At 46.1% G+C, this 59,484-nt stretch overlaps 4 protein-coding genes across 5 annotated transcripts; all 4 read left to right on the top strand.

Moving 5' to 3' along the window:
• Window positions 1-6,090: 6,090 nt before the first annotated feature.
• On the top strand, window positions 6,091-16,213 carry sepsecs (Sep (O-phosphoserine) tRNA:Sec (selenocysteine) tRNA synthase). The gene is made up of 12 exons (XM_018759528.2): window positions 6,091-6,170; window positions 6,453-6,584; window positions 7,744-7,898; window positions 8,130-8,248; window positions 8,570-8,728; window positions 8,862-9,015; window positions 9,281-9,383; window positions 9,607-9,736; window positions 10,504-10,595; window positions 12,526-12,619; window positions 13,786-13,876; window positions 15,194-16,213. The coding sequence occupies exons 2-12, from the start codon at window positions 6,471-6,473 to the stop codon at window positions 15,483-15,485; spliced, it is 1,503 nt and encodes a 500-aa protein (XP_018615044.1). The 5' UTR covers window positions 6,091-6,170; window positions 6,453-6,470; the 3' UTR covers window positions 15,486-16,213.
• A 2,410-nt stretch (window positions 16,214-18,623) lies between these two features.
• lgi2a (leucine-rich repeat LGI family, member 2a) lies at window positions 18,624-26,467 on the top strand. Its single transcript, XM_018759524.2, has 8 exons — window positions 18,624-18,864; window positions 19,292-19,363; window positions 20,645-20,716; window positions 21,288-21,359; window positions 21,465-21,536; window positions 22,140-22,309; window positions 23,033-23,197; window positions 23,903-26,467. Exons 1-8 carry the CDS (start codon window positions 18,671-18,673, stop codon window positions 24,718-24,720), a joined length of 1,635 nt encoding a protein of 544 aa, XP_018615040.1. The 5' UTR covers window positions 18,624-18,670; the 3' UTR covers window positions 24,721-26,467.
• A 1,451-nt stretch (window positions 26,468-27,918) lies between these two features.
• On the top strand, window positions 27,919-34,630 carry LOC108938732 (2-5A-dependent ribonuclease). Of its 2 annotated transcripts, XM_029252277.1 has the most exons (8): window positions 27,919-27,963; window positions 29,286-29,379; window positions 30,222-32,275; window positions 32,543-32,706; window positions 32,800-33,020; window positions 33,150-33,279; window positions 33,708-33,808; window positions 33,890-34,630. In XM_029252277.1, exons 3-8 carry the CDS (start codon window positions 30,241-30,243, stop codon window positions 34,014-34,016), a joined length of 2,778 nt encoding a protein of 925 aa, XP_029108110.1. In that variant the 5' UTR covers window positions 27,919-27,963; window positions 29,286-29,379; window positions 30,222-30,240; the 3' UTR covers window positions 34,017-34,630. The 2 variants fall into 2 exon arrangements, with proteins under 2 accessions (XP_029108110.1, XP_029108111.1); XM_029252278.1 differs by lacking the exons at window positions 27,919-27,963; window positions 29,286-29,379; window positions 30,222-32,275; window positions 32,543-32,706; window positions 32,800-33,020 and having other exon boundaries at window positions 33,054-33,279.
• A 2,191-nt stretch (window positions 34,631-36,821) lies between these two features.
• On the top strand, window positions 36,822-55,610 carry ccdc149a (coiled-coil domain containing 149a). The gene is made up of 11 exons (XM_029251702.1): window positions 36,822-37,022; window positions 39,403-39,564; window positions 39,803-39,841; window positions 40,178-40,285; window positions 40,419-40,535; window positions 41,768-41,940; window positions 42,149-42,221; window positions 46,881-46,965; window positions 47,443-47,587; window positions 47,809-47,885; window positions 53,121-55,610. The coding sequence occupies exons 1-11, from the start codon at window positions 36,969-36,971 to the stop codon at window positions 53,738-53,740; spliced, it is 1,653 nt and encodes a 550-aa protein (XP_029107535.1). The 5' UTR covers window positions 36,822-36,968; the 3' UTR covers window positions 53,741-55,610.
• The last annotated feature ends 3,874 nt before the right edge of the window (window positions 55,611-59,484 follow it).

Below are 59,484 nucleotides of genomic sequence, written 5' to 3'. Positions count from 1 at the left end.
AATCGTGCATCTGTGTAAATGGTTAAATCATTTGAAGCTTAGTACTACAAGTCTAAAAGTCAGATAAACTGAAAATTGTAATAAATACTACAAAATGAATCCAATAAAAATAGATGCAAATCTTTGTCATTAAAAAAGAGCAAGAAACCCAATCTAATTCTACTGATATGTTTCTTATAATATCATATCGTGTGCATACCTGTATATGTACGAAAAACACTGATTCAGTGGCTCTCTTCCTGCCTTCACTTCTGACCGTCGCCTGCATGATGAGCCTGTGGTTCTCCAAACTCGACGGATCTCCAAAGTTAAAAAAGCAAATCAACATTGCTGTGTGAAAGAGGTTTGGTGCTCCACTGCTCCAGCTGACAGTCCTTTCAACGTGACACAGCAGCCATGTGGACAGCCGACCGGGCAGCGTGTGAATGGGGTTCCTCTGGGGGTAGCACAGTGCCGAAAGGCGCATGTGTCAAATGCACAGTTCATCAGTTTCCTGGGTGAGAATATACCAGTTTTAGTGGTGTACAAACATTTTAAGGCTCAAATTGTTCAATAGCCGAAGATAACCATCGGAGACAAATAAGCAAACATATACGGTGAAGAGTTCTTTAAAGACCTGATTCTCTTCTGCAACTGCATGACAAATAGCGCTGTGAAGAAAACGTACATTCTCAACTGCGTTACGGCTTTTTTAATAGACTTAAATATGGGTTGGGAAGCTCAAAAGCCCCAATTACTAATTACACCCAGAATCAACATGAGCAGGATTTTGAACTACATTATATGAGATATTAAAATGGTTCACCTGCAATAACTCAAATGCAAGAAGGTCTCGGTAAGAAGGTCCTATCTTCACTAGAGGGCACACACTTGTTCTCAAGGGTCTCTCCAACTACAGCAGTAGCATCTCTCTTCAGCTGCCTGCTCAGCCTACAGATAAGGACAGAACTGTGTCCAGAGCAACAGATCCAGCTGACAACATTGTGCATCTCATCTCAATAGCCATCACTATTTCATTGCTCTTTAATTTCCTTGAAGAGAAAAGTCATTCCACCAGGATTCTGCGAAAGCGGTGAGCTTTGCCTATAAGTGGCCAGAGAGAGTCAGATAGAGGTGCCTGGTGTGTGACCTTTAACAGCATAACAGAAATCATAAGGGAAAACTTTTATGAGGCACAGCAACTGCTCATTGTTTCTGACAAATGACCTTAAAGCAACCTTTCGGGCCTTTAGGGGCTAAATTTAGAGTCCACATCCTGGTCGTACATGGGGTTCAAGTGAAACCATGCCTGGTCGTTGTGTGCTTCTTGTTGTGTAACAGCCTTTAGAGAAAAGTGTCTGCTAAATGAATAAATGTAAACGTAAAAGAGGGACTAAGAGAGTCTTGGATGTAACTGGTAAGATGTTCATGAAATGCATTATTTCAAATGCTTACAGATTTACATCTGAATGTCACTAAGCGAATTAGACATGATATTGTTCTTGTTGGTAACTTGAATTTCGTATAGATAAATATTATATTCGATGCTCAGCTTATGTGGTTAAAATAATAAAATAACAAACAGAGACTGATATGAATCAAAACACATTTTAGTCCTCATCGCTCTCACAAAAACAGCATATAGTCTTTCCTGTGGCTTATTAAAATTAAAACGGAGTCAAGCTCTACGGCAGCTAGGCTGAGAAATCGTGCCAAAGACGATTAAGACTAAGGTCTACGCTGATTGTCTTCTCGTTCCGTTAAAGGAATTTCCAGAAATGTTTGAGTTACATCACCGTTTTTAGAGATGGTTTAATTGTCCTGCTGCGCAGTGCTTAACTCACCTCTACAACAAATGTGTGTTCGTATCTAGGAGTGGGATCGGGGGCTGGCAGCCTTGCTGAAATAAACGCTGTTGAATTCAACGTGATCTCTTTTCTCCAAAGCAGCTCACGGTGTTAAGCAACGTGAAGTTCTTTACCCATTTTTACGGCTGGGTGATTTTACTGGCACAATTTAGGATCAGTACCTTGCTCGTAGCTACAGCAACAGTTGGTGAGATTTGAACCTCTGGATCCAAATGTTGTAGCTCTAAGCACTACGCTATCAGCTGCCCCTGGGGGGAGTGATTGTAGTGAACTCCTCTGAAATCACACAGTCAGCCAGTACCACCGAAACATTGCTAGCCGAGCAGGGTCCAGTTTCCGAAGGAACTAATATAGCATTTATTTTCACACTTTCAAGCAGTCTGAAAGTTACAGAATCTAAACCCCATGCCGCTTTTCTTCCCTTGAAATGCTCTTTAATTTCTTTGTGACCTATTACTTGATATTGCCCTAGTTGCTCAGCGCTTTCAGACGACAGTAGAGGACTTGCTCTGAGAATCTGGAGATACCGTGGTAACACCCGTCCCACAGACTGTGGAGATGGGAGACCGGTCTCTCTGGTTGGCCCGCTAAAGTGCCTCTTTCTGTCATAGGTGCTGCCTCACCTGTCTCACCTTGCTCTCACTTACATGGCATTTCACCTGTTCTCTATACAACAGAGCTGAAGCTCCTCCTTCTAGCCCCCTGAAGGTACAGGATAAATTTAGGCAACTATTTTGAAAATTTGGGACTGCCGGTGGGAGTCCGGAGAGATCGGTTACCTCGCGCGGCTACATTAATGCAGCAGGTGTTAAATCATGGCTGCCATTAATCAAAAGTGTGGTTGTCAATCCACAGAGGCCACGAGAGCATGTCTGGAATCACTGACACAGATTTACGTTCGACTTCCAGATTCGCATAAAACCATCAAAGGCCAACAGTTGTCAAAGAATTGAACTTGTTTCCCCTGGTTTTTGTTTTCTTTCCAGTAAAGTCATCGTGGATTCAAGCTCCGGCTCTCTGACGTCCAGCATAAGCTGTCACCTGCTCGGAAAGTAATGTCTTATTTAGCAGAGACGATTTTGATTAGTTGTCAGCATGCCATTCTGTGTGCTCACATTTACGACTGCATTAATAGGCCCTTCCTTAAACAGTCAACAAGCTGACATTCAAAGTCACTAAAAGCATACTGACAACATCTCACATCCCCCATGCGGAACAAAAATTCTAGGGAAGTAAACAAAAGCCATGCACACACACTCACAAACACACACAGCCACACATACACACACGCACACACGGAGACACACACTCGTTTGAAATTGTGTCCAACTGAGCAATTTTTAAAATTCTGCAGGATGTGGACAGTGCAATAGTCCAAAAGCCAATGAAGTGGACAGTGTTGCACTGGTGATATGTGGCCCCACACACCCACAAGGACCGGGGTCTGGCACACCAGAGCTCTGGGTGTTTGGGGGGTGTATGGGTTGCATTGCGGGTCGGATGCCCACACTGGCACCAGTGAGGCACCCACGGTGCGCCTGATTATCCAACCATCTGCTGCAGCCTGCTGACCAATGGCTCGGGGGCCTGGCCAGCCCCAGTAGATCCAAAAGGTCATTCCCACTCCTTGTTTTCTCTAGGATGCTTGCACGTCGGTCAGAGTAGCCTAGTTCGGGTTACACCAACGCTATCGAGGCATTAACAGATTATTTCACTGACAATGATCCACAGATCTAATATGTTTTACGCTTTGTTTACTAAGATTGCCAGATATTTTTACTCAAGGCATTTCAGGTTTAGTTCTGCACAACAGTATCTGTTCCCAAGGCCATCCTTAAAAACCTATTGGTTGCATGGAAAGTTTCCAGAACATTCCTATGAGAGCATCTCCTCCACGTTTTGAGAGACCTGTTATAAAAATTTTCGATTTTAAAAAACTTTCAGAGATAAAAAGTGACATGCATACTATGGCAGAGGTACAAGTTCAGAGGTGTTCTGTACTATGGTAGTAAAATTTTTGGAAAATTTGGCACAGCTGCCAACCTTGGTCTCATAACTGTTGCCCCAACAAACCGTAGCTACTGCACCATTGGCATTGTCATAAAACTGACCTTTGTTCAAAGAGTAAATGATTGTCTTGTGTCACTCACTAAATGAGGCAGCCGGCAGGTTTCCAGCAGAATGATGTATTGTCATTTCAGTGCTCAGCAAGGCAACTGCTATTTTTTAACCTCAAAATTATCAGCATCCGGTCACCCATGTAAATCTGTCAGCCCCCTATAAAATCATCCACTGGGGAAAGTAATGGTGAAAAACTCGCAAGCACATGCTGTAGTCATGTTTTAGCTCTAAAGTCTAAATATATCAAGCCCATTGAAAGATGTGGGATTTTGAGAGGACCCCTAGGTGTCTGGAAACCAAATGATGGGCTGTAAGTGAGGAGATGTCCTTCAGCTGCCAGGATTCCAGTGCTGTCTGGAGAACTATATTAGGGGCAGCGGTGAGGGAAAGCGGAGGTCCAAAGCAGAATTTGTTTTCGCAGAAACTCGATGCTGGATTCTCTGTTTTGAGGTAGCAGCTTTCTGCTGAATCGCCTGAGCCACAAAGGCAGTTCTTTGCATTCTGTGGCAGTTTATGGACTGTCTACAGTATGCCTACAGTAAGGCTCATGGGTGTGTACACAAGTGAAGTGAGAGAAAATATAAAAGGCATTGCATGACTGAGATTTTATTTTGCGGAGCTGTAGAGGGGGTGTGGTGGTGCAGTGGTGCAGTGGGTTGGACCAGGTCCTGCTCTCCATTGGGTCTGGGGTTCAAGTCCCGCTTGGGGTGCCTTGCGACGGACTGGCGTCCCGTCCTGGGTGTGTCCCCTCCCCCTCCGGCCTTACGCCCTGTGTTTCCCCGCAACCCCGTATAGGACAAGCGGTTCAGGAACGTGTGTGTGTTTTCCACCAAAGCAGATGGGTCTGCAGCGCTCACATTGGTGTTTCAACATTTATTACATCAAATATGATGAACAAACATCTTTAAGTAAATGAATTGCTTTATTTATTGGCTGGAGTTTTCTGGAATAATTAATAGCACAGTTATTGCAGTATGTTACAGTTCAATGGAACTTCTGCAAATCTCTGCTGAGAAGGGATCCAGCCAGCTACACAAGAGATCAATGAGTTTTTTAGAATTTAAATGAGAACAATGCATGAAACAATAGAAACAAGGGCACATACTGTATAGCATTTCCAAAAACATATCCAAAAAGCATCATCTGAGATACATACTACAACATAAATACACTATGAAAAAAGATTGAACAAATTAACCAAAGAAAAAGTATGCATCACTTTCATATTTAAACATTTCAAAATAGCTTCCAAATGGATCTTTAGATCTGTTTTACAGTTTTTAAATGTAGGACTTTTCCAAAACCATTCCCCTTTGTGTATCTAATAATGTAACAGTAACTAAGTCAGTTACAAAATATATTTTAAATTATTTTCAGTGAGATTTGTCAGGGGAACATTTTCTTTAAAATTAATATTAAACTTTGTCTCTTTTTAAATATAAGTTTGCAGTACTTATAATCCAAAAAAGGGACATAATAAAAAAAAAGGATTCAGGGCTACTTTCAAAATCGTAGTTATCTACATTGATCTTAAATCAGTGTACAATACAAGTGTCTTTAAAGGGTAGGTTCAGTGAAATGATTTATATGGAAATGCCATAATCTTATTTAGTTGTACAATATTTATTGAGTTTCATCCTACCCCCCCGTTGTACTATTTGCAAATGAGGAATTCCCATTTACTGTTACTGCATCAACTGCAAAAATCTTAAAAATTTATTCCTCTACATCCATGACTCAAAATATGTTTTCTTCATAGTTTGATACAAGCTATATATTCATCCAATGCAAAGTTATTATAATTCTTTAATCCTGAGATTTTTTAAATATTTTTTTCTTTTTTAACACCACACCAATTGAATTGTAGAAATGAGAACGAAAAAAAAGCCGTTGGAATACAAAAGTTACAATTTAGATGAAAATATGAAATGATTTATAGAGAGTTGCGTTTTAAATAGTTTTTTATTAGTGGGGTTTTGAACAGTATTAACGTATTGTTTGATTTCATTTTATTCTCAACAGGAAGATTACGGCGACGCTCTATGATGTCATATTGCGCGACCGTAAATACCGAATTGTCTTAGTCACGTTGTCGTGCTCTATGACGTCATTATCGTGCGCCTGCAAGTGTTGTGGTTCAATTGGTTCTGTCAGTGTATCACAGATTAGAAGTGAGCGTTGCCTGTAGCTTCGAAGCCAAAGGTAAGTACTTTCTTTCTGTAGTTGTCCCTGTTTTCACTTCGAACGGCACAGTTCCTTTTGCTTTTAACGTCACTTCACCGTACAGGTGGGTAACATCATGATTCAGGCTCTGTTAGTTACTAGAATGATTTAGTTTAGCGTACCGAACGGGCGAAGTTCAGTCAGACAGAGCCGCTTTTCCTTTCCCACAGCGAGAGTCGGCGGAAGGTGACGAGACGAGTGTGACGAGCACAAGTCCGACGGGCCAAACTGTGACTGACGGTCGTTTGTTTGCACACACAGCCAGCAGCAGGCGCTGAAATGAACAGTGAGAACTTGGGTCTGTGTGAGAAGCGCGTGTCGCCATCCTACGTGCGACAGGGAGCGCAGGCCCGCCGCGGGCACGAGCAGCTCGTCAGACACCTGCTGGAGCAGGTAAGTAAGGGGACACTGAGGGAGTGAGTGAGTGAGTGAGTGAGAGAGAGAGAGAGAGAGAGAGAGAGAGAGAACTCGAGCTGCTTTAGCAAGCCCTCCTTGGACAACTGGTAGCGTTAGGGTTGAAGCTGCTGCTGCTGTTGTCTTTGCTTTGGACCTAAAGGTTGCAGGTTCAGTTCCCACCTTCAGCCTGTAGTACCTTGAACAAGATACTTACCCTAGTAATTACTCCAGTAAAATTACCCAGCTGTACACATGGTAAATAATTACAAGTAGCTGACCATTCATTGTAAGTCTCTTTTGACAAATCATGTCTGTCTTTCACTGGGGTTTAAGATCTCTTTATTCCTCCTCTCACCCCTAATTGTTCTTTAAGGGCCTTTTTCAGCCTGCCCTTAATCTGTGTTTAAACATGTTGTATTCACTATGGCGGGGCGCGGTGAGGCGGCGGGTTTGGCTGGGTCCTTCTCTCTGGTGGGTCTGGGGTTCGAGTCCCGCTTGGGGTGCCTTGTGACGGACTGGCGTCCCGTCCGGGGTGTGTCCCCTCCCCCTCCGGCCTTACGCTCTCTGTTGCTGGGTTAGGCTCCGGTTCCCCACGACCCCGTAGGGGACAAGCGGTTCAGAAAATGTGTGTGTGTGTGTGTGTGTGTGTGTGTGTGTTTTCTAACAATGCCTCAGACATTTGACCAAATCTCGTTTTTACAGGGGGTGCGGTGGCACAGCAGGTTTGATCGAGTCCCGCTCTCTGGTGGGTCTGGGGTTCGAGTCCTGCTTGGGGTGCCTTGTGATGGACTGGTGTCCCGTCCTGGGTGTGTCCCCTCCACCCTTATGCCCTGTGTTGCCGGGTTAGGCTCCGGCTTGCTGCGACCCTGCTTTGGACAAGCAGTTTCAGGCTCTGTGTGCGTGTATATTCACTATGTACAAGGGTCACGCAGATCAGTGGACGTGACATTGGACTTGTCACTAATGGGCTGAAGGACGAAGGCAGTTTAAAAATTAAGCGACAGCAGATAAAGCTCTACAGTGCAGTACCATAATGCCTGTTCAGAAAGGGGGATTTTTCTTTAGTGGACAAATATTTTTCCAGGCTGTAACACTGAACATGTGGCCCTGACCAGGTTGTCTGCTGTCCTGTTAAATTTCCTGTCTCCCTTCGAAGGGGAAGTGTCCAGAGGAAGGCTGGAATGAGAGCACCATTGAGCTCTTCCTCAGTGAGCTTGCCATCATGGACAGCAACAACTTCCTGGGGAACTGCGGGGTGGGAGAGCGCGAGGGACGTGTGGCGTCCAGCCTGGTGGCCAGGAGGCATTACAGGTGAGCTTCAGGGGCAGGTAAGGGAGGACAGACCTGCTGTTAACATAAAACTACCTGCGTATGTTCTTTACAATATGAATATCACAGTATGATGTTGCTGACCTTCATTAAATGTTGTGCTCTTTATTCACTTTTAAGATGAGCTCTCATCCAGAGTGACGCACAAAACAGATCTGTGAATTGTGGAATTACAGTATTTGTGTGTGTCTTGTTGGGGTGTGTTATTCCCAGGCTGATCCATGGCATTGGCCGATCTGGGGACATCGCTGCCATTCAGCCCAAGGCTGCAGGTTCCAGCCTCCTCAATAAGCTCACCAACTCTGTGGTGCTGGACATGCTGAAAATGGCAGGTGTGTTAATTACACAAATCTCACTACCTATTATTGTTATCCAGGAAGAGGGTCAAAGTATTTTGCTCAGTGGGGTGGACGATGTACACTGATGTTAAGCGTAAAAGCAGTGAATTAGCAAGGAATAGTTTTATTTAAGAAATTTTTTGTTAAACTTTTGGAATTTTGAAGAAAAAGTCTTAGCCAAATGAACAAATAATGTTTTCTGGTTGGTTGGTTGGTTGGTTGGTTGGTATTTATTAAATATGTCTTCTGATAGAAGGTAAACATTTGCTCTTGTACCTGTTTCATAGGGACAACTATTTTTGTGTGACCCTACAGGTGTGCGGAGTTTGGCTGGCTGCTTTGTGGTTCCCATGGCAACAGGAATGAGTCTGACACTGTGCTTCCTGACCCTGAGGCACCGGAGGCCCAAGGCACGATACATTATTTGGCCGCGCATCGATCAGAAGTCCTGCTTCAAGTCTATGGTGACAGCAGGTGAGGGAGGAGCTCTGCTCTGATTCCCAAACATGTTACAGATGAGACTGCATGATGTGCCTGGAGCTCTGGGGTGTTCTGGGTTCCTCCTGACAGCAAGTCATCCCTGTGGCCATCCCTCCCTGCCCTGCAGGTTTCGATCCCGTGGTGGTGGAGAATGTGCTGGAGGGGGACGAGTTACGTACGGACCTGGAGGCGGTGGAGCGGAAGATCGAGGAACTGGGTGCCGAGAACGTGCTCTGCGTGCACTCAACTACATCCTGCTTTGCTCCCCGCGTGCCTGACAGGTCTCTGCGCTACCTGCGCAGGATGGACATTGCCATTGTGTATTTCACAAGCTTCATAAAGTGTGACATTGCATAAAACAATGTCCCACAAATATAAAAAGTAACATTACTGATCAATTGTGTCAACAAAGCTGCCACATCCATAAGAAAGTGGTTTCACTGTGCTGAAGTGAATAGTGTCCTGCCTTTTTTGAGTCTTGCAAGTCTTGTGAGTCAGATGTAAGGGGTGTTCACTGGAAATGTGCTGTGTTCTTTTCTGGTGCAGGGTGGAAGAGTTGGCTACAATATGTGCAAAACATGATATTCCCCACATAGTTAACAATGCATATGGTGTGCAGTCTTCCAAGTGCATGCACCTCATTCAGCAGGTATGCCCGTCTGCTTGCCTTCAAGACTGTTTTAGTCATTTGTGTAGAGTCCTCTTGTGTAATTCTAACTAAAGTTTTCTGGCTCTTGTGCATCTTGTAATACTACATTTCATCTTCGGTGCAGGTAGGGGGGGGGGGGAAGGGCGACGTGGCAGTACTGCTGTAGTGTAAACTGACGCTTTGCTTGTGGAAGTATTCACATGCTGGATTGTTTTTCACTCAGGGAGCTCGTGTTGGAAGGATAGATGCCTTTGTTCAAAGTCTGGACAAAAACTTTATGGTTCCAGTAGGTGGCGCAATCATAGCTGGGTTCAACGAGTCCTTCATTCAGGAAATCAGTCGCATGTATCCCGGTAAGAAGAGAGCTTGTTGTTACGTGTCCCTTCGAGCTGTGTTTATAGTAAGGCTGCGCTGGTTGTGTTGCATACCAGCAAACTACAAATACCCTCATCATTTTAACTCCAGTTGCTGCATCATGCTCATTGGTGTTACAGCAAAGTATTGACACTGATATGCAGTAATAGATTTATTGTCATAATTTACACTCATTTTATTTACATTTATGCTCATAAGCATATCAGGTGATTCTGTCCAGCATCTTTCAGTTACTGTTTTAATTACTTTGTACACCTTTGAGTGGTTTGAGTCATCCTATAATATAACATTGTCATTAGTAATATTCTGTTGCTACATTCTACACATTTCTTCTTATACATTTTCATTGTGTGGTTAATGGACAGTTACAGAATTGAGTTATTTTAGGAATCAGTGGTTTACGTTTCTTACAGTCTCCTATTGTACCTGTGCTCGGTTGAGCTCGGGGTGACTTCAGGGCATCTAAGGTGGCCTCAGATGCTCTGGGCCCTTGTGTTGTGACAGTAAACTCTGCCAGCTGTGTTCTCTCTGGCTGGTGCCATGTCTCTGAGATGGCCTTCTGACCTTGACTGATCATACTGCAACTGTTACAAGGGCTAGGTAGGTAAATGTATCCACAAACTCAACACGGTGTCAGCTTGGGGCAGGACAGGTGGCATAATGATCCCTTGCTGTGGAAACATGTCTTCTTGTGGCGGCTGGTACATCCAAGAGGGCAGGGACTGACCTCCTGCTCTTCCCCCAGGTCGAGCTTCGGCTTCTCCCTCGCTGGATGTACTCATCACTCTCCTGACACTAGGGGCCAGTGGCTACAGGAAGCTGCTGAAGGAGCGCAAGGTGAGTCCAGGAAACATGCGGAACTTGTTTTCTGTAGAATATGTCCACCCCTTCCCTTCCCCCCTTGGATGGAAGTAGACAGTCTGCATGAATGAATGTTGATAGAGGAAAACAGTAGGCATGACTGAGGACTGTAGAGGAGATTGATTTCTGAGCTTTCAGATCATTAATGTTTTATTGTCTAGCTCACATGTAATAGCAGCCGCAGTACTAATGTGCAGCTTTACATTTACATGTTCTGTTTTCAACAACTCGACATCTTTCAAGAACCATAAATGGACTTTCTTTGTAAGCCTGTATTTCTATGAGGGAATGTGTGGTGAGCCATGTATTACACATGTACACATGCAAATACACCATTACCTTGTCTTTCTTAACCACCCATCAGTCACTCAAACTATGAAGGAGCTGTGAAGTGAGCTTTGCAGTCTGTGTGAAGGCTGACAGGGAGGCTGTGGGGAGCCTCTGCTGGGCATAGACCCCCACCAGCAAGCCTGCTGTCGGGTTCCCGGTGCCCATGTGTGCAGAGGAGCTATTTCTGTACTTCGATCCCTGTGCTCGATGGTAAAAGCAAATAAAGCAGTGCTGGCACAGCAGTTCCTGTGGCCTTATCTCGCTCGCTCTCTTTCTGGCCGTCGGAGATCGACTGCTCGGCTGGAAGCCTCAGATGAAGCTCTAACATTAGCACCATCAAGGGACTTTGTTTCGTACTGTTGTGGTACTTTGGCTCTCTTTGATGAATCAAGCCAGTGGACGGGAATCGTTCCGTCACTGCCTTCGTTGTTAATGTTCCAGTGTGTGCTGGGGGGAAATGGATCTAACGGGGCTTTTTGTGTGCTCTGGCTGTGTGGCCCATACAATGTTCTACAGCTGCCCCCTCTGCTGCTGTGGCAAGTGGCTGAATCAGGACTTTTTGCCCTGCCTCTTTACTTGGTTCCTGTTTGTTGTCTAGGCAATAAGTGAGTTGTTGAGTGGCCCGTTTCAGCTGGGTCATTCCAGGTCTACACGCATCAGAGCTCTTTGTGCGCAATGCAGGACTGTGGTGAGACCTGCACTGCTGCATTTGTTAAGCTCTTTCTCCCTAAGTATACCATCCACTGAACAAAATCAAATTACTTTAGAGGTAAAACAGCGCTTATTAGCAATTACTTTACTTTTGTGCCATTCAGGTCCCCTGTACTGCAAAGCAGTTCTGTTCTGCACTCTGTGTGAAGTCTCAGTGCCAAACCAAAAGACCAAAGAGTGTTTTTGGTTTAATATCTTGCACAGTAGTTGACTTTTACCTATACACATTCTTCACATCCCGCAGCTCTCACACTGGTTCCTGCCCAGCAGCATCTCTGCTGAGTTGGTTGCTCTCTTTAAACACTGCCTGTGATATTTTTACATGGTTCTGTGCATCAGTGTAGGTTTCAGAACTGTCACTTTGAAACTGGAAGGTCCCTGGTTTGCATTCTTGCCCCTCCTGTAGTTCAGTTGATTAAGGTACTACTTGTCCTGGGTTGACACAGTAAAAATTACCCAGGTATATAAATGGGTAAATCGCTATCTTAGCGTACCAGCCTAACGCTGTAGATCGACTTGGAGAAAAGTATCATGTAAATTATAGTTAACAGTTGCAGCAGAGTTTACATCAGCCAAAGAACTTGATAGGTGGTTTTAATGCAGAGGTCAGTCAAGATGCCCTGGGTGACCTTGATTTCAGTCCCCCCCGAGCAGTGCCATTTTTAACAGGTTTTCACATCTGGATTGAAAAAAAATGACAATAGCTGTCATTTGTTGTGAAATGCTTTGTCAGTGAGATGTGTTCCGTCATGGGCCCATGTGTCATGGACCACCTGCAGCGTTGGAGTGGCTACATTAGCAGGGAATGGCAGTTGGGGATGGAGGTGAAGTAAACTTCATAAAACTTGGTTTGCTTTGCCTGAAGGAAATGTACACCTACCTGGCAGAGGAACTCAAGAAGCTGGCTGAAGCTCATGGCGAGAGGTTGCTACACACCCCACACAACCCCATCTCCCTAGGTATTCAATCCTTTACAGAGCCACTCCTGCAATGTAACGTAAATGTTTATGTGTATCTCCAAAAAAAAAAAAACCTACTAGGAAGGTGATTAGGAATTGGTGATATTCTGGTAAAGTTTTATGCAGCTACTTGTGCGATGAATGTCAGTCCATATGGTGAAGGAAACTAGCTGCACTTAATCACACATGTGTAGCTATATCTCTTTCTCCTAAGGTAATGCACACATTGTATTTGGAGAAAAGCATCTGCTAAATGAATAAATCACAAACACACACACATTGTCTGAAACCGCTTGTCCCAAGCGGGGTCGCGGCGAGCGGGGGCCTAACCCGGCAACACAAGGCGCAAGGCTGGAGGGGGAGAGGGGACACCCAGGATGGGACGCCAGTCCGTCGCAAGGCACTCCAAGAGGGACTCGAACCCCAGACCCACCAGAGAGCAGGACCCGGCCAAACCCGCTGCACCACCGCACCCCCTAAATGAATAAATGTAAATGTATTGTTGACCACAAGACCTCTGCTGAAGCACACTCCCACCATTCTATGTGCAACTGTTTCTCTTAGAAATGCTTTGCACTCCATTGTTGAGTACTAGCATAAAGATCACTTGATATAAAACACAGTTGTGGAGTTTTATATAAGCAAATATGCAATGCACTTGCGTACACACAATGGCTACAACTGTTTGTCCTGAGTGGGGTCACGGCGAACCAGAGCCTAACCCGGCAACGCAGGGGACAGGGCTAGATGGGGAGGGGTCACACCCCAAACGGGGCGCCAGTCTGCCACAAGGCACCCCAAGCAGGACTCAGACCCCAGACCCACCACAGAGCAGGCCCTGGCCAAACACTCTGCACCACTGTACCCCCCTCCCCCCATATAAGCAAATGTTATGCAAATTATAATGGATGTATGATCACACTGTGTAGGCTAATTATTGTCATGACACTTCACATTTTTGAATTACGTGTATATTGAGCGTAGGACCTTTATTGTTGTGTTCAGCTGTTTCTCTGTTACATTTACCATTTAAACAGTTAATTTTTTCAGAATTTGCTCATGATTCAGTGAGCATCATCTCGCTGACTATGGCCTCATTCGGCAAAGTGAGGGAAGGGTTGGATGTGACACCCACTTCCCCTAACCTGCTGTCTCCACCTCTTCAGCCATGTCCCTGGGGAGTTTCCAGGCCAGGTATCCCGAGGCAGTGACACAGCTGGGGTCCATGCTGTTCACCAGACAGGTGTCTGGGGCTAGGTGAGTGTGCGTCAGTGTGATGTGACCTTCTCTTAAAATGGTCGCATGAACATTGTCTCAAGGCCTTTTTCCACCAGAATATGGAGTTTTAATCACTCTTGTAATATTTTGCAACACATTTGCTCTCATTTCCTGGCTCTCCCTATAGCGGATGGTAGTGATTAATACAGTACTAATTAAATCTCATTTCCGCAGCGATAAATCATTCATTACACTTGTTCACCTGCGGTAACACCACTGCAGTGATTTGAGTCACTATGATATACTGTAGACTGTATGGATGCTCTATTAGTCTGTGCTTCAAGTACAAGTTCTGTACTGTTTTGAAGGTATCCCCCAATACCCACAATGCCAAAGTAACAGAAACCAGCCACAGACCATCATCGAGGATTCACCCATCTTAGTGATATGTTACTCCTCTATAATGGGTGTGCTATTATAGAGACACAACTCGGGACACCTGCCTTAATTTTTTTAAATTCTAATATTTTTTTTCCAGTAGTCTCCTGTACTACATTCACAGCAATATGCGGAACTCAAACCCGGAGGCTCGAAGCCGAGATAAGCAAGTACACCCCATTCTGCACTTACGATCTATCGTGCGTGTGGATGGAGTGTTAGATTATGTCCTTTGGGACACCAGATATGGAGACAAGAGTGCAGGCAGTACACAAAGCTCAGCCTTTTGGCGAATACAGGTCCTTGCAGTGGATGAAGGACCAACCGTGTTCTTCCTGACAGCACTGCCGCAGTGCATTCTTTAGTTCCCCACACCTAAACAGCATCTGGGATACCATCAGTTTAAAACGATTTCATGCTCAAAGCTCACTGTTGTAGTTTCCTCATCATTTTGTTAGGTTTGTGGCAGCCATGAATAAATCATTAATGAACGTGGTGTTTTAGAATGTCTATTATTGAAATAAAAATGTGTAAATACTTTCTTCTTTTCTTCATCTGTTTAGTAATTAGCTCTCTTCAGCTTCCTGTCTGAGGTGTTGCGTACATTGGATGAATTGAGAGCATCGTTAGCTGTTTGTTTGGTGGATGCTTTTGATTAGTGCAGAGAGAGAATTTATTTCTATCAGTGTGTTTTCACTGAAGCAGTATTGAGGGACTTGGACTTCCACTACCTGGTGATCCAGCGTCAGTCCTTGAGGGTGTGAAGTACCTGCCCTGTGATGGGGTGGTGTTCCTTTAAAGGTGTACAATGCTGTGCTTCCAGAATAGTCTTTGGACAACTTTGATCCTGTTCTTAACACATACACAATGAATGAATGAATATGTGTTATAACCTCCATCTCTCACTCTGTGTTGCAGAGTGGTCCCACTGGGCAATGAGCAAGTGGTCGGTGGCCATACCTTCAAGGGCTTCATGTCTCACAGTGAAATGTATCCGTGCCCCTACCTCAACGCTGCTTCGGCCATCGGCATCACCCGTGCCGATGTGACACTCTGCATTCGTCGGCTCGACAAGTGCCTCAGGAGCCTGAAGAAGGAGGCTGGTGTGGCGGGACATAAATGTGATGGGGCAGATCGAGGAATGGAGAACCACAGAGGGGCCGGTCAAGATGTGCAGGAAGCTGGTAGTGCAGATGAAGGCATGGCGTGAGGCAACACATCCCCTTTGCTTTGTGACAATTGAGCAGAGCTTCCAGCACCAAGCCATCTGTGGAGTGTCATTTCAGTGGAGGTGAGAAGATACCCCTGAGAGCTGCCTTTGTCCTTCGTGGTGAACCACCTCACCATGGAAAATCACACGCTTTGTGGTGATCCAAAGGCCAGTCTGGAAATGAATGGCAATTGAGTTCCTGAAACACTGCAGCTGAGTGTGAAGGTTTTGCGGTGTGAAGGACCCAATGTTCGGTTGTGCTGTCAGCACGTAACTCCCGGGACGTCTAACATAATAAAGCCTGAATTTCTCATTGTTTGCTATTTAGCGTTTCCCGCGGGACCTCTTCATAATTCAGACTGCAGTGGCTGCACTGTGCCTTGCATTTTATAACTCGCCCACTAAAATAATGCACAGCAGGCTATCATGAGCATTTTAGATATTCAGCCTTGAGGAACATCTCACTGGAGTGAAGATGGTAAAGAAAAACTGACCTCATGCCATTTTAGGCTTCACTTACATTGACACAGTTTTTCACAGGTGGAATTACAGCTGTAAACTATAGGAACAGGCCATGAGAAAAGCAGGCTTTGAATCAAGTGGGCCAGAGGGTGGTGTTGTAGTTTGAGCCGCTGCCTTGTTATCACAATAGATTTTAACCCATATCAAATTGCAATACTTTACCCTGAATTGATATAGTAAAAATCCCTGCTGTATAAATCAGTAAATCATTGTAAACCACTTTTGATAAATGTCCATTAAACTAAAAATAATTGACTTTTTTCTGCTACTAGGAAAGCCTTTTATAAAAACATATCCTGTGATGAACATAGAAAAGCTGCTAATAGTTAAATGGTCTTTTTTTTTTTTGGGTAAGTTCCAGCTGTGATGTGGTACTCCAGGAGCAGACTTCTCCTGCCTGAATCTCAGCTGTTTTAAGTGTGAAAACAGTATTTCATGTGTCAGTAGTTGTCTATGCTTCCTGTGTCCACATTATGGAACGGTCAAGGTCTCACTTTCCATCAGCCTGAGACAAACTAGGAGTGTAACCTCTCCAGCATGTCCATCCTATTGCATACACCCTGTGGAACACATGTACCAAGGCAGCGGACCAGTGAAGTACTTGAGATACACTTCTCATGGCTGCAGTTTTTTTTCCTTTCAAAGCGCTGCGTATTGATTCTTTGTGCTGCAGTTTAAATCTTTCAGGGCGTGTGCTGCGGACCTTGCATTCCTCTTCAACAGAAACTCGTGTGGATGAGAACGTGGATTTATGCTGACAAGCCAGTCGTGACACATTACAAAACACATTTTTTTTCTCCTTCACTGTTCTTGAGTACATGTATATGTGCATATGTAAACTACTGGAGAGTTTGTGAATAATGAAGGACAAGGATAAACAGCATTTTGTCTATTTAATGTTTTATTGATTTTGATTCGGGGTACCATTGAAGTGTGCCAATATACACATTTTTTTTAAAGTAAGATATTTCCTTTTACATAATATTGTAATCTACTTTTAACATGATGATTTTGTCACTTGTATAGTCAGTGACAGACCTATTAATATTACCGTGGCTATGCTTGGCTTACGGCCACACTACCCTGAATACAATCCCAATCTCATTTAATCTTAGAAGGTAAGCAGGGTCAAGATGGTTAGAATTCGGTACTTGGATGGAAGACTATGACTGTACTTATATTTTTGTTTTCGGCAGCTGGGGCGTAGTGGTTAGAGCTGCTGCCTTTGCATCCACAGGTTCAAACCTTCCTTCTGCCTGTAGTACTCTTGAGCAAGTTATTTACCCTAAATTGCTCCAGTAAAATTACCCTGCTGTACAAATGGGTAAATAATTGTTGGTAGATTAACACTGTAAGTTGCTTGGAAAAAAGCATCAGCTAAATGAATGTGGAGAAGCTCATTCATAAATGTGGGAGACATTATTGTTTCTTCGCTTGTCATTAAGTTCATGCAGAAGGTGTGTTTGTCAGACATGTGCTGACAGTCATCAAGCATTAAAGGAGAACAGACTGCAGGAAATAAAAGGTGACCAATTATACCAAATTGTGAAAATTAATTGTAACTGAATGCAGTGAGTTTCTCTTTGGAAAGAGGCTCCACATGACTCCAGTGTGTCATTATCTGTGGGGCAGGTGACTTATACATCTATACATCAGCTTCTGGGTCCTAGACATCAATTATTAAAAATGGAAGTACATATTCATGGATTCAAATATGGCTAATTACCTAATAGAATAAGTGTAGCATTTCAGTTATCTGAAGGCTCTTTTAGTCCACCAATTGAATATTAATAACTGTTTGTTCAATGAAGCATCACAGTGGTCCAGAGCCTATCTTGGAGGTGTAGGATGTAAGGCAGAGTAAATCATGTATACCAGTTTGTTGCGGAGTAGTCACACGCTATCTATCAATTGATCAATAGATCGATAGAGTCCAAACACATTTCAGGTGAACTGCTGAATTTGGAATCACCAGTTCACCTGAAATGTGTTTGGACTCTGACAGGAAACTACATGAATATATGGAGAACATGCAGAACTGTAGAGAATGAGCTGGATTCAAGCCCTAGTCGGACCTCGTGGGTGAAGAACTGCGAGGCACCAGCGCTACCCACTGTGTCACCCTGATGTGTACCATCGTGACATAATTAAATGATGGAAAAGGGCAGTTTAACCTAATTAGGAGTCGCACTCCAAACGTGTATCATCCGTCGTTCCATTTAGATCCGTCTCCCGATGAACCATTTCGCCTCATCCAAAATAAACTGGAAATGTCATGAAATGTTTCAGATGCGTCTGCTCTTGTTGTGTGAAGCTGCCTCGGTCCATGGTTCCAGTTCCACGGTCACAGGGATTGGTTCCTGCCCACAGCCCTACTCTCAAACAGATACTGAGTGGATGATGCAAAGCGCGACCCTTTCCATGGCAACAGCATCCTCCCGTTTCCACGGCAACAGCCTCGTTGCTGTGCAGCAGCTGGGTAGCGGGGCGTTGTGTTTCCCTCCCCGGCGACGTGGCCGCGGGTGTCGTGGTGCTTAATAAATAATGAAGGTGTGGAGCTGAAGCGCTGATGTCAGGGCGGCTGCTGCAGCGGCCGATGGTGCAGTCTCCTCTCCTCTCCTCTCCTCTCCTCTCCACACACACGTGACAGGCGGCCGGTCGACATGCTCTCCCTCGGAAAACACTCCTCTGTGGCACCCCTCCTGTTTCTTCTTGTCCTCCTTTATTCCGTGTCCGTCCCGGTCCATCCCAGGAAGCTCTTCAGATGTCCTTCGACGTGCACTTGCGCCAAGGAGTCCATCATCTGCGTGGGTTCCTCGTACGTCCCACGGATCGTCCCCAACGACATCTCCTCCCTGTGAGTGTCCGTCCGGCCATGGCGAACGGATCGTTTTCCTTCTGTATTTATTTATTTATTTATGTATGTATGGTTACCGTTTTAATCGTTCTGCTTAGCGCTTTGCGCGCCCGTGCGCGCGACGCCTCCGACCGCAAAGCGAATCGCGATGAACAAAATGTAATTGTGTTGCGCAGGACTATTCATTATTATTTATTCTCCTCGTCGGCGAGCGTGTGCGTCGTTTGCCAGAGTTAAATAACCAAAAAGCGCCCAGTGCATTAAGCAAAAAGTATAATCAGCTGTGTGTGTGTAGAGACCGCATTCATTTTATGTTCAGAATTATGCCGTAATATGAATGAAAAGGACGGAGCGGAGCCCGAGTGCGATAAACAACCGACACGAACCAGGTGTTTAAATTAATGCCATTCTTTTTCGCTTTGTCCAGGAGCATCGTCAATGGGACCTTCTCAGAGATCAAGGAAGCCATGTTCGCCCACATGCCCTCTTTACAGCTCCTGTAAGTCCTCATCTCATGTCCGAGAGCTTCAGGAGCAGATTCCTGCACGTTTCAGGGTTTCGCTCCCTTTGCATGGAGGATGTGAGTCTGTTTTATTTATTGTCACACAGTTCCACCAGCGTGAATGGCAGGTGGAAGATGGAGCTTCTGTAGAAGGAGAGGTTTCGTTATCTTTTCGTTTTCGTAAGGAACCAAGGACAAAAAATATATATTAACTCTGAGACAAAGATCTGCTGAGTTTAGTCCTTTGTGTCAAGATTCTGAACTGCAAGGCTCCCACATTCATAGTGTTCTGGTTTCCATTCAACCCTGCCGGATGTTGGTCCTTGAGGATTCGAGCTCTGAACCCGTGTCCATCGGTACTAGAACCTGTCTCTTAGGAACAAGGCCGCTGAAGGAGAGCAGAAGAGCATTTACCTTCCTCAGGGTCCTCCTCAGCTGTGTAGGATACCAGCTCATGAATGCTGTTAACCCTTCCGAAGGGTCGTCCTTGGTCCTGTCTCACGTTGGCCTCAAAGGAGGTCTTCGTGGTTTGTGTTATTGCCTCCTGAGCAATGGAAATACCTACAGCAGGCATCTCCGGAGGTCAACATGTACACTGGCTGTTACCCGCCAAGGACACATACGGACGACGGCGCTCAGCATGGTCCGGGGGCGGAGTAAATGATCTCTGATTGGTCGAATCATACACTGTCGTCCCTCCAGTTAACCAGTGGCCACGTGTATGAGGTTTGATTGGTTGATCCAGAGTGTGACGTCTTTCCAGTTTTCCAAAGGCCATGCGGCATGATCGAGATGTTCGGGTTCTGGTGTGGGGTACTACTAGCTGACTGAAAACCACAGCTTTGTAGTTACAGAATCAGCAGTTCTTGCATTCTTTGCAGAATTATCTGCTATGCATTGTGGGTAAAAATTTTTTTCAAGATTTCAACCGCACCTGCTGCGTACTGTATAGCATTACACGAATGAAAAAAATACATTCCGCAGCGTACTTTGACATCCAGTATGTTACAGTTTCTTATCTGGAACATGTGTAATGTTCCCTCTAATGATGGCCTGAAGGGAAATTTTTTGACTCCAACAAATAAAGTTCTTATGGAGTGACTTTTTTTGAAAATGACATTTTTCCATTTTAGTTCTTTTATTCCATTTACCAGATAGATACGCAGTTATAAATGTAATTTATAAATGTAGTTTTTTAAAAAAAAATGTAATGTTGTAATTTAATCTTTACTGATTCTTGGAACTGGGAATTTTTTTTTTTTTTTGGTCTTTTCTCAGGCTTCTAAACTCCAATTCATTTACCGCTGTAAAGGATGATGCATTTTCTGGGCTCCCGCATCTTGAGTACCTGTAAGTATCTCCATTCAGTGCAGACCGGAAAAGCTTCTCAAACTCTTTGCGAGACATCTGTGTGAAGGGCAATCAGCACGTGAGCTTTTGAGAGCATCACGATGCCGTCTGCAGGAGCACAGCAAAGTAGCAGGGAGGATCGGGCAGCGGGAGACGTGCCAGAGCTCAACCATTCAGAACCATTCAGAAATATTCACCAAGACTGCGTAGATAAACACTGAGTGACTGTTTGGATTGCTGTTGTCTAAGGATTATGGGCAAGAAGGAGAGTTTTCAACGATTGCTTCGGATTAATTGGCTGTTTAATCGTTTTAACACACCTGAAATTCGAGGTTCGGCTCTCAGTGCCGTAACACATGTAAAGACGTGCAAACTTCATCGAAGGCTTGACTGCTTGCTCAACTGGATTACGTTAACCAACAGCTTTTGAAAAACTATGACAACCAAAAAAGTTTATAGCCAGAGATATTCTGCAGTTTTTTTGCTATGTTACACCCTTGTGTTTTCATTGTTTTATCTGATAATCCATCTAAATGTCTGAATCACTTAACTGTGCCCACTCTCTATTTAGATTTATAGAGAGTAATAAGATTGAGACGACATCAAGATATGCTTTCAGAGGGCTTCGGGATTTGACCCATCTGTAAGTGGCAATTATCGTCACTGTACGCGTACTTCCTGCTTTCCTACGGCCCGCTGAAATTCATTGTGCTGACGCTGTGATTCTGTTGTCTGCCTTCTCCTGCAGGTCTCTGGCAAACAACAACATCAAGTTTTTGCCAAGGGATCTCTTCAACGACCTGGACTCGCTAATTGAGCTGTAAGTTGGCACTGCTGGCTTCTTCTGAGCCGGCCGTGTGTGGGTAAGGTTTTCAACTGAATGGAGCTTCTCCGGCTTTCCTGTACGCTTCATACGCAAGTAGCAATTCGCCGAATGTAAGGTGCTGGAGGTGACTGTACTAACATGAGCAATTAAACACGTTAAAGTTAGAAATTAACTGTTTACAGCGGATAGCATAGTGGTTAGAGCTGCTGCCTTTGGACCCAAAGGGTGCAGGTTCCAATCTCACCTCCAGCTGTAGTACCCTTGAGTAAAGTACTTGCCCTAAATTGCTCCAGTAAAAATTACCCAGCTGTATAAATGGGTAATTGTAAAGTAGCTTAACATTGTAAGTCACTTTGGAGAAAAGCATCAGCTCAATGAATAAATGTAAATTATGTGAAATTGAAGTCATTAACGGGATAACCAACAGGCAGCGGTGGCATGGTGGGTACTGCTGGTTTCTCATAGTAAGCTGTGTGTCCCAGCATAGGTCTGAATTATAAGTCCTTAATGCCAGTTCTATACTGTTTTTTATTTTTGAAAAAATCCACCTTAGTCTTATTTCCTTTCTGTCTCTCTGCTCCTCATGCTCCCTGGCAGTGACCTGCGTGGCAATGCGTTTGAGTGCGACTGTAGGGCCAAATGGCTGATGAGCTGGCTAAGGACCACCAATGCCACGGTGTCTGAAGTTGTCTGTGAGGGGCCAGATGAAATGAAGGGCAAGCGCCTGAATGACCTGGCCAGCCTCCAAGATGACTGCATCTCCACAGGTGACTCTTTGTCTGTTGCTCAAAGCCAATGGCAGAGGCCCAGTCACAGCGGTCCACTTACTGGGGGCCACCTGCTGGTTCCTAGCCCTAAGAGGCCCATTTACTGCTGCCCACTTGCAGGTCTACATTTATTGTGGATGAGCTGTAGGTCCCCAATCTTAAATCCAAAGATGGACTTCAAAGGGGAAACAGGCAGAGGCACTTCTCATGAAATCTTGCTCAGTGTGCCCATGCTCATCAACGTCTTGAAGATCTGCTCCATCCTGCCTCACACAAAGTGTCCTCTAGTGACTCTTGGTTTAACTTCCTGCTTCTTCTGTCTTTCATTTGCTCATTCACCTTTTGTCACATTCTATGTTTCCAGGTCATACATTTTTACAAGTCCATCCTCATCCACAGCAAATTTAATATTTAGGAAATTGTCAATATACTCAGTTATAACAGAGTTAAACTGGTTCATATGGAGCAATGTGACAAATTGACTGTACTCTAGAATCGCGTGTCTGTCCTTCTGTTGATGTTATGCACTCGTATTTTTCTCTGAGATGGACATCGCTTTGGAGAAAAGCTTCTGCTAAATTAATAAATGTAAATGTTAATTAAAGAGTCATATTTTTGTATGTGTTGCTTTGCTGAAACTCTTAGAGAGTCTGACACATTTTTCCCGACACAATCAGTTAAAATGATTTTTATTCTTTGTGCTATTGTCCTTGCTACATGCAGACTTTATCCTACATCAGTCTGTGGCCTCAGAGTCTCTGTCTGTGGACACGTTCTCCTACAAGAATGGTGTGTATGTAGCCATAGCGGCGCCCAACATAGAGAGCTGTATGATCATGGAATGGGACCATATTGAGATGAACTTCCGGAGCTATGACAACATCACCGGTGGGTACCCGCCATGGGTCTTGCTCATCCACATTGCTGTTTTTGCATGCTCTTTTCCATGGCTATCCCTTTTATCCTTTTGTAAATGAATTGAGAGCAGGATTTTAAATGTAAAGCTTCATAACACATTACATAACTCTCCAAACTTCTGTCCCAATTTCCAAACTGAAAACCAAAAATATGAAAGATATCTGACCTTATATTAGGAATTAACCTGATTTGCGTTCTGGTGCCTTGGCTGTGATATTACAGTAACTACCATTCACTTATTGAGACCTAAAACAAATAATCATTTAATAAACACTGCTAGTTCCCTCAGTCTTAATTTGCAGCATCTAGGCCATACTTTAAAGTGTGATGTGTGTAAAGCAGGGGGGTGCGGTGGCGCAGCGGGCTTGGCCGGGTTCTGCTCTCTGGTGGGTCTGGGGTTCAAGTCCTACCTGGGGTGCCTTGCAGCGGACTGGCGTCCCGTCCTGGGTGTGTCCCTTTCCCCTCCGGCCTTGCACCCTGTTTTGCCGGGTTAGGCTCCGGCTCACCGCAACCCCGTTTGGGACAAGCGGTTTCAGCCAGTGTATGTGTAAAGTATTTGAAATCCCATGACCTGTAAACCAATAAAAGGAATGACATCTGTTTCCCTTGGTTTAAGGGCTATCATAAAAAAATGTACCAATATTTGTGAATAAGAAAATGCTGTTCTTGTAACAGGACAGTCCATTGTTGGGTGCAAGTCTGTCATCATCAACAATGACGTATTTGTCATCGTGGCCCAGCTTTTCGGCGGCTCCCATATCTACAAGTTTGATGAAGACCAGAGCAAATTCACCAAGTTCCAGGACATTGAGGTGTCCAGGATCTCCAAGCCCAATGATATTGAGGCCTTCCAGATTGGGAGTGACTGGTTCTTTGTGATTGCTGATAGCTCCAAAGCAGGCCTCTCCACCCTTTACAAGTGGAATGACAAAGGCTTCTACTCCTGGCAGTCTCTTCATGAGTGGTTCCGGGACACAGATGCTGAATTCATTGACCTGGACGGCAAGGCCCACCTGATTCTGGCCAGCCGTTCCCAGGTCCCAGTCATTTACCAATGGAGCAGAAGCTCTCAGAAGTTTGCACTGCATGGTGAGATCCCCAACATGGAGGATGTGGTGGCTGTCAAGGCCTTTTATATTAAGGAGGAGCTTTACTTGGCCATGACCCGCTACATTGGTGATTCCAAAGTCCTCCGGTGGACCACCAGGCAGTTCGCAGAGGTACAGGCTCTGCCCTCCCGTGGCTCCATGGTCATGCAGCCATTCTCCTTCAAGGACCGACACTACCTGGCGCTGGGCAGCGACTTCACCTTCTCGCAGATACACCTCTGGGACTCGGATAAGAAAACTTTCGAGAGGTTCAAAGAAGTCTACATCCAGGCTCCTCGTTCCTTCACTGTGGTGTCTACGGACCGCCGCAACTTCTTGTTCTCTTCCAGCTTCAAGGGAAACACCCAGATCTTTGAGCATATTATCATCGACTTGAGTTTGTGAGCCCCGGTCAGGACTCGGGGTCTGTAGTCTTCCATCATGCAAAGGAGAGAAAGAGACAGCAATGTCTTGCGGCATTTATCAGGTATTTATTCATACTCAGTGTTTCATGTATTTCTATAGGGGTTTTTCTGGAATTAATGTCTGCCTTGCTGTACCATTTTATCTGTTTCATACACACGCCTAAGAAATAATGACAGACGGCTGCTGGATAAAGGCCAGTATGCAAACCTTTTTCTTCATTTGGCTGGTGACACTCAAACTGCCACAGTTCCAGTGGTGACATCAACTGCCTTATCTCAGATGGGTTATGTGTCTCTGTGGTGTCTGACTGTAAGAGGCTTTCTTCATAACTGGGATCAGGAAATCTGGGGGAAAGGAGAATATCTTCTCAAAGTAGACAGAGCTGTACTAAGCACAAATTATTACCGATTTGGACAAATGTTTTTTTTTTTTTAAATGGGCTTTGCTTCAGATCAAGGCAGCCTGCTTTAGTAGAAATGGTTTTGTCTACAGAACCGTCCACTTTGTTACGCCACCTGCTGAAGATTACTGCTTTTTCATGCACCAGGCTGAGTTCAGGTTAGGTCAGACCGAGCTGCTTAGTATGCTTAGTATCCTTTCCCCCATGTCCACCCTCATTCAAGTTCACTCAACCCTGATTCACCATGCAATTCTGTTTGGCTCTTCTTCATCCCATAGGCCTCTGGGTTTTGTGTCCACCTTGCGTTTGTCTGCATGGCCCCGATTATTAAATACAAAATCTGTCAGGGCTGCCCGGTGGATGGGAGGTGGGGAGCAGATGCAGAAAGTTAGAAGATGTTGCTGTTGACAGAACATGATCTTGTAGGATTTGGGTGACAGGCCCGCCGTATTCTGCATGGAAACTTCTGTTTTACTTCCTATTAATTCTGCCAGTTTTCTTCACTGTTTGGGTCTCTTTCAATGTCAGATAGTTAAATACATATTTCAGACACATAACGCACTGTTTTACACTTTGGTCCAGTTTATACAGTTTGACGTTTCTTGTGACGCAGTCCAAGTCTTGTACCTTTTTTAATGGCATCACGAAATGACACCCTCCTTGGATTTAAATCAGGAACCTCACTTTTTGGTTAAAGGTTAAAGGCTTCCACCTGGAGCCCTCTGGTCTGGTAATTAGTTGAGGCTAATACAGAATTCAAATACAGAATTAGAGTTCTTTGCAGTTGCAGCAAAGTATTCATTAATTTCCAGCGTGGAACAATAGACCACAAACCTCCTGTGATGAATTTCTTAACGAATGTTGGTAATCATTACAGTCTAGTACATCATGTTAATATGTTCAGATTCAAAGCCACTTTAAATTGCTCAAGATATTTAAGTGCGATTTAATTAAGCTTCCAACAGCGTTCAAGTCTGAGAAACTGACCCACATTTGTGCAGCTCATTTTCATATTGGCTGTAGAACATCACCCTCAACTATGGAATCAGCTATTTCACTTGTGTAACACACGTGTTTCATGGGAGATACAGAGCAGCAGTCTGTGTCCCGTGAAAACAACATCAATTCTGAAGAAATAATGTCTTTCTGTACGTCATGCCACTTGGAATGCCGGTCAAACGTTTGCGCACAACTTGAAATGCAATGCAGCTTGTTAAAGCATGTCAGAATGTACATTCAAGTTTTATACGACTAATTTAAAACCTTGGAAAAATCTGTATTGACTCTACTACTTCTGCTCATTTGGCATTTCTCTGGCATTGTAGCCCATGGTACCACTTAAATATGCAAGTTGTATGACATTTAGATTGTTTTGTAACATGATAGAAATATGATTTTATGCTTACTGAATGTTATCCTTGAATTATTATTAAGTCCAAATAAAGAACATTTATGATTACGTTCTGTTGCCTGTAGACTGAGTGGTTGCCTTCCTAAATATCGTGTGAATGGTAAGCGGTTGGCTTTCTGATGCTTACGGTGTAAAACAATCCTCAGTGGGTGGTTCCAGTGTGACTGAGGTGGGCTGCTGGTGTGGAGGTACATGTGGTAGGGATGGGCAGATATTTATTTGTACACTGGTATACCCCACAGTTGTGTGAGCACCGCCCTCTCTAACATCTTAGTCCATCATTTGTCCCTCTGCCATCATAAGTAACTGCTTAATGCAGGGTCACTTCAGAGCCTGTCCTGGAAGGAAGCATAGGGTGTGAGGAGGGGTGTACACACTGGATGGAACACCAGTCCATCACAGAGCAATAACACACACACACACTACAGGTAATTTAGAGTCACCAGTTCACCTGAAACACATGTCTTTGGATTGTAGGAGGAAACACACCTGGAGGAAACTCGCATGAAAACATGTAAACTCCACACAAACTGAGCTATGAGCTCAAATACGAGCTCAGGAGCTATGAGGCACCAGTGCTACCCACCGTGTGACTGTGCTACCATGGTACAAAGCATGGTACGATGCAAAGCTTACTGTAAATGGCTTATAATTAATTGAATTTATATAGTAAATATACACATGCTATTGAATTAATCAGCTGCATAAATCCATAATGTCACTTTTAGTTGTAAATTGACTTAAAAGTCATTTTTAGAATCTAGAATGCCTAGGAGGGGTGGGCAGCTATTGGCACTTAGACCGCTACAGTTTTTTTCTCCCTTGACTTTCAGTTGGGAGTTTTTTTGCTCCCTCCCTCTGTGGCCAGTAGGCATACTTATAGTTTTAATAACTACATGGATAATGTATTACTGCAGTAAATTGTCAACTATCTTATTTCTCTTACCCCTTTGTTCGGCGCTTTGTGTCACTGTGTGAGAAGAGCGTGCTATAAAAATGAATTGAATAAATTATTACTAGTATCTTACTGTACAAAAACATATTGTAAATCACCTCAGACAAAGGCAGGTGTGTCAGAAAAACAATGGTATTGATAAGGCTGGATTACCAGTTCTTCTGAGTGAATTATGTCATTGCTATGTTTTATGATCCCATCTAATATAAGGGGGGGGGGGGCACACCCTGTACTCTCTTTCTTCCAAACTCTGGTGGTCTCACACGTGGCCTCATATACATCTTCAACCCCTTGAGGATCAGTAGAAAGACCTGGAAGCCTCAAGTGCAGCACAAAAGACAGACGAAGGCGGGAATCCTCGCTCTACAACACCTCGCATCTCCTTTCGGGGCGCGCGCGCGCGGGCGGGACACGTCACACGTCGCACGCGACCCAGTTCACTTTTACGGAAGACGGGTGAGTTTGTGGTTTTGTTTAGTACCTAAAATTAAAAGAAAAATAAAAGTGGTGCTTTATATTTAGACGAATTTATTATATACGAGGGCTGGGGACAGTCTGAGAGGTAACGTGCGTGAAAAATGTGAAAAGTTTAGAACTACTACTAGTAGTACTACTAGTACTAGTAGTACTAAGTACTACTACCAGCAGCGGCGTATTCTGCACACGAATGTTTGAAAATGTTAAGAAAAAAAATGAACTGGGAAAAATAATATGAATTAAAAATGAACGGGCAAGTACTTGAAAGTACGATGTTTCGTATTTCTCAAACGGCAGTATAAAGTTACTATGTTATGTAGGTAAGAACTGGAGGATCGGGTTTCGCGCTCGAGTCTCTCGGGTGGAGAAATCGAAATGATTGATTGTAATACAAAAGCAAACCCAATTCCGGAAAAGTTGGGATATTTTCTAAATCATGCAATTACACGAATTATTTGCCGCGATTTCGTTAAATTCTCTTGAACCTTGGCTTTATTTAACTGACAAAAGTCCAAAGAAATCCGTTTGTAGTCTAGATTTTTTTGTGAGTGGAACACAAGTACCGTAACTCTCGAATCGAAACTGAAAGTAAAATCATGGCCGAGAGCAAGAAAATGAAAAAGGAAACACAGTGATTAACACAAACTCTGAACTTGGCAGCTCATCTTACAAAGCAACTACTAAACTTAAGATTTGCCATTTCATCCAGTTATGCTGAAAAACCAAACCATTAACTCCAAAGCCAGTTCCAGTCATTACACTCTATGTCCAAACTCTCCAGCTCCAGTTTTTAAACTCGATTGTCTTGAAATAGTCTTTACTTGGGTTGTGGTTGTGCTCCTGATGGAAGTTGTTCATGACATTTTTCATGTAGTTTGGTCCATCACTTCATGAGACAAAGCTGTGGAAGGGGTTATTGAAGTCATATATAACATTTATTCATTTAGCTGATGCTTTGTGACATTATTAGTAATTAGCTAACTGCAATTGTTTAAACATTTTTAAATCTGGGTGATTTTTGCTGGAGCAACCTTAGGGTACGTATCTTGATATAAGGGTACGAAAGTAGAAAGTCAGATTGAAACCTGCAACTTCCAAGTCCAAAGGTGACAGCTCTAAGTACAGTAATACCTGCTGGCCCTACTTAAGAATGTTGAATTTTTGGATCCATGAGGCACAATTATTTGGGAACAGGGAAGCTGAGATTGGGAAGTTTAAGTCGTCAACTATAAAAATTTTCATAAATTTCTCTCCATGCAAATCTGTGAAGTTGTTTGTAACAGTCATTTTCCATTCTACAGAAGCTGGGTTAACCCTACACAATAATTGTGTTGGTTTCCTCCAGATGCTCTGGTTTCCTCCCACAGTGCAAATACATGTATTTCGGGTGGATTGGTAAGTCTTATTTGGTCTTTGTATCTATGTGTGTGAGAGAGAGAAATGTGATTGCCCTGCAGTAAACTGGCATCCTGTCCATGGTGTTCCCTGCCTCATGCCGTGTTCTTCCAGGATGGAATACATCATTGTAGCTCAGCACGTTGTGTGAACTGAGGGGAAAAAGGAATAATCACCAGATGAAGATATGAGCTAGAAACAAAGAATGAGCACATTCACTGTCACTATCTGCTTGTGCAAGTCAGGGTCATGGACTGAGTAGCTGCTCATGCAAAAAATAATAATCAGACTGAACCCATGACGATAAAATATAATAAATTATAAATGTTATAAATGTTGATGGAAAAAATAAATGCAAGATAAACTTCACATAGTCTGCTACCTGACTCTTATCTACTTATAACCAACTTAATTTTAGTTATTCACTTTTTCTACGCCATGGACCACTTTAAAAAATGTCAAAAGCTGAGGACCTCTTTTAGAGAAATTTTCATATTTAAATTCAGGACAATATATTTTTCTGTATTTTGCCAAGAATGTGTTTTACTGAAAACTGATTACATTCGCATATAACTGTTATAGATAATAACAGCCTAGCAATATTTTTGTGACTATAGTTAGTGCTTTTTTTCAATGAAAGCCTGTTTTTACTGACCCCAATGGGGTTCATGGCCACCAGGTTAAGAGCTCCTGAGCTAAACTAATATTCTCAAATGATTATATAATGAAACAGTTTCAGTGAAATACATACATCTGCTGTTTGTCATATTTGAAGCATATATTGCTCTGTATTTATGCATACAACACTTTCAATTACTTTTTGCAATATTTCTTTTTTGTAGGTTTTGATTCAGTTATGAAATGACCATGTCATTCGTATTTTCACAAACCTTTCCGCTTGCATTACCTACACAAGTGCAAGTACAAACAGTACCACCACCAGAACACACAGATCCTATAATTCAATGTGTTATTGATGGGAACTTGAAGAAGCTGAAGAAGCTGATTAATAGAAACAGGGACATCAATGGCCTCTACCCCTGTGCAATCTGGGGAGATTATATTACCCCTTTGATGGCTGCAGTTAGGTCTGAGAAGGAGGATACCTGTACATTCCTCTTGAAAAATGGAGCAGATCCCAACAAACCTTCAAGATTTGGCTGGAGATCACTCCATTATGTTTCACATTCCACACTAAGTATTCTGAGGAAATTACTTGAAGCCAAAGCATACCCAGATGAAATACCAGGAGAAGCTACTACACCACTTCAGAATGCTGTTCAGATGGACAGAGCTGACATTGTGAAAGAACTGATAATGGCTGGTGCATTTCCAGATGGCAATTATGGAAAAAATCCAGAGGTTGATGAAAAATTAGTCGAAATCATCACTCATTTTGCTACAAAAAGTGAAGATTTTCTCATTATGAAAATATTTTTTGATTTTAAACATTTGGTTTTACGTAAATCACCAAAAGAAGTGTTTGAACACTTTAGAAAAGACTTGTTTAAAGAACACCCCATAACGCACTTGACATTGGTGGACTTCTTTTTCAGGAATGAGGAGTACCAGCAGATATGCATTAAATTCCTAAAGGAGTCTCAGAAACTAGATTCATATATAGAGGAAACCATTGAACGATTTTCTCGAATTCCACCTAGAGCACAATGGAACGCTGTAAACAGCCTAAATGTGGTGTTCTGCATTGTGAAAGAAGTATCTGTTGAGGATTCCCTTAAAATAATCCCTAAACTACTGAAATATCTTTCCTCTGAGATACTGGGAAAAGAAGTGCGTGATGAGCTCAGAATGAATATCATCAAACTGCTATACATAATTACACAGAAGACATTGGGAAAGAGAGATGGCTGGGACAGCACTTTGGCAATGAGCCTTTATAAGGGTGTTTTACCTTTCACAAATTCAGTTCATCATTCTTCATTGAGGACTCTTACTTATGCCATACTTGCTAACCTGTTTGCATTTGAATGTATTCCCCCTGCCATGGCATCCTCGGGAGTGACCTCAGTGCCTGAGGTGGTGCTGAGTAAAGCAGAGGTAGGGATGGATGAAGACTTGAAAGAAAAACTCAGGTCGCTAAATACAGCTCTTCAGAGTCCACCAGGTGCTGCTCTGCAGCCTGCAAATGTTGTAATTGAGGAATCCAAAAGTTTCAGCTTGTCAATGAAGAAAAAGCAAAAGAAGAAGAAAAAGAAACCTAAACAATCACAGTTACCAACGCAGGAGGAAAGAAGTGGATGTCCTTCTGGACTGGAAGACAAATCCATAAGTAACACAGATTCTGATCACGAGCTTGGAAAATCAGTACAAGAGTCAGGCTCTATTAATGACGATCTAAGTAAGGAGATAAGGACTTCTGTCAGTGAGTCTACAACTGCGCAACGTCAGTGGTATGAAATCAGTGTTCGGTGGAAGTCGCAGTTGCAGAAGTTTGTCAGCTTAAGTGCAAATGAAGTGTACAAAGTTGGAAGCATAAACCTTGCAGTGAATGAAAATTTCCGAATTGCAAAGGGGAGCGATGGAACTGAAGTGTATCTTGGCTTGAGAGACGATGGTACAGAAGTGGCCATTAAAAGAATGCTCAAGTCAAACTATCAGGTTCTGAAGAATGAATGTGAGTTTTTGAGACTTCCGAAGCTGGAGAGTCCTCACATTGTAAGATATATTGATTTTGCTGAAGATGAGAATTTTGGCTACCTGGTGCTCCAGCTTTGTGAGTACACTCTGGATGAATACATCAAAGAGCACGTACCCAAGGACAACACCTCTGTCTTAAAGAGAATTGTGTATGACATCCTCCACAGTCTAAGTGTCCTTCACAATGACGACATGAAAATACTGCATCGGGATATCAAACCCCAGAATGTTCTGATAGGTAAAGTATGACAATTTTGGACTCTAACCTTCCCTGATTTTATTATCAGAATGCAGTTTTCCAAGCCAAGATCAAGAGACTTCAGTTGTAATGAATGAAACATTTTCTAGACATGAAAATAATTTAATTAATGGTAAATTATTAGTAAATAATTGGTACATTTTTTGTGAGCAGTGACAATTGGTAGAATAGTCTGTAAGTAAACTACAATAATCAAATCCAAATCTATTTCTAAGTCAAATACAATTTATAATGATTCATGAACAGATGTAAATGGAAGCGCACGACTGGCAGACTTTGGCATCAGTCGCAGACTTCATTGGCAGGAAACCACTCTGCACACCGCCAGCGTGGGAACAAGGTGCTGGATGGCCCAGGAGACGCTGGATGAAGATGCTAGAAACGCATACAAACGCTCCTCAGACATTCAGGTTTCTTTAAATAGTGAGAATGCATGTACATGTACATTTCTGGTCTTTCTCCAATGCCTGTAACGTAGGACTAATTTTTATTTCTTTTTACAGGTGGCTGGAATGCTGATTTACTATATGCTCTCTGGTGGACACCACCCTTTTGGGAAAGGAGCCCTTTGTGAAGCTAACATTTTCCAGGGGAACTATTGCCTGGATCAGGTGGAAGATGAAGTTGCAAAGGACCTTATAGAATGGATGATCCAGAAGGATCCCAACAAGAGACCAAGGATTGATGAAACACTTGCTCATCCCTACTTCTGGGAACCAGAGCAGTATGAAGTTTAAATTCAGTGATGTCACTGATGCATTTGACAGCTGCAATCAGCTGTATCTAGGAGTTTGTCATTGTATAAAATATCAGTTTTTCTTGTGTGTTTATGTGGTTACACATTTTCTTCCAGGAGAGTAGAGTACTTGAAGAAAATGGGCAATCAGAAGGAAGTTCAGAATTACAGCGATGCTAGTGATGAGCTCCTTCAAAACATCAATGAATACACCCATGGGAGGTCCTTTGCTCAGTGGAAGTCAAAGGTAGGCCTGATATCTTTAGGGTCTTCATTTCTGTGAAGAACACAAGAAGTACGCTTTGATGTGGGTTGCTCTCACATTTACTGTAACTCTTAAATGACTCATTGTATTGCTGAATTTCCTGAATATTAGGGTTAGCACTTTTGAAAAGGTAGGCAAAAGAGTGGGGGCAACAGGTAGTACGGTGGTTACAGATGTTTCTTTGGACCCTAACCACTTACGTTCAGTTCCTACCTCCAGCAGTAGTACCCTTGAGTATAGTACTTCCTGTAAATTAAAACACCCATAGTCATGTATTTTTCAGGTTATCAGCCAAGAATTGTTTCACATGTGTAAACTCTCTGTTGACAAATTTACATTATTGCTTTTTGCAAAACAAATAGGATAATGGAGTAAATAATTTTCATAATGAGCGAGTTATGTATTTCTAGCTGCCTGCCGAACTCATTCAGAAGCTGGAAGGCAAGAAGAAGGGGTACCCTGAGAACACCCTGGGGCTGCTGCGCTTCATACGCAACCTGCATGAGCACTAGTAAGCGGCTCTTGACCACACGAACCATGTCTTCATACTATCATTGCACTGTTACTAGGTGTTAGCTGGAGTTCTTTGTAGCCCTACAGATGCTGAAGCACTTGACTTGATGGCCACCTTCCCGGACCTCTTCAGCAGCGTGTACAAGTTTGCCAAAAAAATGGACTGGAATTCAAGACCAAATCTTAGAAAAATCTTCCGAAAATAAACCTGTGGGGGTCACCTATAGATTCAATCTACAGTTTTAAATTCTGCAAAGAAACAAAACTTCGAGCTGAAACATGTGCAGTTTTATTGTATAATTTTTTTTTTTTTTTTTTAAAAACTACTGAGGGCACCAATACCATTTCACAGCTGCTGTGAAATATCTGATATGTTAACATCCAGACCCTGTCCTTATGTTTTAATGTAAGCAATGCAATGTTGATAAGGTAAGGAGGAGGTGTTTTGGAGAGCAATAGTTAAATGTGGCCTGTGTAGTAACACCGCCTGAACTGTGATCACATTTCATACTTGTAAATTATTAGGCTTTTTAGTTCCATTACTGGATCCTGTGTGATAACACACAGAAAAATTAAGGATGGCTTTCAAATCAGGTGTATGAAATTAGAATGGATTGGCTGGAGGAAGAATAGGATGCTTTTACTACTAAAAGAATTGAGAAATGTTAAGATGATCAAGTGAATGGTGCTTATTCAAAATGTATTTTAGTTTGTTCTTTGGCTAGTGCCTTTAACGAAAGCAACCTAAAACATTTCACTGTACCTGCTGCCTTTGGACCCAAAAGTCATTAGTTCAAATTCCACCTCCAGCTGTGGTACCTTTAAACAAGGTACTTATCCTAAATTACTCCAAAAATTATCCAACCGTATAAATGGGTAAATAATTGTAAATTGCTTTGGAGAAAAATGTCAGCCAAATGAATGACTATTTTATTTGTCACTATATTACTGGGGTTAAAACTTATTTTCCTGGGTTTACAGGTGAAATTCTCGTTAAGTACTCGCACTCCTCTGTCTCAGCTGTCTCTGCACCTTTCCTGTTCTATTTTTGTTTCTATTAACATGTTGTAACCGTATTCAACATTTTTGTTAACTTTTTCTGTATTTAAAGGAGAGGAAAACATAAATAAGTGAAATACAGAACAAAAAACCAGCTTTAGTACAGTAATATGAATGCTGATCTTGTCAGACAAATTTTACTGGTGAAAGAAATACAGTTCTGTCAAAAAACTTGAAAAATATTTTAGAAGGACATGTTTTCCTCCTTTAAACATTTCTAATTGTGTTTAGGCCAAAAGACTTAGAAAAGGGTGTTTTAAGGGAAAAAAGATATAATCATGTTGTATGAAAAGTTAAGCTGTAAGAAAAAATTGTCCTAAGCAGTTATAAAGCTGTGTTCAGGGCCACACTAAATAGTTTTTGTATGCTTGCACCTATCAATGCTCATTTATATATACATGTATCATTTTCTAGGCAATATTATGTACTGATCATTTTGGGAGACTCCTCTATTCATCTCTGACTTTTTTAGCAGGTTTTGTTCCTTCTCCCTCATCTATGAATACAGTGTAATTCATAATTTGCATAATAGTACTAATCATACTGTGGCAAGGGTGTCCTTTTTTCCCCCCTCATGGATCAGAATGGATTATCAGCCCCCAAAGGTGTCTGGTTCCACACACTGTCCAACTGGACAGGTAAATAATTTCTAAAGTCATCATTTCTAATGATTAAAATCTTTATTCAATAAATAAATCCTAAAAACCATCATGCCGATAATAAAATAAGACAGACTACTGTAAAGACTATGTAATTAAAAGGAATTTACCCCGTAACTCCACCGCTCCAGAGGGGTGGTCCCCTGGCCTCTTACCAGGGTGTTACCGTACACCTTACCTATACCGTTCTTGGGCATTTTCCTTTTCACAACACATCCCCCCATTACCATTTTAGTGGAATAGGTGTATGGTACAAACACATATAGAAAACGAACAAGCACCCACACAGCAAACTAACCTACACTATACTAAACATAAAATAAAGTGGATAAATGACAAATTAATATAAACACACATAGTTATTTACAAGCAAATACTTCAAAGTGCAAGAAAGGGACCTTTTTTTTTTTTTTTTTTAATGGGTCACCGCCTCCAAGACGCTAAACTCATGAGAGTTCCTCAGCACTCCCCACAACGGTGTGGGGGAGACCCCTTGAAGTTCCCAGAATTCCTCACTGGCAGTCAGCGCATCAGTACCATTTACAACCAATCAGGACGGAACACCAACTACTTACATGAATTTACATCACCCCCTCTTAACGCCGTTACAATATGCTATACCTTTTTTGTTCTAGTTCGACAGTATATACTATAAGCGTGTTGAAAACAGATCTTGATGTTAACTTTACTCCTGCTTGATTGTAATTGTTTTGGTTTAAATAAAAAAAGGGTGTTGTAAAAGTTTTTGAATTTTTCATCTTTACAAAATTTAACACGAATTCATTAAACATTGAAGAATATGCATGTGAGAATGCACACGCAGCAGTCCGCAAAGCAACGCTTCTGTCTTTATTTTAAATTTTTACGCAGTTCTCCGTTTTCTCATTAATTTTCACGTTGCGCCACCTAGCGTTGGGTCGCGGGTAATACCGCCTGCGCACGAAGCGGAAAAAACACATTGATTTACGCAGTACATACACACTTGTCCTTTCGGATAAGACGTTGTGATGCTGATACGGCCTCTCATTTTTTTCTATAATTAAAAGTACACTTCGATCATTCTGACCACAGACAGCGCTATTGCTCGTGCAGGAGTGCGCTTCACACTAGCCTGGGCAGGCGGGACTTCTTCACCTCCGCTTTGCGCTCCGGCGACATCACGAGCCCGTCCGGCTCCTGCAGCAGCCACGTGGCCCACGACGAGCAAAGCGCGGAGGCAGAGGCGGAGCCGGAGCCGGAGAAGGAACGCACCTGTGTTTGCGAGCGATGACGCGTCCACAGCGAGGAGGGGAGATAGCATAGCCGCGGCGCCTTCGCTGTGTCGGAGGTCTGCGGGAGGAGCCTGCGGGTCCTGGAGACGATCGCGGCCGGGGGAGCGCGCTGGGAGCACGTGGCCAGCACGGCGGGTCCCGGAGCTTCAAATTTCAAGAAACGATCATCATGATGGATCCGTCCAGGAGACGCGAGAGTGACTGGCAGGGTCTGGTCAGCGAGGTGTGTGTCCGACAGCCTGGTCGCTCCTCCCCGGATTGACGCTGTTCGTTCTTTCATTCATTGTCAGCGTGACGACGGCGGCAAGGTGGCGCAGCGGGTAGCGCTGGTGCCTCCGAGTCGCTGGGCTGCGGGACTTAGAGTCCGGCTCAGTCTCCGTGGACTTTGCGTGTTCTCCCCGTGTTTGCTGGGTTTCCTCCGGGTGCTCTGGTTTCCTCCCACAGTCCCTAGACATGTTTTAGATGAACTGCTCTCTCTACGTTGCCAGGACAGCAGTGTGAGCTTCTACAGTACAGTATATGGGTGACTGACTGTACAGTGTTTGTGTCTAACAGTGTAAGTTACCTTGGACACAGGCATCAGCTAAATACAAGTTGTTAATAATAATAATAATTGTAAGTTGCTTTGGAGAAAGGCATCTGCTGAATGAAGAAGCACAAATGAACAAGTATGACTTTTTTTTTTTATAGGCCCTTCAACAAAACATATTGAACTGGCTTATCACGTGACTCAATGTCCTCCAAGCTGTCAAGTTTAACCGTAGTGTTTAATACGTTGGCTGTGCGTGTGTAATGTCATGATCCAGGTTTGTAAACCAACCGACCGGAGAGATAAATAAGGTCCGAGTCCCGATTCTTGCACAAATGCCAGCGGCGAACTCCCCTCTGTATTGACTGAACCGTCTACCTGAAGTACATCCAGGCGTTGCGTTCTCTCCACGTCGAGAGAAACAAACACACGCTCACTACTAATAGTACTATCGCTAATTAGCATATCAGTATTGATAGCTGCCATCAGTTCTGATGAACTGATATTTAAAACCTCCTTGCACAGGTCACTCTCCTCAGGCTCTGCATCTGCAGGGACAATTTGCCCGCTTATCTCCTCCCTTTACCTCACCAGGGCCAGCTCTGTTTGTCTTTCCAGGGTGTGTCTCTCTCTCTCTCTCTCTCTCTCTCTCTCTCTCTCTCTCTCTCTCACACACACACACACACACACAGAGTGTGAATTCATATGCTGACTCTGAGATCTTGATGGCGACACTAAAGCTGGCTCTACACAGCCCGGGAGGGGGTAAAACTCCCATCACCGTGGTTGTCGGTCTCTCTGGTTGAGCGTGGGACGTGATGCATTGGGGCCGTTTCTCGCACGCGCTCTACCAGTGTACGGTAAACGCGCTCCGCCAGCCCCGTTCCTGTCTTTACTCACGTTGACGGGTTGCTGCAGGGACCTGCTAAGAGGGAGTGTGTGTTGTGTTACTGGGTTGGGTCCTGTAATCATCACCAGGTCTTCTTCAGAGCCTCGAAGGACACGTGACCATGTGTAAAAAAAAGCCAAAAGGTGCTTTAAATGCGGTTCTTGCCATATGAGATCCCATTTAAATAACTCGTTGCTAATCATTCATAGATACCGCGGTGTGACTGCGGTGAAAGCTGCTCTGCTCTTTCGTTTCTAGAAGTAAACGGAGAGCAGGCAGCAGGTGGCGTGGTGGTTATAGCTGCTGTCGTGCAGTTAAGGTTCTGCGTTTAAATCCCGCATCCTGCCGTAGTGCCTTTTGATCAAAGCGCTTTCCCTGATACAGTAAAAATCACCCTGCTGTGTAGAAGGGAGAAGTATTGAAACAGCGAGGTGGGGTGGGGTGTCAAACAAGCCTGATGTGTCTCAGCTGATATTTGTGTATCTCTGCGCTGAGTCTTGGCGACGACTTTTTGGTCCCGCCATCGGTAGCAGCTGTTCGAGTCGCTCGTAGCCGGAAACGTTTTGAAGCGTTGTCTTTTGAAGGTGTGTGTGCCGGAGGGCTGTTTGACCAGGTCTGTAAAACAAACACGCGCCAGGCGCCGTAGGAAACGTTCCAGGCTGCCGGGAACGAGGTGTGCGTGGAGGCTGTGTCTGCAGCTTTGAATAAGGAAATTTGCTCTGTGTGTGTGTGTGTGTGTGTGTGTGTGTGTGTGTGTGTGCGCGTGTGCGTGCGTGGGCACCACGGCGGTTTTGAGAGAGGACGTGGCTTTGATCCCCGCTCAGTTTGTGTGCAGTTCTCACGTTTTCCCCGTGTTTGCGTGGCTTTCCTCCAGGTACTCTGGTTTCCTCCCACAGTCCAAAGGCATCCTTTCAAGTGAACCGGTGACTCTAAATAGCGTGTGTGACATAGAATGTGCGTTTCAGCGGTGTGTAGAGGGGCGGTCCGTCGTACGTAGCGTGTCGAACGCTGTGGGTCACGGAAAGTGTTCTTTGGAGGAAAGTGTCTGCTCAATGAATAAATGTCAATGCGTGTGTGTGAGAGAGAGAGAGAGAGAGAGAGAGAGAGAGAGAGCGAGCGATACTGGCACCCTCTTGCAGTGAGGTACAGAAGGTAAGAACAGGTCCCCTGTTACCCCCCCTGCAGTTCCTGGTGTGCAAGCGCAAGCTGGAGAGCAAGAAGGAGGCGCTGCTCATCCTCTCCAAGGAGCTGGACACGTGTCAGCAGGAGCGCGACCAGTACAAGCTGATGGCCGGACAGCTGCGCGAGCGCCACCAGGCCCTCAAGCAGAAGTACCGGGAGCTCGTGGTAAGACGGCGGCCGTCCGAGCGGGACCTCGGCTCGCTTCGCTCCTGCGGGGAAGGCGCTCGCTCGTCCCCGGAACGACTCCGTAAGAGCGGGTGGCTTTACGTTTAAGGCTCGGCGATTCAACTTGCTCGCATTTTCAAGAAGGCACGGCTCGAGCCTGAAATGGAAAAAGTTGTGCGGTTCCAGGTTGACGTGATGCGCTGGATCGGGGGACTCAGTGTATTGCTGTGCTTTGCAGGATGGAGACCCGTCGCTTCCGCCTGAAAAGCGGAACCAGGTATGAAAAGAGGTGTGTGTGTGTGTGTGTGTGTGTGTGTGTTCACTGCTGCGCACGCGATTTCCCCCATGTTTACTGTGCCCTGCCGGATATTTCCCGACTGATTCGGACTCATGCGGTAAAATACAACGCGGTTCACGTGAAGCGCGTTGTGTTTTACTGCATCTTTGCTCCTCTCTGCCACATGCAGCTTGGAAGTTCCTGTGTCTTCCTACTGCGTCCTGCGGGGGGCGCTCTTAACCTAGTGGAAATTTCAGGAGACGACGGGATGACGTGGTCTCCCGGGTGCCGCTCCACCTCCTTCTCGACCTGCTCTCGTCCCGTTCCCGTGCTCAGGTGAACCTGGCCCAGCTGCTGAGGGACGCGCGGGAGCGTAGCCGACAGCTGGCCGACGACGTCAAGGAGCTGCGGCAGCGACTGGCCGAGGCCCAGGGCGACAACAAGGTACGGCGCCTGCCTCCGCCCTTCGCCGCCTTCCGCATTGGCGGGTCGCAGCGGGGAAGACTCCGGCAAGACCTCGTCTCGGAGGCCCCGCGGAGAAGGCCCGTGAGGATTTGACCTCTGACCTCCCCCACAGCTCCTAAGGATGACCATCGCCAGGCAGAGGCTGGGAGACGAGGAGGTGGGTGTCCGCCACTTCCCTCCGCATGAGCGAGAGGACCTCGTCCAGCAACTGGAGAAGGCGGGGCTGCAGGTAGGTGGTGTTCCAGAAGAACACGTCGATCGACTGGATCGAGCCCCGTCTGGGGCGGCACGGTGGCGCAACGAGTAGCGCTGCTGTCTCACGGCGCCTGGGTGGTGCGAGAGGAAATGGGTTCGATCCCCACTCGGTCTGTGTGGAGTTCACATGTTCTCTTTGTGCCCTCTGGGTGCTCTGGTTTCCTCCCACAGTCCAAACACATGCTGTTCAGGTTCCCCCATAGTGTGTGAGTGACAGAGAGAGTGTGTTTCACTGATGTGTGGATGAGAGACCCAGTGTAAGTAGTGTACCTAGCAGTGTAAGTCACCGCGGTGAATAAGGTGTGTGGGCTGACAACACTACATAGAGTTCATTGGAAGTCGCTTTGGAGAAAAGCATCTGCTAAATATGTAAATGCCTGCATGGTTCTGCTTAGGATAAGAGCATTCCCTCTGGTATGATCCAAACATCTGGTTGCTGGGACCGTATACGCTGTTTTCTCATATTCCAGTGAAGTTACCCATTTCTGAGATGCATTTTCCCATTTGTTTACTTTCAGTTGCTTCACTTTTCTGTTTTGTTTTTTGAGGATTGCTGTGTGCAGTGGTGTGAATGTCACCTGTATTTAAACAGCCAGCCAGTAGATGTCAGTAAAGAGCACCACTGTGGGGGGTGGGGGGTGTGCAGACATCTCGGTACAACTCAGTTCCCCGGTGTTTACAGCCCGTGTCTGGGGTTCCTGATTGTCGGTGATCAGTAACGACATGAGCGATATTGTATGCGTTTATGGGATAAATCGATTAACAATCGGAACGTAATCGGCAGTTTTTGGACAGGATTTTTATTCTTGGTTTTAATGTGGCTCGAAGTTATTTATAAACTTTATAATGAAGAGTATTAAGTATTGTATTCTACATTTAATATCAAAGTCTTGCAATTTTTTTTTTTTTTAATAATATCCTTTATTATAGCCATATTAGAAACCTAAAAATAAAGGAACATCTTTTTTTATTAAGCTTTTAATGGTAACGACTTGGTGTTAAAGGTGGATTTGGAGTTGCAAACGGAAGAAATTAGGAAGAGGCTTTGAGTCCCAACTGTGTTTCTTCAGACAACTGTTGCTTGGCTGATCGATGCCAGTGAAATTGATAAATATGTGCCCTGCGGTGGTTCTGTGCGCGAACCCCGGATGTGTGGGTCCGTGAGCCGTACGCCTCCGCACGTCCGTCCTTTCCCCACGTGAGCAGAACCAGGAGCTGGAACGAAGTCTGAAGGCGACGAGCGACGAGCTGCAGGACACCCAGGCCGAACGCGCCGCCTTGCAGGAGAAGGTGGAGCGCCTCAACCGCGAGCTCGTCCGTGTCCTGGGGGGCCACGAGGACCGCATCGTCGACCTGGACGCGCTCTGCATGGAGAACAGGTGGAATGCTGATCTCTGGCCACCAAGGCATTGTGGGAAAGGTCCTCTAGGGTTAACGCTGAAATCCCTATACGCTTAGGCAACTCGTAGCAAGTGTGTCTCTGGTCGGGACACATTGCCGTGCAGAATCACAGCGTGCTGGAAGTGAACGGGGGTCATGGGTTTTCCTCCCCTCATCGCGTTACCTGTCGTCCTTGACCCTGTTCAGGTACCTGCAGGAGCGATATAAACAAGTCCAAGAGGAGCTCTGTCTGCTCAAGACCAGTCTGATGAAGTACAAGGTAATGGGGGAGGGGTCACCAGTCATGTTGACTGGAACCTTACACTGGTGGGTATTAATGGGGCAGCAGGTGGTGTAGTGGTCAGAGCGATCCCCTTGCAATCAAAGGACCCAGGTTCGAATCCCTCACTCCTAGTGCCTTTCGTCAAGGCACAGTGCTGTGAAAAAGTATTTGCCCCCTCTCTGATTTTTTTTTTTTTCCATCCATCCATCCATCTTCCTCCGCTTTTATCCGGGGCCGGGTCGCGGGGGCAGCAGTCCGAGCAGAGTACTCCAGACATCCCTCTCCCCGCACACCTCCTCCAGTTCAACCCCAAGGCGTTCCCAGGCCAGCCGGGAGACATAGTCTCTCCAACGTGTCCTGGGTCTGCCCCGAGGCCTCCTCCCAGTGGGACAAGCCCGGAACACCTCCCCAGGGAGGCGTCCAGGAGGCATCCGGAACAGATGCCCGAGCCACCTCAACTGGCTCCTCTCGATGCGGAGGAGCAGCGGCTCTACTCCGAGCTCCTCCCGGGTGACTGAGCTCCTCACCCTATCCCTAAGGATGCGCCCAGCCACTCTGCGGAGGAAACTCATTTCTGCCGCTTGTATCCGCGATCTCATTCTTTCGGTCATGATCCAGAGTTCATGACCATAGGTGAGGGTAGGAACGTAGATCGACTGGTAAATTGAGAGCTTCGCCTTACGACTCAGCTCCCTCTTCACCACAACAGACCGGTACAATGACCGCATTACTGCGGACGCCGCACCGATCCGCCTGTCAACCTGCCGCTCCATTTTTCCCTCACTCGTGAACAAGACCCCGAGATACTTAAACTCCTCCACTTGAGGGAGCAACTCCCCCCTAACCCGGAGGGAGCAATCCACCTTTTTCCGACTGAGAACCATGGCCTCGGATTTGGAGGTGCTGATTCTCATCCCCGCCGCTTCGCACTCGGCTGCAAACCTCCCCAGTGCACGCTGCAAGTCTTGACTTGATGAAGCCAACAGGACCACATCGTCCGCAAAATGCAGAGACGAGATCTCGCGGCCACCAAAACAGACACCCTCCGTTCCCCGACTGCGCCTAGAAATTCTGTCCATAAAGATAATGAACAGAATCGGTGACAAAGGGCAGCCCTGGCGGAGTCCAACATGCACCGGGAACAGGTCTGACTTACTGCCGGCAATGCGAACCAAGCTCCTACTCCGGTCGTACAGGGAACGAACAGCCCGTAGCAACGAGCCCCGAACCCCATAATCCCGAAGTACCCCCCACAGGATGCCACGAGGGACACGGTCGAATGCCTTCTCCAGGTCCACAAAACACATATGGACTGGTTGGGCAAACTCCCACGAACCCTCCAGCACCCTAGTGAGGGTATAGAGCTGGTCCAGTGTTCCACGGCCAGGGCGAAAACCGCATTGCTCCTCCTGAATCCGAGGTTCGACTATCGGTCGGATTCTCCTTTCCAGTACCCTGGCATAGACTTTCCCAGGGAGGCTAAGGAGTGTGATCCCCCTGTAGTTGGAACACAATCTCCGGTCCCCCTTCTTAAAAAGAGGGACCACCACCCCGGTCTGCCAGTCCAGAGGCACCGTTCCCGAACTCCACGCGATGCTGCAGAGGCGTGTCAGCCACGACAGCCCCACAACATCCAGAGACTTGAGAAACTCGGGGCGGATCTCATCCACCCCCGAAGCCTTGCCACCGAGGAGTTTTTTGACTACCTCAGCAACTTCAGCCAGGGTAATGGACGAGTCCCCCTCCGAATCCCCAGCCTCAGCTTCCTCTACGGAAGGCGTGTCGGAGGGATTGAGGAGATCCTCAAAGTACTCCTTCCACCGCCCGAGAACATCCTCAGCTGAGGTCAGCAGCGCACCACTTCCACTGTAAACAGTGTTCGTGGAACACCGCTTCCCCCCTCTGAGTCGCCGGACGGTTTGCCAGAATCTCTTTGAGGCCGACCGAAAGTCTTCCTCCATGGCCTCACCGAACTCCTCCCAAGCCCGAGTTTTTGCCGCGGCGACTGCCAGAGCCGCGCTCCGTTTGGCCCGTCGGTACCTGTCAGCTGCTTCAGGAGTCCCATGAGCCAGCCAGGCCCGATAGAACTCCTTCTTCAGCTTGACGGCATCCCTTACTTCCGGTGTCCACCACCGTGTTCGGGGATTGCCGCCGCGACAGGCACCGGAGACCTTATGGCCGCAGCTCCGAACCGCCGCACCGACAATGGAGGAGCGGAACATAGTCCATTCGGACTCAATGTGCCCCACCTCCCTCGGGACCTGGTTGAAGCTCTGTCGGAGGTGGGAGTTGAAGACCTCTCTGACAGGGGCCTCCGCCAAACGTTCCCAACAGACCCTCACTATGCGTTTGGGCCTGCCAGGTCTGTCCAGCTTTTTCCCCCGCCATCGAATCCAACTCACCACCAGGTGGTGATCAGTTGACAGCTCAGCCCCTCTCTTCACCCGAGTGTCCAAGACATATGGCCGAAGGTCAGAAGAAACGACTACAAAGTCGATCATCGACCTCCGACCTAGGGTGTCCTGGTGCCAAGTGCACTGGTGGACACCCTTATGCATGAACATGGTGTTCGTTATGGATAAACCGCGACTAGCACAGAAATCCAATAACAACTCACCGCTCGGGTTCAGATCAGGGAGGCCGTTCCTCCCAATCACGCCCCTCCAGGTATCACTGTCGCTGCCCACGTGGGCGTTAAAGTCCCCCAGTAGAACGACAGAGTCCCCAGTGGGAGCGCTTTCCAGCACGCCCCCCAGGGACTCTAAAAAGGCCGGGTACTCTACACTGCCGCTAGGCGCATAAGCACAAACGACAGTGAGAGACCGTTCCCTGACCCGAAGGCGTAGGGAGATGACCCTCTCATTCACCGGGGTAGACTCCAACACATGGCGGCTGAACTGGGGGGCTATTAATAAGCCCACACCAGCCCGCCGCCTCTCACCTTGGGCAACGCCAGAATAGTGGAGAGTCCACCCTCGATTGAGTAGAGTGGTTCCAGAACCCAAGCTGTGAGTGGAAGTGAGCCCGACTATATCTAGACGGTATCTCTCAACTTCCCGCACCAGCTCAGGCTCCTTCCCCGCCAGTGAGGTGACATTCCAAGTCCCAAAAACCAGAGTTGGCGCCCGAGGTTTGGGTCGGCCGGGCACTCGGCCCCGACCACCGCCCAAATCACAATGCACCGGCCCCTTACGGTTTCTCCGGCAGGTGGTGAGCCCACCGAAGAGCGGCTCCACGTCATGGCTTCGGGCTGAGCCCGGCCAGGCCCCGTGGGCATAGACCTGGCCACCAGGCGCTCGCATGCGAGCCCCCCCCCCAGGCCTGGCTCCAGGGTGGGGCCCCGGTGACCCCATACCGGGCGGGGTATTTTTTTTTTTTTTTTTTTTTTTTGCATATTTGTCACAGTTAAATGATTGCGATCATCAAACAAATTTTAACATTACACAAAGATAACCCAAGTAAATACAAAATGCAGTTTTTAAATGATGATTTCATTTATTAAGGGGGAAAAAAAAGCTGTCCAAACCTGCCTGGCCCTATGTGAAAAAGTAATTGCCTCCTAAACCTAATAACTGGTTGTGCCACCCTTGGTGGCAACAACTGCAATCAAGCGTTTGCGATAACCGGCGATGAGTCTTTCACATCGCTGTGGAGGAATTTTGGCCCACTCTTCTTTGCAGAATTGTTTTAATTCAGCCACGTTGGAGGGTTTTCGAGCATAAATGGCCTGTTTAAGGTCATGCCGCAGCATCTCAATCGGATTTAAGTCTGGACTTTGACTAGGCCACTCCAAAACCTTAATTTTGTCTTTTTTGGAGCCATTCAGAGGTGGTCTTGCCGGTGCGTTTCGGATCATCGTTCTGCTGCATAACCCAAGTGCGCTTGAGCTTGAGGTCACGAACTGATGGCCGGACATTCTCCTTCAGGATTTTCTAGTAGAGCGCAGAATTCATGGTTCTATCAATTATGGCAAGTCGTCCAGGTCCTGAAGCTGCAAAGCAGCCCCAGAGCATCACACTACCACCACCATGTTTGACTGTTGGTATAATGTTCTTTTTATGAAATGCTGTCTTAGTTCAACGCCAGATGTAGCGGCACGCATACCTTCCAAAAAGTTCAACTTTTGTCTCCTCAGTCCACAGAATATTTGCCCAAAAGTCTTGGGGATAATCAAGATGTTTTTTGGCAAATGTGAGACGAGCCTTTGTGTTCTTTTTGGTCAGCAGTGGTTTTAGCCTTGGAACTCTCCCATGGATGCCATTTTTGCCCAGTCTCTTTCTTATTGTTGAATCATAAACACTGACCTTAACTGAGGCAAGTGAGGCCTGCAGTTCTTTAGATGTTGTTCTGGGTTCTTTTATGAGCTCCTGGATGAGTCTTGCCCTGAGTAGTAAAAATTACTGAGATGTACAAATGGGTAAATCGTTTGCTTTCATGTAAGGTGTTCCGTAATTTATTATTATCATTATTGTTGTTATTGTGAAGCCCATGGAGGAAATGATTTCAGGTGACACAACAGGACCATGTTGACAAAGTGTACAATGTGTTAAACTGTATGCTCTTTATCCACAGGTGAAACCAGATCTATGTGTGTGTGGTGTTTGTTTGCCAGCTGTTTGACTGTCAGTTTGTCGTCTCCATGTCGCTGTTACCCAGAGTGCCTTGGAGGGGAGGAAGTTCTCCAAAACGGGCCCCCAGTCGACCAGCTGCATGCTCACAGGGGTCATCTCAGCCAGGCAAGGTGAGCCCCGCTTGACTACATCTCATCTCCGTGTTGAGCTGCAGTCCCGCTGCAGACCCCACAGGTCTCTAACTGTCTCTCAGATGTCAGTCTGCAGACACACCTCCTTCAGTTTGCTCGTTAGAATTTGCTGGAATTATTTGCCTGCGTCCATATTTTACTTGCTGCATTTAAGATCAGAAAATGAACATTGATACTTTGCACCTAACAGCAAAGTTGCTCTATCGCTGTGGCAGCACGATGGTGCAGCGGGTAGCATTGGTGCTTCGCCGCTCCGTGTTCGGACATGGGTTTGAATCCGGATCGGTCTGTGTGGAGTTTGCTCTGGTTTCCTCCCACAGCCCTTAAGAAATGTTTCAGGTGAATTGTGTGTGTGTGTGTGTGTGTGTGTGTGTGTGTGTTACATGTCAAACAGCCAATCAAAGGCAGAGTTTGGTTTTTTCTCTTGCTCACTCTTGCTCTCCCGCTCACTCACAGTGCAGCAGCTGCTTTCTGAGGACAGCAGCACCAGGCTGTCCCCCACAGCCCAGTCCATCTCAGATCTGCGGTCTCTGGCCAGCGCCCTGCTGGAGACCCTCCAGGAGAAGAACATGGTGGTGCAGCACCAGCGTCAGACCAACAAGTGAGACGCTCTCTGCCCGCTTGTTGTATTTCATCCATCTCTTCTTTTGCGTTCCTTCGTTTCGACTTCACCGAAGTACTCTAGAGCGACCAGAACCCGTCCGTCCAGATCTGTTCCAGTTTTTCAGTACTTTGTTTTGTCTCCTTGTGTCACGTGTCCTGATCTGGACCGGAGATGATCACGAGTTAGCTGTGGGACTGAGCACGCTCACCTTTACACAGGATTCTGGGAAACCGAGTGGCGGAGCTAGAGAAGAAGCTGAAGACGCTGGAGCTGTCGGGCCTGTGGAGTCTGCCAGGTGGGCACCTCTCACCCTCGTTGTAATGTGACTGTGTTGCAGTGAGTCCTCCTGCCCCTTGAGTTGCGCCACCATCTGGATCCCCGGTAGAGCAGTGTCCCACGCTGCTGCTGTGCCCTGGGAATATGCTAAGTAACCTTAAGTTGTCAGGTTGGTTGTACCTTGTCAGCAGCACCGTGAGCCCCTGTGGTGACAGGGAGCAAATCCTTGGCTCTCGTTCACCTGACAGATGTGTCTGTTTGAACAGCATCTGAGCCTCTCGACCACTTAGACTTGTCTCCCCTGTAAGATACATTAAAATCTGCTTTGGTCCCGAAGGGTGCTACGTGTGGCTGTGGCCACGGCCGTCTCTGTCGCCTGTCATGAACTCTTGGGGAAGTGGTCAGGTTCCGATGAAATGGACTTTAGTGTCCCGATGCCGTGATAGAGCTCCGAGTGCACAGACTTCAGCCCGCTGCTCCTGGACACAGTCTCCTCGGTACACAAATGCCACTCAGTCCCAAAGTCTGTTCTTAACTCATTTTGTTTGTAACTCCAATGCCACCTTCACCCCAACTTCGCAAGCAGTAGAAACGTAATAATACAGGCCTTGATTTACTAGCCGATTAGATTCTGTAAACACATAGACTGTAACTATAATAAATAGAAATTTCTTTTGTACCTAGTCGATTTTTTTTAATTAAATTTTATCGTAAATGGCAAAAAATAAAAACGTGTTGTCTCGCCAAACTCCTACTACACGCCGCACACTTCAACTTGTTGCTCATCAATGCTCAGGAATACCAGACACGAGCTGTAAACATTTACATTTATTCATTTGGCAGACGCTTTTCTCCAAAGCAAAAAAAAAACACTTGTGAGTGAGTTGAATTATGACACTTCCACACTCTGATTCAGCTTTGGGTTTCATGGTGGCACAGCAAGTAGCGCTGCTGTCTCATGGCGCCTGAGTGGTGCGAGAGGACGTCGGTTCGATCCCCGCTCGGTCTGTCTGGAGTTTGCATGTTCTCCCCGTGTCCTCTGGGTGCTCTGGTTTCCTCCCACAGTCCAAAGACATGCTGTTCAGGTTTGCCCGTAGTGTGTGAGTGACAGAGTGTGTGTGTGTGTGTGTTTCACTGATGTATGGATGAGTGACGCAGTGTAAGTAGTGTATCCAGCAGTGTAAGTCACTGTGGTGAATAAGGTGTGTGGGCTGGTGACCCTACATAGAGTTCATTGGAAGTCACTTTGGAGAAAAAAGTCTGCTAAATAAATTGTGAGATGTTTTGGTGCTCTTTGCTGGTGTGTGTTGACTCACAGGGTAAATGCAGGTTGTGTTCACTTCACAACATTTGCATTTTCATGTATTTTATTCTCCAGCACCCTTGGTCGAGGTACTTAACCTTTAAATGCTCCAGTAAAAGTTATCCTGCTATATAAATGGGTTAATAATTGTAAGTAGGTTAACACTGCATGTAACTTTGAGAAAACCAAATTAATTAACAATAAAACTCATCCACGCACCCTTGGACTGGCGCGCCGTGTACTTTGCGTCACATCCTGCTCTTTCAGGGTAGAGTCCGGAGCACCGCAACCCCGTGCTGGACAAGCAGTCATAATATTGAATGACTGAATGAACATATTAAAACAGGCAAGGCAAGCATAGTTTTTGTTAGAAATATTATAAAATATGTGGGGGGTGCGGTGGCGCAGCGGGTTGGACCGGGTCCTTCTCTCCAGTGGGTCTGGGGTTTGAGTCCTGGGTGCCTTGTGACGGACTGGCGTCCCGTCCTGGGTGTGTCCCCTCCCCCTCCGGCCTTACGCCCTGAGTTGCCGGGTTAGGCTCCGGTTCCCCGTGACCCCGTATGGGACGAGCGGTTCAGAAAGTGTGTGTGTGTGTGTGTGTGTGTGTGTGTTTTATTTTCATTTATTAATTTAGCTGATGCCTTTTTAGTATATTCATTTAGTATATTCCTGCTTTCTTTCATTTCTCCTTCTCGTGTTTCAGAATATTTACAAGAGGAGTGCATCTGTATTTCCGCAGTCAGATTCATGAGTCGGGGAACAAAGGCGGGGCTTTACGGACTTGGATGTGCGCGGTGGCTCTCGGCAGCTCGAGGGTCGCGGGTTCGAATCCGTCCTCGGCTCTCTCTGCAGTTTGGGCGCCGTTCCGTCGGCCTGCGTTTCCTCCTGGTGCGCGTACACCCCCCGCGAAGCGGACGCAGACAGCCGAGGGGCGTTTATGAAGCGGCCTCGTGTGTCTGGCGGGCCCGTATCGCACCGCCGTCCGCGCCTGGCGCCCTGGCAGCATTGGCAGTATTGACTCCGTATCGCTGTGACCCAAAACGAAGAGGAGCTCAGCCCGAATGGACAGATAGCTGCGCGCTCCTCTATAGCTGCCGCGTTTCCCATCAGTGCGTCAAATCTGATAGCTTCCACGTTTTGATGCGTTTATGGGAAACACGGCGCCGTTCCTAAACGAATGGCGGTATTCCTCAGGATTAAGCGGGAATGAATTAAACATGTCTTTCTTTGTCGCCGCGAAAAACCCCCCGCTTAAGCGTTTCTTTTTTTTTTTTTTGGGGATGATTCCAAAAATATCCGAGACGATTCCGCGCGGAAACATTTGAGAGCAATTTCCTTTCAGGCAACGGAGAACATTTTGCACGCCGTCGCGCTAAACCCTTCTGAGCCACTCGACAGCCAGATTTCGGCAAGGAAAACTAAATGGGGGAAATGATCTCGTTTCATTGTTTCATTTAACGCTTCCGCCCGCTTTTGATACGTGGAATAAAGCAATTCATTAGCGTGGCGAGCTCAACTGCCATCGGCAGCGGCCTTATCATCCCGCGAGGCCCGAATTGCAATGAGAACAACGTCCCCTCGTGTTAATGCTCGCTGTTCCCGGTGCGATCGTGACGATATCGTGGGCATATTGTTTGCGATTAAAACGGGGGCGTTTCGATGCGCACGTGGCCGTATCTCCCGGAAATCGGAGGAGAGGCAACCGAGCGGAATTGGTTCGACCCCAATCTGGGGAAAAGCCGCCTTCTCTCGCGCATATAAGCTGAGAAGAGAAATAATGGAGCAGAAAGTTTTAATAAAAGATCCCTCAACTCTGCGCTCAATATCTCGGCTCGCCAAGGCGAAAGAAGGAAAGCGCGGCTCTCCCGCGTCACCGGGTCTCCGTCTCCCTCGGCGTCACTCCGCCTGCGTTCAGCAGAGGGAGCTGTGGCTCTTTGGTTCCCGGCCCTGGGGCCTTTTGCATCCTCTGCTTTGCGAGGCTCGCCTGTCATAAGACTGTCATTCTCTCACCATAAAACTGACAAGCATCCATTACGGAAAATGATTGCTCACATTACAAACACATTTAGGGAATGTGCTGTTATTAGGGAATTTGTAGACGAGACGGAGGGGGAATCGTGGAGCCCGTTTCGTTAGAGCGGCGAAGAGCGGCCGCAGCGAGATGGACGGAGCCGGGTCCAGACGGAGCGGTGGGGCGCGACTCGGACGGAAACGTTAAGGGGAAAACTGCCATCCTGGGGGGTATAGGGCTGAAGGGGGGGGCATGGAATCGCGGCCGAGCCCCCGGAGGGCTGCGATCCTCCTGGGCGAAATACGCCTTTCCGGAAAGCTCCGCTCCGACAACACGCCGGAGGCGAGGCCTGGCGGTACGACCTGTTGGGAAGCGAAGCCCCCACCGCCCACGCCTTTCTTTGCAGAACGCAGCGCAGGACCAGGTGTACCCAGTGTTTCTAAACTATGGCTGTGCACGTGTGTAATCGCCGCCATGATGATCTGAAGGCATCTGGCTCCAGGACCAGGGTGCGAGTGAGAATGACTTTTAACCCCTTCCATCTGTACAGAGGAGTGTTCTATCTATCTATCTGTCTATCTAAAGTGCACCTTCTGTCTTTCTGCCTGTAATACACAGTCATTCCAGTCTTGCATTCAGTTTTTACTGTAATTATTGCTGCTGCTGCTGCTGCTGTTTTTATTCTATCGCTCACATTCTACTTTGTGGCAGAGCATGGCCAATAAAACTTCATTCTAGACCAAAGGAATGAATGAAGCCAGATATATGTGGACCACAGGCACTTCCCATGGACCTGGAGGACCGGCTTCTCTTTCCGCCCGCTCACACTCGTCTCCTCTTGGGCTGTTTTTACTCCGCTTCTCTGTTTGCGTCGGAGCCAACCGGGCCGATGGCACCGGGGACCGGTAGCGCATCCTCCGCCGGGGAGCTTTCTTGCAGAGGGACACGGCGCTCTGGACAGGGCGGCATTATCGTAAGGGAGGGTCCGCCCCCGAACCGTGCAGGCCGCAGCCGTCGGTGGCGCCCGAGGTCGGTGCGTAATCGTGTGTGTAAGCGGCTGCGCTGTTCATTAGCGGCGCCCCCAGAGCGGCGCGAAAGCGGCCGTAATTAGCGGCGCACGCACGCGGTCCCTGCAAGGCCCTCGCTGGGCTCCCATTGGTGCCGGCGAATAAGTATCCCTTCCTCCCAAATGCCATGGCATTTTGAAAATGCTAGCAAATTCTGCCCGCTGACATTCAGAGCCCGGGGCGTGTTTTCGAAGAGGTCCTATAAATATGGACCGTGCCGTGCAAAATTCCCCTCCCCCCCCTTTCCCCAGTCAGAGGTGGGGTTTCGGGAGGCAGGAGGTGGGTTTCACGCCTTGCGGTCTTTAACCTTTCAGCTGAATGTTCACAAATATGGGTCAGTAATCCCTGAAATTAGAGCAGATTTGAGAGAGGTGGCAGAACTAAGCTGTTCTCATCAGCGGGCCGGGTGTCACGCTCGTTTTCCTGTCGATGGGCCGCACCGGTGCAGTTATTTTGGGCTCCTACCTGCAAAAGAGCTCAGACGCACATTACCGACGGCAGGACTTACTCGGCCAATTTAGCACAGCTCCGGAAATTAACACAGGTGCCGTTTCGCCAGTTCGTAAGTGTTTTCTGTTCCTTTCTCGCGTACCGCGTTTTCAAAGGTAAACGCGCCTGGAAGCGGTCGTTGCTTTTAAAGTGGCGTTTACGTTTAGTCCGGTCTCGTCTTATAATTTGTAATTAATTTTTTCATAATTGCTGTATTTTACAGTTGCTCAGATACTAAGTAGGGGGGAGAAAGGAGAGGATGCGTGATGAGGAGCGTGCGACCGTGCTCGGCTTTCCTTGCGCGGGAACCCGCCGGCGAACGGGGGTGCGCCACTGCTATCATTGCGCTCACACCATGACCATTAATCTTGTTTGTCTCCCAAGGATCAGATGACAAGACAGAAAGTGGCGCAGTGTCGACATGGGGACGGGGTGCAGCTGGTGCTGACAGCCACCCAAAAGTATGGCGGGACTCCCGGACCGGTCCAGATGGCAACGGTGCCAACGCGGACCCGCCTGTTTGTCCGCACCTGTCGCCGGGAGATGTCCATCAGCAAGGAGCCGAGATCGCGAGGCTCACGGACGTGCAGGCCGTCTCTGAGCTGGGGGCCGTTCGCGCGGACCGCTTTGCTGCCGAGCGAGCCGAAGGGGTGCCGGAAGTCCCGACCGCCCCGCTCTCACGTGTCGGTGAAGTGGAGGGAGACGGGCAGATGGCAGAATCCCCAGTTGCCTCTCCCGTGTGGGTCCGGTCCCCATCTGACCTCGCATCCTTGCACTCAAACCCACAAGACCTGCTCCCCCAAGAAGAAGGAGATCCCTCAGACTACACTGCTGGGGAAAATCCTTATGGGATCACAGGTGCCCAGATCTCCCTTTGCAAGGCAGGACATAACACAGAATCCTTAGCGCAGCCCTGTGATGGCGGACACCCACGCGGCACGCTCTCGGGCCCCGACACCTCCGCAGAGCAAAGTAGCAGTTACTTCCACGAGAGCTTGGCGTAGTCTTCTCCTACGTACAAAAGGAGACTTTTGCAGTGCAGCTCCATGCGTTCGTCTCTCTGCGGCGCGCCTTGTCCACGTGACCCACTTGGTGTGACAGTACCTCTGTACGTTACCTGTAGTGTAAGACATCAGCAGGAGGCCAGAGAGCTGGGATCAGACCCCTTACGCCGCAAACCCTGAAATGTATCAGCTGCAGAAGTAATGGATCAGTGAGCGGGTGTGCTTTGACTTTGTACTATTCAGTTTGTGTGGTTTTGCGTTGGGGTTAGGATTTTAAGATCACTTTTCAGGGAACCTTTTTGGAAAAATGGCATTCTGCAGACCCACCCACCCGCAGAAAAGAGAGAAGTGAGAGTTAAACTGTGATTTTGTGTCCAGATTGGTGTGACTCAGGGCCCAGGTGTGGACACACAGCACTAGAACGGACGACAGAGGGTATTGATGGGACTCTCGAGGTGCCTGATGGGTTTGCAGATCTCATGGGATCCTCTCGAATGGTAGTGGCTGTGAGCTCTTGCTGCGTCCTGCCGAGGGACGTTAAGCCGCCACTCCCGCCTATCTGTGTGTCGAGATGAGAAGCGCATCAACAATTTTCAGTTTTGTGTGGTCAGGTAACACGTCCTGAGCTTTTGTAAAGACGACGTTGGTGTCTCTGCGCTCCGTCTGCTGCCGGCCCAGAGCCCCTGTGTGACGCTGGACGCTGTCTGAAAAGTCTAATGAGGTCAGAAGGGGGGACAAAATGGACTGGAGTGGCAGAGCCATCCATTCTTCTGGAGGGTGCAAATGCCCTTCTCTGGGGATGAGCACAATGGAATCTGACTCTCCTCTTCCTTCTTAGATGGACAAGCACAGTGCTCCATTCTCCCGCCGGTCTTAGCCACGTCTAGTCTACGTATCACCGCTGTCGGTCAGAGAGTTGTGCTTATCGTTTAGTCACGGGTTACGTGGTTCATGGTTATTTATGTTTCTGCAGCTCTTCGTAGCTTGTGCCCTTCTTTCCCTGGACTGGGATGGGTGCACGCCTCTTGGTGTCCTTTTGTCAGCAGTCGTGTACGAAAGCGGAAATGTGAGGGCAGGTGCCATTGCGAATGGGGGGGCTTGCAGAACTTCCACTTGACAGGGCTGGAAGAAATGATGCTAGGGGTCACCGCTGGGCAGCCCATGCCAAAACCAATATGAAGGGCTGTCTCTCTGGCACATGCACCCTGGGCCAAGAGTCCACCCGGGTGTGATTGGCTGCCGGGGGTTCAGGGCATCCTGGGTGGGAGGTGAGCCGAGTTGACAGCCACCAGCGTCTGCCTCTGGAGAAGCTGAGGTTGAGCGGGGCAGATCTGAGCATGGAGGGTATAATTAGGGGGCTCTTCTGGGAAAATCGCTCATCAGCTTGTTTTTTTCCCCTATTTTTTTTAAACAAAAGCCAGAGGAGCAGCAGGGAGAGGCCATGCCGTGCGCCGCTGGCTAGTGCCAGCCTACCGCACATCGGATTGTAGAGCGCAAAATGCAGCGCCTTCCTGCCAGCCGGCTGTCTTGAATTCTGTCGTCTTCTGTGGGTGGGCACAGCGTGGACCTGCAGTTCTGTGTAGATCTTTTGGGAGAGTTCATATCGTTGTGAGCTGCATATTTGGAATTGATAGTTGACACGGCAGCTTTTGTGTTGGGAGTTGATGCAGTGACATGGAAATGTAGGATCTCTGCAAACAATGGGCACATTGAAAGGAGTGCTTTCTGGCTCATGCCTTTATTGCTGAAGGGCAGGGGTTTTCTGTAGTTAAGCTCCATTCTAGCAGTTCGTAGGTGATGTTGCTCAGGTCTTCATATAAATCATTTCCATGTGATCCTGAGTTTTTTTTTGTCCCTTCTGTGGATAATAATGGTGCTGTTCGTTGGTGTTAACTTGTAATATATGTGCTTTCCCAAGGGCAGAGTCCTTCTGAAAGAATGCAGAAAAAAAGAGGTCATTACACACCACCTCTTATTTACCTTCCATTTGACTTCTTTTGTTCATCCAAGGCAAAAGCCATTGAGGTTGTCTGAGACTTGAACATATTGGCGTTCTTTTGGCTGTCGTAGGAAAAAGTCACAGAGCAGCAAATCAGAGGAGATGGGTTGGAATGTAGGGTGGGACATTTAAGCAAAGAAGTCAGTGGATTGCTTTGTCAAGTAGAGATAAATGGTTAGATTGCAATAATGTTTTTTTTTGGTCATGGGACCGGGAAGTGAAAGTAAGGAGGGGCGTTGTTGAGGTCTCCTGAGAAGTCTGATGACGAGTGATGTTTGCAACAGTGGAGGTCGAGCCAGTGGAGGTTCGTGCTGAAAGGGTGCCAAGGGTTATGGTTCAAGGACAGTAACCTCTGTTATCTGCTGTGTCATTTAGGTATTACCTTACCTGTACTGGGGGGTGACCACAGTGACTGCTCTAACGGTACCCGTGTTTTGTGTGGATCATTGTGGGCAGAAACCCCAAAATATCAGGGTTAAAGTCCGGCATTTCAATCTGTTGTGACTTTACTGGGGGGAGGGGGAAGCAGGGCCAAGCGGTGATGATGGTGATGTGATAATGAAAGTAAGAGTGGGAGAGCCAACACAAAATGCTGACCGATGGGCAGGGGAGGGGCAAGGGGGGTATTTCTAATTTAAAGTTTTGACATTTCTGCTGTTCTCGTATCCAGAGCTCATCAGCTATGACCTTTCTCAACTCCAAATGTGGCTAACTTGAAGCACACACTGTGGATCTTACTAATGATAGTTTTCTCCTCCTTTTGTGTATACTGATTTATGTTGTACTGAATGGTCCTATTAAATGTTAATGCCATTCTGTTGGCCAAAGAGGACACTTTTACTTGCTTTAGGTACTGGAAATTTTCTCCACGGGAGTATAATGAGTCTGATATGCATCTGTCTGTTGCACTGCTATGAACTGCTTTCTTTTATTTTGCCTTTTCATGTGATATTGTTTAATGTTCTTTACAAGTTTCAGTGATGGTATTCATCCTGTCTAGTTTTGGTTTGGAAAAACTTAAGAGAAGTTCCCATTTCAGTATATAAGCCCTCTATGTTAAAGCAACTGTGTAGGTACGTGTGGCCAACCGGGTGTTGATCTCAACACTGAACAGTGTGGACAGCCGTCTGATGTACTCTTCTGTCTCAATGATATTTGTCTGGCTCGATCTACCATAAGTCAAGTCAGTGTTCCTCTTAATTGCATTGTCAAACCCTGTACCCAACTTCTTCATACAGTCTCAGAAGCTCTTTGGGATTAAATAAATACTTTTAAAAAGGTTTTTTTGTCTGCTTGATTAAAAAAGTTCTGCAAATCAATAAAATTCCATTCACTGAAAATTTTATTAAATAGTCTATATTTATAATACATGCATATTTACAGAAATCTTTTGTGACTTACATTTTTAAGGGTCTGATGTCTTTAATTGTATAACTTTCAGGGTTTTCTAGGGTCCTGGGACCTGCAATCCTTCTCTGTGTACAGTTGCTCATCATTTGTCTAACTTCTTCCTTTGTTTGACAGAGGAGCTGCCAGCCTGCACTATTTCACACACAACCGGATTGTTATTTAATTGCCTGTGAAAGAAAAGAAGGAAAAAAACTATTTTAAATTAGGCTTGGATATAGAGCATTAGTAAGGCTTTGTTGCAATGTTAACTTCATCTTCCCCATCATCATCAATCCCTAGTTACAAGCAATGAGCCATTTACCATTACAAAGCTTGTTAGCAATGCCCAGGTTGTGTAATTACCTGTGTCGCTGGCAATGGCCGTCTTGGGTACAAGCCTATTCGTCACTACACAACCCAGTAAGTTTTAAGATCCAAGGAAACATCTGAGTGTCCATGCATGAATGTATGTGTTTATTTCTGTGGGTGTGAATTGCGGTATAAGTAATGTCGAAGGGAAAAAAGCAAACCACAACCATGAAAAACAAAGTCCTGAATGAGAGTACAGTACATAGAAAAGTAACCACTAATAAAATGTTTGATCAAACTGACAATTAATGGGCGCTTGGCACAAAACCTCAGTTCTGAATCTCTCCTGGTTCGAAGCTCCGTCTTGATCTCGCGTGTGGACTTTATCTTGCACATTATGAAGGGATCAGATCAGCTATTTTTGTCAAACGGATTGAGAACTGAAATTGTCCTTTTACTGCTTCCCACCACATACGATTCTACAATAAGTATCTGGAAGTGTCCCTCCTAACTCCACAGCTGTTTTGGTCACTCCGTCCTGAAGGCGGACCTGAATTCTGACATTATTTTAAACTACTGTTTGGTTTCTAACCTACTGTTGATCTACCTTATGGAAGGCTTTGTTGCTTTTCACTCACAAAGTCACTTTGTCCTTAACTTTACTTCAGTCTGAGGTATGGTTTGAGGCCAGCTCAGGTTCTGTTAGCAGATGGACAAACACCATGTTCCATTCCCCTGCTGGAGAGAGTCAGTTGTTTATTTGTCATTTACGGAGTTACACTGAGCATTGAAATGCTTGTGATGAGGCTCGTATTAGACGTGAACAAGCATATTTGAACAGACATATTTAGACAAGGAAGTACATTTATTCATTTAGGTGATGCTTTTCTCCAAAGCAACTTACAATGTTAAGGTTACAGGTATTTACCCATTTGTACAGCTGCATAATTTTACTAGAGCAATTCAGGGTAAGTACCTTGCTCAAGGGTACTATAGCTGGAGGTCAGGCTTGAACCCATGACCTTTGGGTTCAAATGCAGGCATGCTAACCACTACACTACAAGCTATCCCCATACTGATCATAAATAAGGCAGTAAAAATAACAAGTACAACAGGTCGTACCCATGTGTACTCTGTCACTGCTGTCTGTTAGAGAGTTGCGCTTTTCATCAACACAGGTTATGTGGCCGATGGTTACTCGGTTAGGTGCGTTAGTACCCTAACCTTACTGGATCTCAGTTTGGTTTTTGAGTCTTGGTGAGATGTACTTGGGTCCTTGCAGGGGTACTAACTGAATATCAGAAAGGGTAGTTTTCAAACATCATTCCTATTTTAGTAGCAAACATAAGACACAACGGGTACACACACACACACACACACACATAATGGCTGAAACCACTTGTCCCAAGTGGGGTTGCGGCAAACTGGAGCCTAACCCAGCAACACAGGGTGGAAGGCTGGAGAGGGAGGGAACACACCCAGGAAGGGATGCCAGTCCATCACAAGGCACCCCAAGCAGGACTTGAACCCCAGACCCGCCAGAGAGCAGGACCTCATGACAGGTAGTGAGAGACAATTCACAATTACCACAATGTACATGACTCAGTTTTCACAATGCTGATGAGTGGCAGTTTATGCTGGTGTTTTTCCTAAATACAATTAACCTGCATTGAGTTCCAGTGCCGGTTGATCAGAAACTATCTTTAAGTGAAATTTGGTAACATTGGACCCGGTCCAACCCACTGCGCCACCGCACCCCCTGTTTTCCCACTCTTATTAGCCAATTCTAAATTTTAGCATATGCATTCTTCCAAGCTGGACTGTACTGCAACATGTTCTGTGAACTTTCACAACAGCTTCTACAAGAATTGCAGTATCTTCAAAATTGAGCAGCTAAGGCCCTTCGACAATTGTAGTACAACATTTGTATCAGACGTTCTTTCAGCTACAAACTCCTTGTCCTTGGGATCAAGACATTCCGAAGACATGCTGTGAGTGACAGAGAGAGCGTGTTCCGCTGACGTATGGATGAGTGACCCAGTGTAAG

The sequence above is a fragment of the Scleropages formosus genome, chromosome 5 (genome assembly GCF_900964775.1).
Source record: "Scleropages formosus chromosome 5, fSclFor1.1, whole genome shotgun sequence".
NCBI classification, from domain to species: Eukaryota; Metazoa; Chordata; class Actinopteri; order Osteoglossiformes; family Osteoglossidae; genus Scleropages; species Scleropages formosus.
Note: the sequence above shows the minus strand (reverse complement) of the source record. Positions and strands in the feature narration are given on the sequence as shown.

Coding starts and splice junctions, on each gene's coding strand:
- sepsecs (XM_018759528.2), top strand. CDS start 6,471: ATGAACAGTGAGAACTTGGGTCTGTGTGAGAAGCGCGTGTCGCCATCC. Junction 9,737..10,503: donor AATCAGTCGCATGTATCCCG/GTAAGAAGAGAG, acceptor CTCTTCCCCCAG/GTCGAGCTTCGGCTTCTCCC. Junction 13,877..15,193: donor AGACAGGTGTCTGGGGCTAG/GTGAGTGTGCGT, acceptor TCTGTGTTGCAG/AGTGGTCCCACTGGGCAATG.
- LOC108938732 (XM_029252277.1), top strand. CDS start 30,241: ATGACCATGTCATTCGTATTTTCACAAACCTTTCCGCTTGCATTACCT. Junction 32,276..32,542: donor ACCCCAGAATGTTCTGATAG/GTAAAGTATGAC, acceptor ATTCATGAACAG/ATGTAAATGGAAGCGCACGA. Junction 32,707..32,799: donor AACGCTCCTCAGACATTCAG/GTTTCTTTAAAT, acceptor TTCTTTTTACAG/GTGGCTGGAATGCTGATTTA.
- ccdc149a (XM_029251702.1), top strand. CDS start 36,969: ATGATGGATCCGTCCAGGAGACGCGAGAGTGACTGGCAGGGTCTGGTC. Junction 41,941..42,148: donor GCGCTCTGCATGGAGAACAG/GTGGAATGCTGA, acceptor GACCCTGTTCAG/GTACCTGCAGGAGCGATATA. Junction 47,886..53,120: donor GGGCCTGTGGAGTCTGCCAG/GTGGGCACCTCT, acceptor TTGTCTCCCAAG/GATCAGATGACAAGACAGAA.
- lgi2a (XM_018759524.2), top strand. CDS start 18,671: ATGCTCTCCCTCGGAAAACACTCCTCTGTGGCACCCCTCCTGTTTCTT. Junction 19,364..20,644: donor ATGCCCTCTTTACAGCTCCT/GTAAGTCCTCAT, acceptor GTCTTTTCTCAG/GCTTCTAAACTCCAATTCAT. Junction 20,717..21,287: donor CTCCCGCATCTTGAGTACCT/GTAAGTATCTCC, acceptor CTCTCTATTTAG/ATTTATAGAGAGTAATAAGA.